The sequence below is a fragment of the Dermacentor silvarum genome, chromosome 2 (genome assembly GCF_013339745.2).
Source record: "Dermacentor silvarum isolate Dsil-2018 chromosome 2, BIME_Dsil_1.4, whole genome shotgun sequence".
NCBI classification, from domain to species: Eukaryota; Metazoa; Arthropoda; class Arachnida; order Ixodida; family Ixodidae; genus Dermacentor; species Dermacentor silvarum.
The window spans coordinates 48,854,391-48,926,479 of NC_051155.1; the positions used below are offsets into that span (position 1 = coordinate 48,854,391).

The 72,089-nt window shown below is 48.4% G+C and overlaps 1 protein-coding gene across 1 annotated transcript; it reads right to left on the reverse strand.

Annotated features, from left to right (window-relative positions):
- Positions 1 to 13,222: 13,222 nt before the first annotated feature.
- Positions 13,223 to 55,162, reverse strand: LOC119441455 (monocarboxylate transporter 13-like). The gene is given in 10 exon segments (XM_037706071.2): positions 13,223 to 13,657; positions 15,295 to 15,420; positions 18,842 to 19,031; positions 19,033 to 19,228; positions 19,926 to 20,194; positions 22,476 to 22,674; positions 24,444 to 24,771; positions 25,955 to 26,098; positions 35,402 to 36,478; positions 54,804 to 55,162. Coding segments are annotated over 9 exon segments (1,905 nt in total). The 5' UTR covers positions 35,559 to 36,478; positions 54,804 to 55,162; the 3' UTR covers positions 13,223 to 13,361.
- Between the last annotated feature and the right edge of the window lie 16,927 nt (positions 55,163 to 72,089).

The following is a 72,089-nucleotide window of genomic DNA, read 5'->3' on the forward strand; positions in this document are numbered from 1 at the left end:
TGCGTGGCGGTAAGTTTTAATAAAAGGAAAAAGTGAGAGCTATCGCATAGTTCTGAGCCGTTCTGTACCAGGACGGCAGTCTTACAGAGAGAGTGCTCCTACAATAAGGCATGTACGAGGTATTCAGTTGGCAAAACTTATCAGGCGCTAATACGAGCCGAGGAGGCAGTGAGGGAACCTTAAGGAACAAGTGAAAAGTGAACGTGCGTGGTTTTGATTGCGTAAGGCAATTACTGTGTAAGACAACTACTGTGTTTATGTAAGGATCGTGTAGGCGCGGAATGCTTGATCGCGTAGAGAATCGGCCTTTGAGGATTATTCGTTCTCGCAAAATTGGTTCCCAGTGGCAGATCTATTATTCCAGTTTAAGAAATTGAGAGAATAGCCTTTAAAATAGCAACAGTTTGCTCAAGTGGCAATAGATTGACAAAATGGCTTTGTATGTAGTTTGAATAATGTATTCCAAAATGTATGGTCATGCTGCACAACGTATTCACAAACATGCTAACAGCCACACAACTTATTTCTATTTTCACAACAGCCGTGATCTGCACCTTTGTGGTAGTTCTTTAACGTGTGACACTTTGTTCAGCGTCCTCATGCCGCTCCCGCGCCCGAAAAGTCATTCCTGTGTCAAATTATGAGCCCGAGCTCCTTCGCAGTGAAGCCAGCACACATTGCCATGACGAAAGTTAAAACGCGCATGCGAGCGCCAGCAACGAAAGTGGGTAGACACTCAGACGTAAGAAAAAGCAAGCTGCATATTCGCTTGGCGCATCGCTCATCGAAACAATGCGTTTTCGCGGCTCTCGGCAAAAGAAACGCGCCGACTGCGGTTTAATGTACCGCGGTGTCACGGCGCCTGTAAACAAAGTAACTGCACCGTCTGCACGCCTGTGAGAGATCTAACGGGGCAATCATGACCCGGTGGCACTTTGAGGGACTAGGAACAGGAGATAGAGCGTGTTATCTTATGCCACCGTCGTGCGGCAGTGCGCTCAAAGAATTAAAATAACATGACGTGTGGATGTAGTTCACAAATGTAGCGCCTGCATCTTCTTTTTACATGAACCGTCTTATCTGCTTGATATTTTTGTTTGATGGCAATAATAATGTAGCTGCAGAGATCACAAGTGTCTGGTTATTCGCGACCGATGATTGTACTGTGATATTTTTGTTTGTGTAATGCTTCCCTTTTATTTCAAAAAGAGAAAAGTTGACGGCGCAGTAATGATGACATCGCAAATTGGAGAGCGCAAACAAAAAAAAATGTCACAGTTTCGCCCTAAGGGCGAAGCAATGAATGCGATAGCAACACAGCAATGTCATACGAAGTAAGGTGAGCGGCTTTGGTAGCAATATGAATTGTAGTAAACACGAGCTGATTAAGTAAGCAGGTGTGCTGCGGCGTAAGTAGACCGACATAAAGAGAGACTCGATGACCACGAGAAGGCGCGTGTGAAACGGTGGTGTTGGTGAGAAGCGCTGCCCGTGAGCAGCGCGTGCGAAGGGACACACCTGTAGCGCTGCACTGCCGATCCGGGCAGCATTGCATGTGTAGCGTGCGTTGGAAAATGTGGCCCGACTATTACTAACTGTGGTGTGAGCGCGCACAAACAAACATGAATAGATCACACTGAATGACTGCAGACAACGACTGTCAAAACGCTGGCAGCAAGCGCATATACGCCGCAGCTGGCGAAGGTACGTGCGGTCTATCGCTTCAACGGAAACTGAGTGGCGAATGCACAGCGCATAAAGGTCAGAGCCGTGTGGAGATAAGAGACGGTGCAGGGCGAGCGACGAGCGCGGTTGTTGGCAGAGTAAAAGTGCCCCCCCCCCCCCCCGCTCCCTCCGGCGCTCGCTTCCCGCTTCCTTGCTTGCGCGTGGGAGATTGAGTGCGTTCACTCTCCGTGACAGCGTGCGTCCCCGCACGCTTCCGCTCGGGCATACGGCGCGCGGCGAAGATTTTATCTATACGGAACCTCACGGCGACGGCGACGACGACGCCGACGGCAGAAGTCCGGTGGAAGTGTCCATATAATTGCTAACGCAATAAAATATTGCAGTATAGGGGGTGCATCATCGCACAGCACGATCAAACCGGACGTGCGCGCCTGTCAATGGTGATAACTGGACGGCGCGCCCTATACCTTCAGGCTTGTTATGCTTCGGCCACGCGCTCCGCTGTTCGCATTTCTTTTCATCGTGATAGTACATATGCCATGTGTATTCGCGTATAGCTTGTAGACAAATGTAGGGTGATCGTCCCATATTCGTTGCCACGTGAGGGTGTCACAAAAGAGCGCGTAATCCAAGCGTGCGCCGAGTGTCACGCAAGCCAGTGAATGAACACGCCGGCCCCGCGGCAACTTCAACAGAGGGGGAGAGCGCATAGGTCTCAAGCAACAACGCTAACAACGGCGCCGAAACGTCTGGAAGAGACTCGACGAAGCGACGTTAACCGGAGAGAGAGAGAGAGAGCACACGCGCGCGCCGAGACACCTTCTCACCCGGCGAGTCGACAAACATTACTACCGCGTGAGCATACACCAACAGGATGAGTCATCCCCCCCTCGAGAATGCTACGACAACGGCGGTCGAAGGTACGAGAAAAGACTCGAAGCTTCCGAAGCTTCGGCCATGCTACGAGATCACTACACCGATAGGAAAGTGCGAGAACGCCTGTGGAAGCTATATAACCGCCGTGCGAGAATCAGAGGGTGGAATTCAGGGAGTTCGCGAGTTCAGTCCGCACCGGTGAAGTGATGTAACGTGAAGACCGAGCGTCTGCGGAAGAAGGGGATTCCCCGGCAAGCTAGTCGACGAGTTCATCGAGCGTCTGCATTTCCGGAAGTTCCTTCTTCGAGATTTGCCCCGAGCCACGCCGAGATCGTCCGACTTCAAGACCAACACTGGTGAATACGATTGGACACTTAGTGTTCCTTTTATTTTGTACTTTACGTGTTGGACTCTTAGTGCTTGTCGTTAATTATTTTCCTGTGTTTTGTGAAACCCATCTGATTTGTATTGTGTTGTATCTAGCCTAAGTGTGCAAGTGTGTGTGTAACTGCCTTGTGTGAAGAATATATTTTGTTGTGTCTTGACACCTCTGCGTTCTGACTCGGTCTTTGGACAGCAACCGGCGTTCGCTGGCGCACCAGAGGGCCCACTCTTAATTGTCCTTGCTTTCGTGGGATTATTTTCGGAAGCTGATAAGTCGGCTTTGGAATTTGGTCCGGCGTCTGCGCCTCGTTCACGGGGTCTGTGACAGAGGGTATAAAATTATTCACATGCTGGTCGGCCGATATTCTGAAGAAATGTATTTCTAATTTCAAGAAGACGCATACCTTTATTGCAGCGCGCACTAAATGATATTATGGGTAGCCGAAAATTTTTACAGCTCATTGCCACAGGCGGCGCCGTCAATCAGACTTGGCAAATCCTATTTTTGTGTGTGTGTGAAAATTGGGGTTTTTTACCGCGGGATAATTCTTCATGCTTCCAGAAATGGTCAAGATTCTTTCGTCTTTTTAAAAATTGAGCAGGGTTCCTACGCGCTTTACCAACTCTGAATATGAATATTATACCAAATTTTGTATGTTTATGCGAGCGTCTATTCAGAATGTTATTCATTTCCCTTGCAGACTGTTCAAAAGCAATGGAAAAATATCTGATCAGGAAAAGGAAAGCCCCCGGTGAAGACTGCGAGGAGAGCCGTCCCTCATCCAGCATTTCCAGTTCAGTCGCTGAAGCTCCACCGCGCGCTGATGACACTAGCACACCAAGCTCTGTGTGCACTGCAGAAGCCGGTCCTTCCAAAATTCGATCCATCGGCTAACAAAAATTGCGTTGACCATACCGGTCTCGTCAAGCACATCCGAGAGGTCCTTTTCTTGTCTTCGGCGACTGAAAACGTACCTGCGGTCGACGACTGGACAAGCCCGTTTGAACCATCTGGCCATTTTGCACACTCGCAAAGAACTCTCCCGCAAAATCAATATAAATAAAATTGCCGACGACCTCATTGCTAGAACAAGTGCCCGAATGAACACATTTTCCCTCAAGGTGAAACCATCCCATCAAACAACGAAATGATGTCTTTAATAGGAAAAAAAAAGTTGCGAACTCAGAAGTTAAAGCTAACCATTTGGCTAAGAAAACAAAGCAAAAAGTTATTTCCAGGAACGAAAACGGGGTGCATGACAGGTCAAGTAGGGTGAGGCCTTTTGGGTACGCAAAGACGCTTCGTTGCGCTATTTCTAAAGCTTCCCAGTCTATGCTGTGCTTTTTACTTATTAATATTTATTTGTCATATGCTGCATTAGCTGCTCAAGAACGCAATCCACGCTCTTACTACTTCCTCTCGTGCCCTTTCCCACTGTTGAGATATCGTTATGTCTTATTTATTTATTTGTTAATATGACTGTGTATTTCTGCGCCTGATAATTTATTACTCTGTAATCATTTATTCCGCCGCCGGGAAATAAATGAAACCAGTGGCACAAGGCTTGCTTTGACAAGTAAATAAAGTATTGCGTCATGGAGTCACGTTGTTTTATGCTAATAGTTTTAATCTTTTCAACTGACCTTTAGTCAGGAAAATATTTCTTGACTGTGTCTTTGTATATTAAAACTTTCACAAATCGTTACATGGCTGTTTTCATTTATGTGTAGTTGTGTGACTTATAGCCACAAAACACGCATATCTCCCTAACGTGAAAGACTTAATCGGCTTTTCGCGTGGCTCATCCGAGAGACGCGAGTCTCTTTGTGGTACGAGGGGACTCAGGTTATGAAATTGAACTATATATATATATATATATATATATATATATATATATATATATATATATATATGACCGCTTAGGCAAGCTGGTCGGGCCTCGCCCCCCCCCCCCCTCTTGGAATGGAAAATGAAAACTTTCCGCCTGTGTCAAGTTGCATTCAGCAGCCCTTCCTGTTAAAGCGTGGTTGGAGGATAGAGGTAGTTTTGTACCATATGTGGTCGAGAGGTAACACATTTCTGACTAGCAATCTGTAGGTCCACAGTTCGAATCCAGGCTGTGCGGCTTTCTTTTAGAGCGCAGCTCTCAGGCGCCCATTCCTGTGTTGAGCGTCGGCGTGCCTCGGCGGCGTAACCGAACGAACGAGCACAGTGGATGATGAAAGAACGATCGCTAAGCGCAGCGGGGGATGAAATACGGCTGGAGCAAAGAGAGCGCGATGAGGAAAGCTGAAGAAGCCATCTTGAAGCACTGCCAGATGGCGCTCACGTCCGCGCATCCGCAGCGGCACCGGCCGTGCGAGGGAAAGGAAGGAAAAAGAACCAGAAAGCTCGCCTTCGCGTATAGCGTTGACCGCAACTGCTTGCCGGTAAAGATTACGGTTTCATAAGCTGCAGTTGCCGGGACGCGTATTTCTATTTGCGCCCCCGTACAGCACTCGACCGCTGGCGCCGCGCTGCGCCGCTCGGGCGTACCACGTTTCTAGCCGCCGCCGTTGGAACGGAGGAGGCGTTGACGGAGAACACGCTGGGTTGGGGTAGAGTGTACTAGACACTAGTTGGGGGTGACTAGCCTGCTGTTAGGGGATCGGTGGTATTCCTAAATAAACGCATCACTGTTTTGATGATCCAAATATAATCTCACTATCAGGGAGGGAGCAGTCTACCTGACTGGAGCAGTATTTTTTTATTTGGGGTGTTGCTACGCTGCGCTCCGCAACACCCAAACGACCGCCGCATCGCGTCGGCGCCCGGCACCACGGTTTCCGCCGTGGCGCCGGGGTTCAAACGACCGCGCTGGCAAACAGAGAGGAAAACAAAAGGAAAAGCGTGATATTAAGATTTAAAAAAAAGAAAAAGGAAAAAAAAGCCAGCGCCTCCCAGGATTCGAACCCGCGTACACATAGTCCGGAAGCGAGCTCCGTAACCACTCGGCCATACAACCACACTTGTAAAGTCGGCAAGCATCCGAAACTAGAGTGACCTAGAATTAGGGAGAGTGTCCAAAGCGCCGGCTCCGACGAGGGCCTTTTTCTGTGAACTGCCGCGCCGCGCCGCTGCTGCTCCGGACCCGTGGGCTTTTCGCGCTCGCGAAGCGCGCGGGAAGCGAGGGTCGTCTGCTACGCGCTGTAGTTTTTTGCGTTCGTTTTCCACGCAAAGCACTTAAACTCTATTTAACTTCAACAGTGTGGTGCTGCATGGAGCTTACCCATCTTTGAGCGTTTCTTTGTGCTTGGGAAGCAAGCTAATGCAAAAACTAACGTATCAAACTCATCAGCGCGGCCTAGCTCCGGTGCTAGAGTTCGGGAACGGTATTACGGTAACTGTGCGTGCGTAGAAACGCGCTAAATGAGCCCGTGCAAGGAAAGAACGCAAAAAAAAAGAAACGTTATTCGCATAGGTACGCGGGCAATAGCACCATGCTTGCATGAATAAGAGTAACGAAAAAGGTAAATTACTCGCGCAGTCAAGTGAAATACTTACGTGCGTGCAGTGACCGCTTCGCTCACCACTACGCGCATTTCGCTCACGGTTAGTAGTGATTTAGAGCCATATGCATATGTGTTTATTGATAATATTTTTAGCCTCGACAATACTTTATTATGAACAGAGCGCCATGAGAAGGTGTACACGAACAATTCTTGCTGTACGCTAACTCTTCAATACAAACTTCGCGCACGATGTACCTTAAGGTTCACCGTGAGCGAAGCTGGTTTCAAATTCAGACATTCGAAAGAAAAACCATTCCAGCCAATAGGTAAATAAACATAAAAAAAGGGTGAACAAATATATATTTTTCTACATTGAAATGAATAGATAGCTACTACTGGCCTAGCTATTCACTCATTTCTTATGTAAAAGTTATTGCAGCAATAGCCTTGTTTTATTAATCCATGAATCCTCTCTGAAATTACCAACATAATTTCTCGTGATATATAATAGTTAACGTGTGATTTTTTACATCAACTAACAAGCATTCATGGCGCGTGATGATGTTTGTGCTTGCATTATATTGAGTGGAAAACCGTCTTGAATATTGCAATCTTTGATGCACTATAAATATCGCTATTGATTCTGCATATCGCTTAAGTTGTTACCTTCAATCAGTAAAACATGAGAAGTTTATGTTCTGGTGATTAGTTGCCTCTTTCATTACTTAACTACAAGTATGTAAATATTTATCAGTAAGTATATTTGCTGTGTACGAATCAGCGAGCATATGCAATAAATATTCCTGAAGTTACTTTCATGTTAAAATTCGCTTAGTGTTTGCGCTCTTGCAACACAGGAAGGAGAAAGAAGAGTTGCACATCCGTAAAGCGTCATGTTCGTTTTCTCACGTTCGCTCGTAATTATGAAATGAGACGTACGTACACAATGTTGCACTGTTAGCATTTCATTCATTTTGGTTTGTCTTGTTTTTTGCCGCCTTATATTTCTCGCGTACCCTTTACGTACACGCCGTGGTAGCTTAGTGGCTTTGGTAGGTTGGCTCGAGGACGCGGGTTCGATTCCCGGCCACGGCGGCTTGCATTTCGATGGAGGCGAAATGCATAAAACACCCGTGTACATAGATATAGGTGCACGTTAAACAACCCCAGGCGGTCGAAATTACCGGAGCGCTCAAAACGGCGTCTCTCATAGCCATATTAATTGTGATGTTTGGATGTAAAACCCCACAAATTATCATTACTATTATTACCCTTTACCTGTGCTCTCAGTCCTTCATGATATATGGGTAAGTTCGACACGTTGAGATCGAGATTAGCATTCAACACGTTCTTATCGTCACACCCACACCATGAGAGGGATTTCTGGACGAAAAATGCGGGTTTGCACCACACGTCATACTGTTGTCGTTAACCGCGACATGAATGCAAGTATGTCAAGTTACTAATGCCATGACCCATCAGTCATCTTAGTCACACATTTGTGCCTTTCCACGCTATACTTTGTGATATATACCAAGTGAACGAGACGGGAGAGTTACGCGGTTAGTATTTATTTTTGGTATACCGCGGCCCCGCCGACGGACACATTCCACTTCCCAAGAGCCAGTTAAGGATTACGCCTTAATAAAGAAACAGCAGAGCGCGGGAGACAGTCTTGTAAAACAAATCGAATGCACGAAATAAAAGAAAAGAAACGATAGGGTGTAAAAGCGTTAGCATGAGCTAGCCATATCTGCCCGTTCTCCTGATTATCATCGCGATCTCCACCTTATTTTCTTCTGCAGCACATTCCCGTTGCTCATTCCACGCTTAACTAAATGAAGTAAGCGCGCGGAATGCGTTACTCAAACAGCCGCGTAAGCGCGGACCAAACGAGCTAGAAGGAAATAGACAAAATACCCGTATTCACGGCCGGAAAACCCGTTCTCTGTGCGGTGAGTCACTGCGGTATTACGTTGCGGTGACGTGGTACTTAATATATCCCAAATTATTGCGATGTTGGCTAATAGCAACCAAAATATCAGGCTCGTAGCAGACGCCCGCCGCCTTGGCGTGGCTTCTGCAGCGGAGAAAGCCCACGGGTCCGGTACAGCAGCACCGCGGCGCGGGAGTTCACACAAAAAGGTCCTCGCTCCTCCCATGTATTCGCGCGGCGCTTTGGACACTCTCCCATATTCTAGGTCACTCTACCGAAACATATGATTGGGTTCGAGCGCTCTCGGCGAAAGCAACCACCTAAAAACGCGGTACGCGCGAGCGGCGCAGCGTGGCGCCAGCGGTCGAGCGCTGTACGGGGTCGCAAATAGTAATACGCTGCCGGGACGCGGGAGCTGTGTGGCCGGTCTATATATAGCGGCGCGCGTCGTGGCTCTGCCAGTCGGTGCGGTGATCGGTGCGATGCCTCAATATATCGCGAAGAGGAAACACGTATACAGCTGCGCTCGATCAACTTTCGCATTAGGGAGTATCGTCACCGTCAGCAATCTTGTTTTTTTTTTTCTTCACTTCGTGCATTTATAGACGTCTCGCAAAATACTTCCGGATTGCATCCGCGTACGTCCGAAAGACTGAGGTTGTGAATTAATAAAAAATATCGCTGCAGATATAAAACTTAGTGTACATTTTACCTCAATGCGTACAAAACACGCGTTGGGGTAAAAGGTTCAATTCGAAAACATCACCCTCTCATGGGTGTATTAGGTCGCTTAAATACCCTTCTCTATACACTCCTATAAAGGTTGGCACCCTTTGCGGCTTATCTTGTCCCAGAACAATTATCATCTGGCTTGCTGGCGTTTCCTTGAATGAAAACTCTGCGCTCGCTACTTTCCTGTCGAGAACGCTATGTACCTGGAAATACCGGGAGCTCTGCATTAAGGGAAGGAAAGGCGCGCAAGATAGATGATGATTATCGTTGTGGAACAAGATAAGCCCCAAAGGGTACAAACTTTTTCAAGAGTGTAGGTGTAAGTGGGTGAGTTATGTACACGAGAAAACACCCTAAGGGGTGCAATTTTCCTCAGTACCCCTGGCCTCGACCAAAGGTTTCTACACTGTCTGCATCGTCATTGGAGGTACTGCGGAGATTCTGATGCCGCGTCGCAACTGGTATATCGTTTTCTGTCATGGGAAGTGCCGCCAAAAGCAGCCTGTTCGGCATTACACAAGTAAAATCCAACAGACATAACCACGATTTAATATAATCTGTGGCGTAACTTACGAGTTTAAATAAACCAGTTTCTTCGTCCGTCCGTTCCGTTACGCCGACGTCGTCCGACCACCTCCTCATCCATCTCTCGATGGCAGAGAAAAACAAGTACTCGCCCACCATTGCCACTGGGGCTCGAAGTCATGCCCCTGCGGCAATGTGTAGTCGGAAGCAGAAGATATCTCGCGCAACATTGGCACTTTGCGTCTTGCGCGAAGTTTTGTGCAGCACGCAGATTCAGGGATCGGTAGAGTGTCTGTGCATGCATTTCGGAGGTGACAACAGGTAATACTGTGTATATATCATGAGGGCTACGTTGTGTATATCACTATTTTGTTTTCTGCGAAATAGAAATCGTGCGCTTCGATGACGCTGAAGCTTGCTGCTGTCGCTGTCAATTAGCAATGAGTTCAGCGACAGAGAAACCACTGAACTCTTGCGGTATATATATACCGCCAGAGTTCATATATACCGCCAAAGAATATATATATATATATATATATATATATATTCTTTTTTTCTTCTTACCAGACACTTTGTGGTAGAGAGGCAGCTTCCTGTGTCGTCTCGTTTGGGGCCTCTTCAATGAAAATAAAATGTGTCCTGTAGTGACATTTGAAGTAGGCTCTTCCATAGCAATATCAGGATGCTAGAACCATTAGGTAACAGACCAAGGCATGGAGCGAATGAATAAATTGTCAACCTAACCACTATCCTTTGCCTGGGGCATCTAGCGCTTCGAGATGTTCAGTAAGTTCGTCACGTCGCAACAATTATAAAAGCGAAAGCAGCTGAGCAGCGTCAGTTAACCCATTACTCCGAGGCGAGAACAAAGTTCTTATGGCGGAAAAGACTCCCAGACTACGTGAAGTAATACCTAACAGGAAATTCTGCACATGGTTTCGAGCGATTTCCACCGTAAGGAAAACACGCGCGCGCGCGCGCGCGCGCACGCACGCACGCACGCACGCACGCACGCACGCACGCACGCACGCACGCACGCACGCACACACACATGCACACACGCACGCACGCACGCACACACACACACACACACACACACGCACACACACACACACACACACACACACACACACACACACGCACGCACGCACGCACGCACGCGCACACACACACAAACACACGCACGCACACACGTATGCAGCTGCTTTCCTTACTTTCCTCACACGGACATGTACAACACTACAACACTGGTAACACTGCAAAACCACATAAGATGCTAGAGAGCCACCTTCCTGCAAAATGCTTCGCGTAACTTTGATTGTCACCGTGCGTGGGACCTGCGCGAGTTTTTTTTTTTTTTTTGTATGCCCCACACCTTCCTTAACAAAGAAAGTAATGACAGTGCAAACGTGCTCCCAGCGAGCGCTTCTCCCGTTTAGGGCTTTAATGAAGACGCGCGAGGAGTCTAACAGAACGAGCGCGTAGCTGCGCAAAGGTAAGGCAGCCAGCATTCCAGTTCACCCCTGCCCTCCCGCACTTACATAACACAGTCGCTTAGATCACGTGTCAACACGAAGGCGAAAAAGAAGAGAACATGAAGACAGCACGAAAGATGGAGTAAAGGCGCACAGTGTCGTGAAATCCCTACAAGAGAAGCGTTACAGTCAGCACGGCTCTCCACTGCTTCGCTTGCTTGGCGAAAGGCTGGCTGTCCGACGCACACTGACAACGCACCACAAAGAACGAGTAAAACAGCTTCAAGCAAGTTCATAGAGAATGGGTTCAGATGATACACGAGTCCATGGATGAATGAGTTGTGGGGGGGAACGCTTTCAGTCGGCAATAAAAGCATGCAGTTTTTTCACCGCGTACCGGAGCGCGGCAGCGGGCGCAGGTGGATGGGTGCTCCGATAAGGTCACTTCAGGGCTCCTTTTTATGCGGAGATGTAATACGCACGCGAGTGTTATCACACTTTGTAGCTGCTTATGCGCGGAGTCTCGTGGTTCGTCGTCCACGCATGCGCCGTGATCGGACTAGAGAGGAAGGAAGATAAGAGTTGGACACTAAGCGTAGAAAAAATAGGGAGAGCTGAACTCGCATAAGTTCGCGCGGTGTACGCTCAGAATCACTAGACCGGCCGAACTACGGCGATCACGTTCCGTGGGGGATGACACAATACTGCCATAAGATAGTGTGCGCCGCCCCCCCTCCCCCCACCTTTCTCCCCTTGACAAATGCACCGCTCAACATACTGCATACCAAAGGCGGCAGTGAACAAACAGTATGTCTTTCCCCAATGGCACATCCCTTGAGGACGCCCCAACGAAACGAAGCTCTTCGCACACACTACTTAGCATCTTGGGTACACCGCCGGCTTCGTACTCATCGGACATACAACACACTGCTATCACGTGTGAAGCGCTCCATTTCTTTCAATCGAGCTCTTTCAACAGAGCCACCTAGTAATCCACGAACCATTAGCTTCGTGTCGCTGATCTGTATAGACGACACATGGTAACGCGGTAATGGTTTGAACGTGAATCATACACATATTTAAAGAATAAGGATTGGATTAGCTGCTGTTTGGCAAAAAGAGACATCCTGGTCGCGAATGCAATGTACAGCCTACAATTTCTTTTCTTTTGGCAAACTTAGCCCTCTCAGGCTGACGAAGTGCGAAGTATGCGATTTTACCACTTGCTGAAATGATAAAAACTTCGGAAAAAAGAAAGAATTAAGAATGAAAAGTCGTGGCGAAGGCACCGCCGTGACTGTGACAGTTCATGTTCAGCTGTCGACACTCCACACGAAGCACGTCGCACAGCTGCAGCCTAGGAGCGCTGCAGAGCGCGGCACTGTGATCCAGGAGGACATACACGTCACTGGGGTCTCGGCCGCAAAGCACTCGGCCGGTTCACTGTGCGGCGTTGGACGTCTACGGGCTCACGCTTCATTGTTCGAGGAACTTGCAGTATGCGCTGCCCTGCGCTTCCCTACTGCCGCGGCGATGCAATGCAGAACGGCCAGTTGGCTACGATGGGGATGGCGCGAGTGGTCGGCAAGGCAGGTCTGTATCTCGTTTGAAAAAGCGTTACCCTTTCATTCGACTGTGCTTTCGAGGCCAACAGAGGTGCACGCCCGAGGCGCCTCGTGCGCGCAACAAGGAACGCGGCGCACGATGCGTCTGGGACCGGAGACGCTCTCTGCTTGGCCCGCGCACGGGCTCTTGGTACGTGCCGTACTTCGTGAGAGGCCACGAAGCGCACCGCAGAGTTTCTACAGCATTGGTCGGAAGAGCAGCGAGGCATTTCTGGAACGATGCCCTGAGAAAGAACAGTCATGGTGCCCGTCAAGCGTGGATCTCTCCGAGGGAACCTTCTCGGCTTGCACAGACGACCATCGGCTGGTCGCCACGCCCGCTACAGTACGGCGTGCTTTTACGTTCGGTGTTACCGAGCTACCGGCTCGACGTCCTGCCATGGGATCGCAGGAACCCCGCTGACACCGCGCCGCTTGGGTGTCGGTCAAACTCGACGCAGTGGGATTCAAGCGCCTCGTCGCAACGGCTTTGATCTCGCCGTCGTCCCGAGCGGCCCTTGCTTCGTAGCCGTAAGCCGGCGGGGACACCGAAACGGGCTCGTAGCGGAGTGGCGTAGGGGCCGGCTGCTGGTCGGCTCGTCGCTCGGCTCGCCCGCCCTGGTTCACGTGGGCGGGTGAAGAGTGGCCGGCTCACACGTTGTGCGGACCGTGGCCGTTGAGCGACGAGGAAAGGGTGATGGTATGGCCGAAGCTGGAATCGGTGGTCTCTTCCGGGAACGAGCTGCTGCCGGACTTGGCGGTACCGCTGGTTGTCGTGGTCGTAGTCGTCGTGGTGGTGGTGGTGGTGCCGGCGCCCGCCTTCTCCTCCTGACCCTCGCAGCGTTGCGTGCAAGGGATGAGGAACAGCATGACGCCTCCGAACGCGATCATGGCGCCGGACAGGAAGAAGCCCGGGTCGTACGAACCAGTGTAGTCGTACAGCCAGCCTGCGCAGGCGAGAAAGGTAAAATAAATGTATGGATAAGATAGCTAGGCTTATTCCAAGATTTGTGCAAATAAACATCGAAGAACTGGGCTCAACAGACACTAACTGATTCTGAAAAAAAAAAGAAAACTAAGGCCGATCCATTAAGCTTTTCTTTCTTAAGCAATGTTTGTGATTGCACAGCCACCTTCGCCAATATGTCCATATGGTCTAACATTACAATTAGCTGGCAGCTTCTCTTACTAACTGTTCCAGCGAAAGAATATTCATACGCAACAGCCGCCGCAATGTGGCTGCATTTAAGAGGAGGAAGACGACGTGTTCCCGATTGCCATAGGGCCGCCATCTTCGCCACCGTTGCTCTACGTGTATATTGTAAATAGCCTTGTGCATCAGCTACACGTAGCATTATTTTGTGAATGTGGACCCTGAGTCCGTTTTCACACACAAGAAAAAAAAAACGTTCACGAAAGAAAGGGACCTGTCTTCGTTAAGGCAACGCTCTAACGAAGACAAGTCCCACAGTCGAAATATAGGCTGTGTGCTGAGCTTTTACTTTTTTTTTACCCGTGCTGGTAATGAAGCAGAGAGATGCCACATTCTCGTAGAAACAGCGTGGGCGAGGTGTGAGTTGTAGGAAATAAGATAATACCCATTCGAATCACGCGCGTTTGCGTGCTATGTTTTCCCCTATTGAGCCACCTGAAGTTATCTGTGACTATGCTTTCAGCTTTTACAGTTCGCATGGTTCTGCGCACCAGTTTTAGGTTTTCTAAACACAATACAAATTGTATAACAAACATTATTTTTAGCTTTGTGTGTTTGATAGTACCAGGGCGTATGCTGCAGTAGCAGAAACGACTCAAGGAACACTAATCAGCAGTATTAAGCTAAGCTGTATTAATAAACTACGATTTTGCAAAAGCGAGAAGCGCACTCTCACAGTAAGAGAATGTATGGTAGTCCAGGAAAAATGCAAAAACTAAACACGCATGGCGACGCCTCCTTGATGTTCTAGGACCAGTTCCCCGTGACGTCATAAATTTTCGCACCGTGTGCTCATGTACAGTTATTTGCTTACCAGTCCACAAGGGTCGCATTGCATTCTAATAGAAGTAAGGGATAAACCTACCAATTTTGGAGGTTTTTGCTGAGCTAAATCACCCGATTACGAGAAAGCTATTTTGACATCCATGAATCCACACTAAAGATAGATGGAAAGTTGGGCGAGTTGGTACGTGTTCATGGCAATGGGCACAGCGCAAAATATACAATGAACATACAAGGAGACACGCCACAAGTTTATTCAGCATTTGTGCAATAAAATTTTAGTTGAGCGTGCGCACTTGTGGTGTCTCATTTTATTTCGTCCTTGGAGTTTCTGCACTCTATCCATTACCATGACGACGTCACATTAACTTACTGGCGCTGTTGTTTCAGTGTGAAATTGAAGCATGGCAAGTTTAGATTTTATTTTCTGTGCTTAGCCTAGCTTTCTTTTTGTTTGCCGTGAAAAGAATGAACAAACATGCTTTTAAAGCACAGTTTGCTAATCTTAACAGATTTAGTGTTGTTTTTGATGTCCCTTAATAAAGTCTGCATGCTCGACGACGTTCGAGTAGGCGCGCGTGCTCTCACCGGTGACCGGCGGTCCGACGAGGCAGGCGACGCCCTCGAAGAGAAGCAGCAGCCCGAAGGCGTTGGTCAGCCGCTCCAGGCCCAGGATGTCCACCAGGATCACGGACGTGAGACTCACGAAGGCGCCTGCGGGACACGCCTCGAGTCACTCAAATCGCTGACGCATTAGCGCCACTATAGTCGGTGACAGCCTATGGATTAACTATACCACCTCTGCCCTCATCACAACCGCACTACAAGTGCTCTCTCTCTTCGCCTTTTCCTCCGCGTTCCGAAACAATTTCCCCGAGACACGCCCTATACTGAAAGAAGTGCACGCCTCCACCGAAACATCAAGGGAATTCAGCGAACGTGATTCCTCAGCGGATCTGTACAAATTCTGTTTGCTTGGACAGCGGTATGTGCTCTGCTACATTTTTGGGTTGCGCACTGGCTATACAAAGCAAACAGCGTTCCCTCATGGAGAGGAGCGAAGTGGTTTGGTTTGAGCATTGCCTGGCTGCCATTCTGCAAAGTGAAAAGAACATTTTAGATAGGAACATTTATATATGCTACACGTACTTCGCTCCAGAGTCCCTAAATTTTGCGCCCCTAGCAACGTGTCTCATGGTAATATGCTTGCAGTTGCACTGCATCACTGGTGCTCCTGTTGCTCTGGTCATGTCAGGAGAGTCTCATACGGGTTCTTTTTTTTTCTTTTTTTAGGTAAAGAAAGAGAGAAAGCGCACAAAACGCCAAGGGCATGGCATGTTTATGTCTTTTTTTTTCTTTTTTTTTCATCACCCATTAAGTCGCCGACCAGCTGTCTGGCGCCAGTAAGGGGCGGATGCCAACGGGTGCGATTAATGTTATGTATGCGCAGACTCATATTAGTACAACAGCACCTTCGCGCACAGTACGACACAATAAGAGCAATGCTACTTTTACTTCGGTCCATCGTCCGTCCTGCCTATAATATTAATGCGATTGCGTTAAGGGCCCCGTGTCGCAGAAAATCCGGCGTCGGCGTTAAGCATCGGCGTCTGGCGGAAATAATCATGCCGAACCACATCATCCCGAACCACCCCGACCGGGCGGGTTCTTCGCTTGGTGCAAGGCGTTAGTGAACAAAAATTGAATTTCTCAAAGTAAAATCCGCCAGAAAAATCGTAAAGTACGACTTAACGACAACCTACAGGCGTGATAGCGTCGGTTTGTAATTTGAATATACGAGAAAAAAGCATGTTAAGCAGCCAGGGATCTTTGAATGCTATCGCGTTCCACTCTTAAATGCGAAGCTTAAGCGTACCCCTCCTCCAATACTGCTGGTGTTTGGCTGTACTTTGGTTCTAGGCGACATTGAGGGGTATATTGAAAACCGAGCCTTTCTAAATTTTGGACACGCGTGCGGCTCGGGGCAACAGCAAACAATTAATAAAATAATAAAGAAAGGTCCTAGGGCCTTCACATTTTCATATAAGACGACTTATATTGCCCGTGGAAGAACGTCTTCTAATCAATGCATTTCTGTTTAAAAGTGAAGCCGACTTTACGGGGATCGGTGTAAGCGTGGTATTTGTAAGCTGGCTTTCCCACGTTCTCTGTTGCAGTGAAACCTACTGGTAATGAAAAGTGTGATGCGAACGGGGCCCGATAACGCTATCGCGTTCCACTCTTAAAGGCGAAGCTTAAGCGTCCTCCAATTTTGCAGTTTCAAGATAGAAAGGGATTCGGAAAAAGTTCTGGCCCTAAACGCGACGCTGCGCCTGCCTTCCGTGCCTCCACGCTTGCAAGTAAAAATTACCTTATAAACGAGAAGAGGGCGTCTCGACAGTGAACAAACGGGACGAGATCAATATACAGTACAGTCTCGTTTTCAGATTTTCCTGGCGAACCTAAACCTAGTGGTATGCACATTCGACTGGTTTCTACTGACGCGAAGGTCTCTCGACATCGGAGCAAAATAAAGCACGCCCGAGTCGAACGTTCGGCTGTTCGCAATCAGATGAGCCACGTGATCTGTCGCATCTCAGCAGTGCTCCCAACTTGAAGGCGAGAGCGCGAGCACTCTGGATCAACCAAGCGAAGGTAAACCGCCCCGCGAGAGTGCTCTAGAGCGCTCGAAAGCAACCAGTCGAATGTGCTATTAGTCTTGTAAAAGTATTTTGTTAATTCCATTCCGAAGTTGAACGCAGCTCGAGTTCGCATCCCCGATATGATCTCCTCATCACGAGTACTTAATCTGCATGTTAGAAGCCATCCAAAACCTAGCTAGTCGATTCATTTCCCGCAATTACAATAGACATTCAAGCATAACTCGAATCAAACTTGACCTTTCGCTTCACGTACTAAGTAATCGTCGTGACGTGGCCTTGCCGTCCTTGCTCCATAAATATGTTCCAACTGAAGTCATCGTTTCTGTTGCTGGAACGTGCAAGTTGCACATAACGACGATTGAATAATGATTTAAGTTTCACTCGCATCTACGGAAACACGGACGCATTTAATTTGTCGGCTTTGTCACGAATCCATCCGCTTGTGGGATTCCCTCCCTGGTGGCACTGTCATGCAGACGGACACAGATAAATTTAGGAAACTCTTGAACTTGCAGTTTCTGTCCTAAAGATGTGTCATTTTGTATGCCATGCTCTCTATATCTATCTAACGTCACGCTGATTTTTCTTTCTATTTCATGCTTTAAACTACACTTTCTTCTTACGCGATGTTTGATTATGCACGCGAACAATGTGCGAGGTAACATTCGTCCTGTACTTTATACGCTACCCCACTGTTTATCTCCGTATTGTTAGTATTGCTTTTTTTTTCATGCTTTAAACTACCCATTTTCTTACACGATGTTTGATATGTGCGCGAGCAATGTGCGGGGTAAAATTTAGCCGATGTTGTGTACGCTACCGCATCTTCTTCATTTGTAACCCTGTTTTGTAACGATCATTTCTACTCTTTGTTGCGGCTATCGTGTCTCGGTATTCACGTGTAAAATTGTCTTGCCGTGATGCCCCCCTTACTCAATTCTCCTCATGGGGCCTGTAAGGTATTTTGAAATAAATAACTAAATAAAGTGCAGATCCCGAGTAAAGCGGACGGTAATGCCCCCTCTCGACTAAAGTGGTCGCTGCGTTTCATTAACATTCCATGACCGCTCCTGGATTACAAAGTTTGTGAACAGTTACTATCGGCGTCTACTCGAATGCACTGAAGTGAAGGTGTGTTTCTCAAGCAACTCCTCGTCGTAGGAATCACCGAGGAACGTTGTTGAGTCGCAGTGTCTTCCTCGGCTAATGGGGTGGCACTGTGCTCCACTCGGCAGTACTCGGTGCTATCGAGAATTAGCTCAGAGTACAGACCTGTTTAGGTATACGGGGCTTGAACGCGGTGACGACATTGGTTACAATTTAGGCGTATGGCGTTGAATGTTTCTGTCTATATGAAGAACAACAGCGATCGGAGTTCTACGGGTCAGCCCTTTGTCGCGTAACCGTCTCATTAAGACTAACGATGACAACTGTCATCCTAGGAACATCAGGGCGGCGGACGTGCTACTTACCCGAGGTGGCACCGAAGATGACGCAATAGACGGTCATGGTGATGGCGCTCTGCGCGGCGTAGCTGAAGGCCGTGGCGAGCCCACACAGCGTCAGGTTGGCGTTGTACAGCCAGAGGCGGTTCACGCACGACTTGTCGCTCAGGTATCCGAGGATGACGCGGCCCAGAGTGTTGGACAGGCCGATGCAGGAGCAGCAGCAGGCTACCGGTCTCCTCGGGCATGTGCAGGTCTTCGACCGCGCGATCCTTCGTGTACACGTAGGGCACGTTGAAGCCCACGCTGGTGAAGAAGTTGGACGTGGCGAACAGCAGGAACACGGGAGACTTGAGCAGCGTGAAGTTGATCATCTCGTGCAGGGCCGCCTCCATCTCGCTCGAGCAGAAGAACCTGCGCAGGATTATGCAGATTTCGTCATGGGCCCCATGCAAAAAAAGGAAAGAAATTGAAAGGGCGACTCCACCAAAACAGCATAACTAATCGCAAGTTTCATAAAACTCAAAAGACAATATGTAAGTCCTCCCCGCGTAGTCAGGAATTGTGTTATTTTTTTCGTGGCTGCTGCTGTTCTAGTGGGAGGGCTTCCCTGGAGCGTGAGTAGCGAGATATGTGCCCCGCGTCGAGACCTCTATCTCTGTCGAAACCAGTTTTTCTGGGACCGGAGCTGCCCATCTTCTATCCTTCTGTTGTCCCTGCCACTCTCGGATTTGTCCTGTGCTGGAGATGGGAATATCAAGCTACGAACGTATACCAAACACTGTCGCTCGACCATAGGTACAGGCAATCGCATGAGGTACTCAAGGTATTCACTTAGCAGCCACGACATATAGACGGCTTGAAAGAGGGTTCCCGCCATTGGATAATTGGAGATGAGAGAACCCTACAACCTATGTACTCTCGGTTGGTTCAATAAATGCTAAAAATGCGTACTGCTAAGCAGGTAAGGACATAGAGACGCCTGTGCGTGTCACCGTTTTCTTTGTTCTCGTCTGTTCAGCGTTTCAATGACTTATTTCGTCATGCCCAAGCAATCGCAAATTGCTCTTGTTCGTCAGAAACGCATCTGTTCCTCACGACGTGCACGCACCTCTGTATGCGGCTGCGCTCGTCCGAGGTGGGCACCGTGACCGACTTGATGGTGCGCAGCGAAGTGACGCTGAGCGACATGTCGCGCGACAAGAAGGAGGAGGAGGCGCGGTATTCGGGCGGCAGATTCTGCATGCTGCCGCTGTAGAAGATGTCCTTGCGCACCAGCAGGCTCCGCGGGTGCAGCGCGGGCGCCGACGGCCCCGTCGGGCTGGGTGGACTCGAGCCGGCGATGTGCACGCACGACATGGACGTCTTCTCGTCCTCCAGCTGCGGGCATAAATCACGGTGGATGAGAAAACATGAATGAGGGCACACAAAGTGAACGAGAGCCTTCCCCGTGTGACATTAAATATAAGAACAAGAGCCAGCTGGCATAGAATATTATTTTTGGAAACAGCGACAATCAGCCTCCATAAGAATATAAAACGTCTCCAAGGCAGTAATTCCTGCTAGTTGGCCTGCTATGTTGGGAAACTGAAGAGCGCTAAAAAAGACAAGGACGACGTACATCGTATCGTATGTGCATTGTGGTTTAACCACAATTCAACCACAATACACATAGGATACGACATACGTCGTACTTGTCTTTTTTTAGCGCTCTTCATTTTCCTAACAGGGCAGGCCAACTATAGCAGGAATTATGTCCGTTGTTGTCACTTTAGGCTCTACTCAGTTTTTCAGAACATCGCGCTTGTGCGATTGATGATTTTTTCAAGTAGTAGTAAGAATACAAAAAAAGTCGAGCATAGAGCCATACGAAGTAAGAATAGTACTTTTATCGGTTGCTTGGACTTGTAAACATTCGCTTGCTAACTAAATTATCAATCATAGTGTCAGCGCGCAGAGCAAACATGAACACATCACACTCGATGACCGTAGACACTCGCTGTCAAAACGCCGGCGTGAGGAAAGCAGCAGCGAGCGAAGTGACCTTCGTGCTGTTGTCTATCGCTTCAACGCAATCTGAGCGCCGAGTACACATAGCACGCACAAAGCTACGAGCCGCCGACGCACCTACACTGTGCCGCCATCGCTCTCAAGATACGGCCGCGTGACCGCGCGCAGCCGCCCCACACGCAGTTGCAGCCGGAGTTAAATGCCCCCTCGCAGCGTTGGGTGCCTCGCGCGCGGTGCTAGACAGCGCATCTCCTGCCCGCTTCGCTCACTTTCGCGCGGGCGAGACTGCGCCGCGTTGGTCGGCTCCCGTCGCACGCTTTCGCTCGCACTTACAGCGCAGGGCACGCGGCGACGGTGTTATCGGCCTTGGACCTTATACAGAACCTCACGGCGACGGCGACGGGGGAAGTTCGCCTAGAGGGTCCATACAATTGCTATCGCAATAATAGACAAGAATCTTAAAATGTAAGCAGGCCCTGTCAACCCAAGGGACCTAATTTTTTGTGAGAACAGAAGAAGATATATACTGTTTTGACATTTAAAACACGAGCAATACAAATTTGTAAAAAAAAGTATACCGAAACTGAGTTGTACCAATAGACCTGCGTTCGAACTGTTTGCTTTCATTTCACATTTGGTCTATGTATTCAATCCGCGCTGCTTAGCACGAGGCCATGGCTTCGATTCCCAGCCTCGGCGGCCGCATTCCGATAGAGATTTAATGCAAAAACGCTTGTGCACTGTGCTTTTCGTGCACAGTTAAGAACCCCAGGTGGAGAAAATAAACCCAGAGGCCTTCATTATGGTGTCCCTCATAGTGCGCGTTTCAGCTTTCAGACGTTAAACCCCGCATTTTATTATAACCGAACACTTTTCACACTGCTGTGCGCTGTCAGCTTCTAGAATCTGCACAAAGGTACGTCTATGTAGGTCGTTTACTCGCAGGGGATCATGATCATGAGAATGAAATTTTCCAGGAGAATAAAAATGGGTTGGAGCGCATGCGGCAGGCATTACCAAATCATGAGTGGACGTTTGCCGCTATCCTTGAAAAGAAGAGTGTACAATCATCGCATTCTACCGGTACTAACATATGGGGCAGAAACGTAGAAGATTAGCAAAGGAGCTTGAGAAGAAGTTAAGGACCGCGCAACGAGCGATGGGGCAAAAAGTGTTCGGCGTATAACGTTAAGAGACAGGAAGTCGGCGGTGTGGATTAGACAGCAAACGGGGGTAGCCGATGTTCTAGTTGACATGAAGATGAAAACGTGGAGCTGGGCAGGCCATGTAATGCGTAGGACAGATAACCAGCGGTCCGTTAGTTACAGAATGGGTGCCAAGGGAACGGAAGAGCAGTCTAAGATGACAGAGAATTCGGCTGGTGTGATGAAGTGAGGAAATTTGCACGTGACAACTTGGAATCGGCTAGCGCTAGACAGGGGTAGTTGGAGATCGCTGGGAGAGGCCCTCGTCCTGCAGTGGTCATCGAAATAGACTGGTGGTGATAATGATGATTTACCACTGTACTCTTAGGTCGTCATCGATTGTAAACGACGTCCATTTTTGTAGAAAACTCCATGCACCTTCCCCTATCTCTTTCTCTATCTCTGGAAAGGGTAACAGGCCATCGACAAATGCCAGGCGCGCTCACCTTGAGCAGGGGCAGGGTGACTCCTCCGCCGGCGGCGCGGGCGAACAGCGCCGAGCGGGGTCGCCGGTTGCGGCGCCCATCCGACTGCTGCTCGACGCCGTCGTGCGCCTGCACGGCGGCGATGGTGCCCGTCGACAGGGACAGCTCGCGGGACGCCGAGCACGAGCTGAGGCCGCCGTTGCGTCGGGGCACGCCCTCCCTGCAACGATGGGTCAGAGCAAGTTCAAAGGTCATACTCTGGCAAGGGTCTAGAAAGCGTTGCGTAATTCCGTATCCATAAGGTCAGCTTCGCTGCAGTACAATTGTGTAATGAGATGAAGCATGTGCAATGTATTGCAGTGAAGCATTTCAGAAGTGGAACAGGGCCACTACGTTGCTGTCCCTTGTTTTGGGGACATGGTCGTGCCCTTTTAGAGGGCGAGAACAGAGATGCATCACGTTCGGAGAGATCGGCACAAACCCTGGCGATACATAACTTGGGCAGTCCCAAAAAAAGGCCAGTGCAAATAAAAAAAACGAATGTTAGTGCTGACGCCAAAAAAAGACGCTATGGGACCAAAGCAGCTGTGCAAGCAACAGGGCGACGTGCGGTGGCCGCCTGAGCACCTCGCTTTGAGGAACACTTCTTACGGCCATTTTACCTTTGTAATGTCTAGCGTAGCGCGAACACACCTGTCATGTTCACAATTTCAAGTGAACCTTAAGGGTACAGAAAATCGCTAAGCAGAAATTTGTGTGCCGTGGACAATTGCTTCAGTGAGAATATACAGCTGTATTATTAAAATAAGCCTCTGAAAGATTATCACATTAAAGAGTTGACTATAATTCTATGCGTGACAAACTAATGACTTGGGATATAGAAAATGCAGTGCTTTTCGCAAGATCATACGAACAACACTGAACCATTTTATTATTATTTCTTAAAATTTAGCTCGAGTTGCGTGAAAATTCTCATATGCTATACGACATAATATGATGTCATGTAACATAAGGTTCTGGGAATCGGGCTTCCTATGCTCAAAATATTTAACCGGGCGAATGTATGCCAAAAAATAAAAAGTCGCACGGAGCAGCAGGATCTCTCTGCATGGAAAGACATGACTTGCATTTTAACGACGCGAGCCCGTAAACAAACAAGGCTGCTTCCCGAACGTGAGACGATGTTATTTCCTCAGAGGCCGCAGGGGTCTCTACTTGCAAATTCAAGTATCGAGAAACCAGGCTGGCTTTCAACGAAAACGTCTTGCTTCAACATCATCGTTATATTCAGCCGAAGTTCGTGAATCGCTATTTCGATCTTGAGATATAGTTGGTTATGTAAACTAACTTTAAGGAATTAAACACAATAGCAAAATTAAGAAGAAAGCTCCTCCCTAAAATCATTACTGATTACGTTTGTTGCAGGATAGCGGCCCTGATCCATGCTTACTTAACAACCCTGTCGTACTCCAACCTTAATTGCATGGAACCTACTGCTTTACGAGCTCCGCTGATGCTCCAGCCAGCGCTTTTATTTATTTCAATGGCTTCAAGGCGTTACAGAAGGGTGCGGTTGAATGAAAACAGTAGATAACAAAATGCATGCGGAAGGCTGTTCATCCACCGTTGCCCACAAACGCTTACACAGAAGAAAACCGGTGCAGGCAAGTCCACTGTTAAAAGTCCACCGTCTAACATGTTTGAAACGACTGAAGGTTATACTGCACATTTCATTTCTTATCGTTAGATGTATTTCTACGTTAATGACAATATGTGGTTTCCTAACTGTGCTTACTCATCGCGGTTGCTGGGGCCTAGTCAGGTTGCTTATACCAGTTTTTTGCCCTCGTATTCATTTGCACAATCATCTATAAATGAAGTGATTTAATTTGATTTCCCATCTCCACGCTACGAATAAATCCTCGACTTTATCCGTGCGGTTTACTTATTCATTAGACATACACTGTTGCAGCAGCCCGCGGCACTCACACGTCGTGGTAGGCGTTCCCGTTGATCTCCCTGATGGGCTTGTCGTAGGTGGCGTGCGCAGCGGGCGGGGTCTGCGCGGCCATGACGGGCTGCGGCAGCGGCCTCAGCAGAGCGCCGAAGACGCAGCAGTTGAGCACCATGCCGGCGGTGCACAGCAGCGCCCCCTGCCAGCCGTACACGTGCACCAGCCACTCGATGAAGGGCGCCAGGGCGAAGGTGCCGAAGCCCGAGCCGCACACCGCGATGCCCGTGGCGAAGGCGCGACGCTTCTCGAAGTACGTGGTCACCGACACGATCGCCGGCAGGTACATGAGACCGAAGCCCGCGCCTGCGCAGAGGGGGCGTATCGATATGAACCGAGATGAGATGGATACAGTAAAGGGCAGGCTTTATTTAAAGGAATGGTGCGAGCTATAGTTCGCATATCGAATTTTCGAGTATACATGGCCAGTGCAGGATTACAAAAAATAATTTCACATCCAACAACCAGGAATTTTCCAATAACCAGGATTTTATTATACCCCTGATATAATAGATTTATCGGATACGAAAGTCACGAGGCATGTGGATGCTCCTTGGTTGAAAAGGGGGCCTCACATTTGGCTCCACGGTGCCGTTTACGCGTAACGAAACTTCATCGTGTTTGATGTGTATGCGGCATGTTTGCTGTACATCTGTGACTCTAGCGACAAGCCTCTTGTCGAAATGTCGGCTTTAAGTCGAGGCTTCTTTTGTTCTCATACTTCTGATCACTTCTGAGTTTATGTAAGCTGACGTTATTCTGGCTGTTATGCAGAGCGCCCTACCACATAAAGAAAACATATCTGGGAAACCAAATCAGTACGCCGTGCGGGTAACGCGCGGCGTCTTTGCATTACACCATGTAGGCTGACTGCGGCGTTGCAACATAAGGTTACGTAAGGTCACATATTACCATGACGTAAGAGAGGAAGTTCATGCACATGTCGATACGTAATCATAGGCCGATAGGATCTCATAGTGCTATCGCATTACAATCGCTCGAAGGAAGCGTTCACCTGGACCTGAGTCATTTTATTAGTAAATAATTAAGTATTGCCTTGGCAGGAATTTCAATATGGGTTGGCGCTATAGCTTTTTATTATTATTTTCACGCCGTTTAATGCGGCATACAAAAATTGACCGACTGCTGTTCTCGAAAGTCTACCATCTGTCATTCCAGAACCGTGACCTACGTCTCTAGCCTATCCCAGCTTTCGCTCTATGTCGTTTTTTTTTTTCTTTTCTCTTTGAAGGTCGCACTGTGAATACCAGAGGGCTCTCATTTATCCACTGGGAGGCAGCAGGCGCAGGTTGAACGCGCTCGTGTGAGTTTTGTTGGACCACCGTGTGAGGCTGTTTTGCTTTCCTTACAGGTCAGCTGCATACACTTGGACCGGGCTCACAACAAGAGCGCGTGTGACGGCTAAAATAACGGCATTCCGTGCCGTTATGTTATGCTGTTGTGTAGTTCTGGCGGACTCCATGCTTACCGGTGCAGAGACCGATGGTGAAGAAGAGGTACGTCACGTTGGGCGCCACCACGCTGACCACGAGTCCCACGGTTGCCAGAAGCGAGCCCGCGATGGTCACCGCCCGGCAGCCGTACTTGGTCGTCAGGCCGCTCGCAACGGGACCTGCGATGGAACCAGCCACGGTCGGGTCGGGTGCACAGAGTGGACAGCGAAGAATGCAAAAGGGCAGCAACCGGTGCTACTTGGTATATTTGCGCATTGAAGCGGAAGCAGCGAAAATGAACAGGGACAAGGACGGAGGGTGCTTACGTAACGTATTTATAACCTGTCCATGGCAGTTATAAGCCAAAGCCCTGTTGTCGGAGGTGGAGCACTCCGAAAGCTGTGTACTACGTGACGCCTTGGGGGGTTTAATTGACTTTACGCATTCTTCTTGCTTGTGGACGTTAGGTACGCTGGCCATATCGAGTATAAATACTTTTAATTAAAAGGTGACGCGGTTGTTCGCACCGGTGGTGCTAATAAATAGGAAACTGGTGTTGACGAAGGTGAGATGACAATGTGCGGTCAGTGTGGCAGCGTGTGACAAGTACCGGGAGTACTGTCACGCATACATTGTATTGCTTTTTTGCCGGTGACCGTCTTACACCGAACCGGCCGTGGTGGCGTACAATGGCTTTGGCATTACGCTGCCAAGCCCGAAGGCGCGGAATCATATCGCGACAGCAGCGGCCGCATTTCGCTGGGGGCGAAACGCAAGAAATGGCCGGCGTACCAAGCAATGGGTGCACGTAAAAGAACCCCAGGTGCTCAAAATTAATCCGGAGTCCCTCCACTAAGACGTCGAAACCACTACGTCACCACGGTGGGTGAGTTTAGATTTGACGACTGCGCTCGGCCACTGTAGATATTTTAAGTGTTTCCTGTCTTTCCGGGCTAAGTTCGCCCGACAAATTTCGTAACTCACAGTTTTGACAGGAGTTTGGTTCGTGCTTTTCACTAAAACGCGACAATATAGACGCGTATTCACACGCACACAGACAAAGAAAAATGTTCTTACGTCTTATAACTTTTCGTAACACAAATGTCAGTCAATCGTGATTAACAAAGGCGACCGGGCTGTGGCAAACAGCGCGTAAGAACGCACAGCTTCGCGAATTCGACCCCTAGAGCGGACAAGGTCACAATAACGGCCTCGCTGTTTAAAAACTAGCCCGAACTCTGTTCATCTGTTTTGAGCAACATGCGCTTCAAAGAACAAAATAACACGTGCTCCCACTCAGCAATGTAAACAACGGAAGGGCAACGTGTTCCCGTTGTTTATGTTGCGGAGTTAGAAACACTCGCTCTCCTGGTCGGTTTCAGAAAGCAGAAATACAGCTTGCGCTGCCGCTCTCCTTGTGTCTGTGAGAGTGCGAAGCGTGTGTTCACTTTTATCAAGGAGTGGAGTCAAAAATATACAAAAAAAATCTTGTACTTGCTACAGAAGGTAGCAAGAACTTGTGACTCAACCTGCTAGGTTCGACAGCCTTAGTAAACTTAGTCAACAAAACAGTTACATTGTAAATATTTTTTGATATTAGCCTTATAGGTTTTTGGGCTGGTCAAGTTGCCTGCGCGCAACTTTTTACCGAGAACCCCGCCGTGTAATTCTTCTCATAAGAAATAAATTATCATTCATTGATATAGCTCATAACTGCCACATCGAAAAAGAATACGCTTCGGTGCATTCTAAACGGTAAAAAAAAAACTCAAAACAATAAACAGCTTAAGCAACACACGCATGTGCTTTCTGTTTTGCATAGCGCAGCATATAAAGATCATTGACAATATTTCATGTATAGTATAAATAAACTTCACGAGCTTCATTGTTTGTCGTTGCGGCATCGCTTTCAATTCTAGTTTCCATGTAGACCGCAGCAGGTACGTCATCTTGCTATGCCCGTTGTATCTCATTGAATGTTTATTGCATTAAAGCTAATAACTTTCATTGGCCCTTTCACGTGTTTTCGAGGTGGTGACACTGACACTGAGACATCACAAGCACGAGCAAACAAAAATAAAGACTGCTGATTTGAGCTGGGGTTGCGGTGTAAAGCGTATTATACGTGAATCGTAGCTGCAATATGCAGTTTGCTGCATTCCTCTGTCCTGCTAGACAGTGGGCGTACTGAGGGCTGCTTTGTGGAATGTAAGCCTACATCAGCGCTCGGGCAGAATCAACCATGCTAAGTGGCCTTTCTTATCGGGCTGTGACACTTTCAAATATTCTTTTTTCTTTCAATCTACTATAGAACTCTGGAATAATCTACCACGTGAGTGCATGGGTCTATTATCAACGGACGCATTCACCGTTAAACTTGAAGAATTGTTTTGTTAAACGCAACCGATAAAAGCTTGACGCTCCCGAGCTGTTCTAACCCTTTAATAAACGTCTTTCTTGAAACTGTTTGGTACCTGATGAACAGGTGTGCCCATGTACGTGAACACACATGTCTATCCGTTAGTTTACGCATATATGCTTTATGTATATATCTTTTTCAAAATAAAAGACGCTCACTCTTTTTTCTAAAGCTGTTAGGTTAACACTGTTAACAATGCTAATGTATGACTATACTTTCATTTTATGTTTTTTAGATGTTTTGTTTGACGATCTTTGCCTGTATTATACGTACCCACTCCTGTATGAGCCTGTGTAAGGCTTACAGTATGAAATAAATAAAAAAAAGAATGAGCTAAAGGGCATTCCTGGGTTACAATTTTCCTGCGCATTGCTCAAAACGTGGCTGCGTTTCGGCACCTGAGCGCACATCGGCTCTTTAAGCTTTTAATGACATGAGAACGAGATACATCGCCGAAGCATTTTTTTTATTAGAAACAACCGTACCGTGACATGTGCGCAAGCTGTCAATCAATGTATTTATTACAGTGCGCATTTTCTTGTCCTAACGGTACTTGATCCATGCTTTGCTACGTTTATCTCTTTTCTTTTTTTCTTGTTTCCTTGTTTGTCTGCTTTCTTCGCCCATCACCTGTATGTGTAATTCGTGCTTCGAATAAACAAGCTTTAGTAAAGCGCCGGTCCTGTCTCGGTCCTAGCATGTCGTTGTTTGCGCTTACATACCATGAATAGCTACGTTTCTGTTCTTTCAGCGATAAGGCAACGAAATGCTACTACTAGGCATGGAAGCAGTTGGGGACAGACTGGATAAACCTTAACTCAAGCTATGCTACGGTACGTTTCTACTATTTCTGAAAATAAACACCGCGTAAGTTTGTCAAGCGTACAATTGACGTAGGGCGTGCGGAAGCAAAGCCGCTTTCAAGCACCGCAGCGCACTACGGAAGCGGCCGCTCCTCAAATCAACACTTCTGTGCCCGCCGCGGTAGTTTTGAAAGTATTGACAGAGGCTCGTGCTTTGGCACACCCAAAGCTCAAGTGGCAGGAACGAGCTGGTTTATACGACTCTCTGTATAGACACAAACGTGCGCGTGCCTTGCGTCCAAGTACTTAAACGCCGGCGCGCTGTGAGTGTTCTGCCAGTTTGTTTTCTTTATGGTGCGCCGACTGTACCATTCATTACTCACCCCGTTTTCGCTGGTCAAAACCAGAGTGCTGAGAATTTTGACTTCCGAAACCCTCGTAAACACCGGCATTTCTCGTTGCGCAGCTCGAGTCGCTGAACTGGGCTGTTTATCGCAATGGCTCCCCAAGAAGACCGATGGCCACTAACTGAATAGCTTACAAGCAACGTCTTGACCGGGAAATCGCTCTCCCGCTGTGTGAACACGAGCCGTCGCGCTGTTTCTCAAGTGGCACGCAAAACAACACGCGCTTTTCTTGCGAGGGCTTCGACACTGTGCCGTCAGCGTCGCTTGGGCTCAATGCCAGGGAGCGACAAATTCGCATCGCGTCCGGCCGACCAACTGCTTGCATTCGCCATAACTACTGCCCGGTGGCGAAAATATACACTGCCCCGTTCCGAGAAACAGAGAAGCGAGCGAACACTGTCGTTTCTGCCGTCTGTGCCGCGCCCGAGAATTGCGACTTTCTTTCGCTGCATGACTGTCATGCACGTGGCCGCCTGAAACTCTCTTGGCCGGCCCGCGCGGCTGTCGCAAATATGCTATACTGCGTATCCACGTGGCTGTCTGCATGCTGTCCCTGAGCATTATATACGCAAGAATTTGAGCGCTCCCCAGCGCTCACTCGCCCACTTACGCTCCATAAAGAGCTGAACACAGTTAAAACGAACCATGATACAGCGAATTATGCGCTACATCAAACGCGCCTTGTTGGCGTAAGAACCTCCCCCCTCCCCCCTTTTTTTCTTTCTTCTTGCTTACAAACTTCAATTACACTCGCCAAAACTATATAGTACTAGCTACTTAACAAATGACGCGGCTATTTGCACTGCTGGTGCTAATGGCGTCGTTAGCAAAGATGTGATGACAGTGTGCTGTGAATGTGGCAATGTTTAACACATTAGAAATGTATGATCCCGTATTCACACGCATGCACGCACGCACGCACGCACACGTGCATGTGTGGCATATAATACATTCAGTGGCAGCGCACATTTTTACGTGAATATAATATGGCTATATTTATTTTTGTAACCCGCCGCAGTAGTTTAGCGGCTATACCGTGGTGTTGTTGAGCTCGAGGGTGCGGGGTCAGATCCCGGTCGCGGCGGCCGCATTTCGACGGGGGCGATATGCAAGAACGCTCGCGTACTCTGCAGCCCGTTAAAGAACCCCATGAGGTCAAACATTAATCCGCAGCATCCCACTATATACGGCTGGCCTCATAATCAGATCGTGGTTAACGGCACGTTAGACTCCAGAGTTTATTTCTCTCGTGTCTCTCGTGTTTATTTCTCTCGTGTCTGTCGCTGGATGTGCTCAGGGGGCCAACGACGCACAGCAATCCATGACGCACCAGACTATTACCGCATGCATCACACGCTGGCTCGATCTCGAAGTCCCGGCCTCGTGATGCAATGGGTGACGAACAGAACATACAAGAGAAAGCAATTGACAACACCTCGGTGAATCTGTATCAGCTAGCCCAGATTGCGAGCCCAGAAAACTTTCGATCAACAAAGCCGCGATGACCATGAGAAGGCCGACAATAAACCCACAACTGACTAACGTCAGTTAAAAAAACACCGCATATCCACGGGGTGAATGATGATGAGTGGGCGAAGCGCCGGAGGGAATCATCGGTAAACCGTGAATCTTCCGTGTAATTCGCCCAGTCTCGCCGCACTAAATCGAACAATTGAATTCCACCAATGACACGCGCCATATGTGACGTCATTCCTATTTTATAACAGCGCCCTTCATTATAATTGCACCATCTCTCGCTTAAGGGGACGCTAGCACAAACGCGTTAGAAACGTGCAGTACTCTCTAGTAAGGGGGAGAGGCCACAGCGTCTTACGCAGCCGTTTACACATGCCGGAACGTGCACCGCGTTTGCCGACGCCATCACATGACTGTTGAGAGAGTATAGACTTCAGACTCTGCCCAGGCGGCGCTGCGGAAAAACCCGCCACCAGCGCCCCCATCGCAGCCTTGGCGCAAACTGAGTAGTGCAAAGAGAGCTGTCCGCAAGCGAAGCTGCATAGGCCACAATGGTGGAGGCCCCTCTTTCGGTTGTTGAGGCACGGTTTCTTAAATATCAAGGACCTGGAAAGCTTCTTTCTTCCATGCACGCTTCGGAAAGGGAGGAGAGCGAAGTACGTGTACAATGTAAAAGAAGTTTCAGGTGTTATTTCGGCGCGCTGCAACTCGCAAGTACAGCGAGCATCGTACAACGTCGAGTTCGAGGCAAGCACTCCGATGTCCGTTCTCTAGCGCCTAAATGTGTTAAATTTGGGTACGTTTATAATGTCAAAGCGATGAAGTACATATATGATTAAGTCAGTTAACTATGTAGCTTACGGTCAGTGGTACAAAGCTCGCTTTATCAGGGGCGAATGGCCCTGGCGACCTTCGCCTTTTCAGTTGCGTTCTCGCTTCAGCTCTCGCTTCCTGGGCGTTCGAGCGTGTTATTGCGCATCTTCGAATGTTTTCTTCACGGTTGTCTTCCGTTTGTATTTACTGCAAATGGAAATATGTGCGTGTCCGCTTTCGCAGGGTACAACCGAAGGCAAACCAAACCTAAAGGTTCTCACGAACGATATTTTGGGATTTATTCGTTTGAACACGTGGTTAGCATTCGCTAGTTGTTGCACGCGCTAAACTGATGGCTATCTGGTTTCAAATCTCTCAAAGGGTGACCGCTTGTTACTCGATTGTTTATCGCTCACTGCGGCGCGATTACATCTGTTGCCGGGCAGGCGCGTATATACACAAACGATGCTACCGTTTTTGGCGTTTCCTTTTTTGGAGACCACGAAAGCTCTATCGCACCTTGTTGGCGATAAGACGAAGGCTTCTCACTTGTTTCGGTTTTCGGACGTGCACACAACCATTTTTCAGTGCACTTATCTTCTTATTCATGAATAAACATTGTGTATTTTACAACACAAACTATTTTCTCGTCACTTTACGATCACTCTAAAAATTACGACCATTTTTTTCGAAATTGGTTCTTTCGAAGAATTTAAATCAGCAATTAAAGAAATCGACCCTGGGGGGTCGCACTTGGCAAAAATAAAAATCGATCCTCAAAGGGTTAAGCATTTTATAGTAATGTTTAATGTCGTAATTATTTACAGAGAATAAATTCTTCCAAAGCCTTTTTCGGGCAGCAAACAGCCTGCGAACATAACGAAAGTAAGCTTCCTACAGTCCCTCCGCGAAGCATATTCCTGTCTCGCGGGAGCTACAGCATCGCTCAGTACCCTTGAATTTTTAGCAGACGCTTAAAACAACACACGCGCACAAATGAATGTAAATAAACGCGACATTTTTTTTCTACACACGTGCGTTACTTCGCAATTACTCATCCAGTGCTCCCACAGCAACTTTATTGCTCAGATTAAAAAAAAAACGCAGTCAAGAGGGCTCAGTGCATTGCGAAACGTGCTTGTTGTATCGGAAAAGCCGAAACTAGAAATGAGCTCGCGATACCACAATGCCCTAGAACACGATTTTGAATTCATAAAGGAACCAAAATGTTTGGTTAAACTGACCTGCCAAATCTCTCCGTTCCACTTGATGAGTCAAGCGGAGGCGGACGTGTGTAAACAGGTAGAAATATCGATGGCACATACGCAGGATGGTTCACAACTTTGTTTATTCTGTTGCCAACGAAGGGGCGGCTGCAGATTCTTCAGTTTTCGCTTGGTTGCATAGTCCCTCGTCAGGGCTACGCAACACAATTACAGCAGACCAACATTATCACACTTTCTCATGTGAGCGGCTGTGTCGTGGAGAATGCGAGTAATTCGCTTACCCAACACTCGAACGGCCCGTATCCAACGCTCTCGCCTTTCTCCTTCATACGACCGGGATGGAAATCGGTAAAACTGAACGTTGTTATTCAGTCCTTCACGTTCATGGCAATTTACAACGCAACAGTAACGTCGATTGCGGCGTTTCTTCGTAGCGCGCGGAGCTGTCGCGGTTGCGGTCGTGCTTGCCATCGTCAACAAGGCCTTTATGGCAGTTCGGCGGCGCGTCCGACTAGCGGAGAAATTCATAGCTCTCATTCTAGGTGTTAAATGCGCAAAACATTCGCAATATGAACCAAAATTAAGTTAAATCGTTGTTTCGCACTCGTAGCTGCTTAGGCAACTTAGCAAGAGAGTCGGACTTTGCACTACTCAATTATTACCTCTTCGCACCGGCAGGTGGCGCTACGCGTCTTGCAAAACTCCAGAGTCTGACGTCTATAACCCCCGTATTCATAAACGCTCCTCGACTTGAACTTGACTTGCCACCGCCTTCAGCGCGTTTCGAACGCGCTGCCCAAGGCGGTGGCAAGTCAAGTTCAAGTCGAGGAGCATTTATGAATACGGGGGTAAGGCGGAGAGGCCACAGCGTCTTACACCAGCTTCTTACACAGGCCGTAACACGCTAGCACAAACGCGTTAGAAACGCGCAGTCTTTCGTTAATGTTGGGTATTTATTGTCATCGTGGTGCGCGTGTCCATGTGCGCTTCGTGGCGTAGTGGTTAGCGCCGCGCGTTCGGAAGCGAGGGGTCCCTGGTTCGATTCCGCGCTACGGACACAACTTTCGGAATTTTTTTTCTCATAAAAGTAGACGTGGCTACCTACTACGACGACTACTACTACATACTACAGAGGAGGGACAGACCCACACCCTAAGGAGCTTCGCCCCTAAAAGGGTTTGTTCCTACGTTTTCCTTAGCTTCTGTGTATGCAGGTTTGTGTGCTGGTTATTTGAATGAATCCGAGCCCTTCTGTGCCTATCAGTTCGACATAAGCTGATTGCTTATGTCGAAATCGGCACCGCATGTATCATATCGTGGGCATTTATTGCTGTAAACAAAATACGCCAACTTTCATTCCTCCGAGCAACGATGGCAGTGTCGTCGAACACGACCGTTAGATCGGGACAGAAATTCTTGGTTGCGGCTGCGAGCTTGTTTTAGGGCATGCACTTTTGAAAGGCCCATCAGAAGAAACTCGTAATGCTGTTCACCAAATGTTGAGCTTGAGCATTTGGACCTCGCTTGAAAAAACAAGAAATTAAGAAGAGAAAGCAAATAAATTTCGAAGATTACATTCCCAACGTAGATTGCGCAAGGAAAAAGTTTAGAGTGTGTTAGCCGTTTTATTTTTACAGTCAAGAGTACAACTTTGAGTTCAATAATGTACAGCGCATCTTGCATATGCTGTACTTCAAATAAATGCTCTAGAGGTCAGTTGGCGTTCATAGCAGACCTCCATAAATCAAATTTGTATTTAACAACATTACAATGCTTGCATTGAACATGTTCTGACATGATCCTTATTTTTTTTTCCTTGTTCAGGTGCATGGCCCAGCGGTCTCACTGTGCGTATACTGTTACCAAGGCTGCAAATGAATCCGCTCCGCGATCAACAACAATAACGCAAGAAAAGTTAGGGAGAGTAGTGGGCATCAACGGTATACAGTGGCGACTGAACGCTACGCATAAAAGCGAAATTTTGAGTAGTCAGCGAGGAACTATTGAGTACGGGTCTTGACACTTAATTTTACATAGAAAACTACTAGCGCTGCTAGTGGTACACTAGCACCACTAGAAACAGCAGTGCTACAGGCGCTACGGAAACAAACCGAGCAGTGCTTATCACTCCTGTCCACATAGCCGAGACCCTTTTAACCGCTTGCTGCTAGAGCTCTCCGAAATTCAAAATGCAAGCGACATCGACCTTCCAGGAAAGGAGAGAGAGGTGGGCGAGGCGAAGCAGTCTAGTGTGAATGTACTGCGCATAGATGGACGCTTCTTAATTACAATTCCTTCCCGCCAACCGAGCTCCAAGAAGGTGAGAAGTTGCACTCACCGATGCAGAACGTGGTGCCGACCATGATGGAGGCGATCCAGGCTGTCTTGCCCTTGGACTCCTGGAATTGCTTGAGGAACTCCAGGTAGAAGATGCCGAACGTGTACGTGACGCCATCTGCGATCACGTGGATCATGAACGACGAGAAGACGACCATCCAGCCCCAGCCGCCGTCAGGCGGCGGGGCCAGTGCGGTCGCCGATGCAGGCCGACAGGTGCTGAGTGCCGTCGGTCGTAGTGGTCGTCTGTGGCGTCGGCGCCACGGTCACCGCGCCGTTGGGCGTCGTCCGGTGGTCCGAGCCCCGGCCGTTGGTGCTCTTTTGCTCGCCCATGTCTTGCAGTGAAGCCGAAGAACAGGAACCTAATCCAGATGTCGCGGTCTTCTTCCCGCCAGACGTCCCGGACGTCTTCGACAATTGGTCTGTTCTATGTCACTACCACGCTTTTCTGTCTCTCTTCGCCTCAATTTTAGGGGGCCTAGGTGAATGCTTGCGCAATTCTTCTGAGCTACAATTATGTGCTCCTTTTTTTTGGAACAAGAACGAAACGACGCTCGTCTCACGCTCCTAATACTGAAGGTTGAGCCGCTTCGCTTTCCCCGGAGTTACCACTATGTACATAAGGCTGAGTCTGCTCTCCTGGAGGGGGTCAGCGGTGTGTACCTCTTTCTTTTGAGCAGACGATCCTGTCTGTTCCCGTCTTCCCTAAGGCGTACGCGGTCCTTTGAGCAGAGACAACGTTTGCTACGGACGTGGCCGACCGAGAAACTTAACAAAGAACCGAAATTGGCAATAGACGAGGGCAGCTCGGGTTCTCGGGCATCGATGACGGCCCGGCATCAACGTTGTTCCGTCTTGCTTTCCGCCTCTTGCGTAGGCTCAGCGATGACTCGCTGGTGCGCGCGTGTTCCGGTTGAGTAATGTGCACGCGTTGCCGCTGTATCTCGACGCGTCGCAGCTTCCTTCCGCCGTTTGACTTCTGGTAATTGCCCGGAAGTGCGAAGGCACCGTCTTCTGTGCGTGGCGAAACTGGGCTGCTTACTTCATCTCGCGGCCTCCGTGCTTACGTGCTTGCTGCCTGCAAAGATTATAGGCGGAAAAGAAATCAGGTTATAGGCGGAAAAAGAAACCTCGGGCTTCGCGACGTAAACGCATACGCATAAACCCGCACGCACCCACGTCTAGTTCGGTAAACGCTTTTCTCCCAACTGTCCTAAACTTCAGATATTTTTGCGCAATATAGTCGTAACGAGAAGCACACACACCCGTCTTCAATCTTCATTCCCGCCATCATTTGGTGGCCGCGAAACTGTAGCGGACCATCATTCCTCTTCACCGTTGCTGTTGAAAAGGTACGTATCATTACTGACATCACTTGTTTTCCGTGCTCCCGTTGGTTTCGACGGGAATTCAGGGCGCAGGCTCCTTTCCCAAGCGCATCACCCCTGAAGAAAGCCGAACGCCAGGCCGGGGCACGCTTGTACCCATTTGAACCAGTGGGTGCCCGGCGGCGGTGGGAATCGAACCCATAGCCTCCCGCAGCCGAGGCGGGCGCTCTACCACTAGGCCACGGCTGCTGTTCTCATTACTCGCTATAAATATTTGCCTCGGGCTATAACAGAAATGAAACCCCGGCAAGTTGGTAAACTTTCAACTTCAGAACAAAGTGCCAACAGAGGGCGCTATTCGGAACTATTGTTCGTTTAATGAAGAAAAGAAAGAAAGGCGAAAGACGTACAAACCGATAAATGTGCTTCAAAGTACTTGATGACTTGTTACCAATAGTTCTCGTTTTACGGGTTTTTCTTTTTCCAGATACAGTGCCGACACATTCGCAGTTCTACCTTTCTGATCACTGTATATCGAATGTATAGAATTTTCTTCGTTAAACACTATATTTTTGGCAGTTGCATCAGGGCTTGTCTGCTTTCCCCTTGCCTGCTAGCGCTTTGGTCTGAAGATGGTTTAGAATATTTGGTTCATTCCGAAACTATACACAGGGCTCCGCGTAAGAACACGAAGGGACAGGTACAACATGGTCGGGCGCGGCTCGTCGTCGGTGGTCACGAAGCAAATAACGGCAGGCATAATGTAAATTCCTTCCTATCATTTCTCATTTCTTCTTCTTGTTACTTTGCTATAACGCGCCACGATGGGGCAGTAGCTATGGCGTCGCGCACGTTGTGCTGGTGAGCTCGAGGTCGCGCATTCGATCCGGTCGTGGCGGTCGCATTTCGATGGGGACGGAATGCAAAAGCGCTCTCGTGTTTAGATTTAGGTCGGTGTTAAAGATCCTTCCTTAGCAAGAAATCTCATGTTACATATGCCACACATGCAATAATCTCGCATGATCATTGGTGACTGGATGTTTAGGCACTAAAAATGTTTCTTTCCGGCACCTGTAAGAGGCACTAAACCTGTCATTTAAGGCAATATATGCGCCAAACACTGTCCTCTAGTCCACGTATAGGTACAATAATAAGAACTTCTGCTGTGCAACTGAGTATAGATTATGATCTACTAATGAACGCAGCCCACTAAACCCCTGTTCAGTGAAATTCACTCAGTTTTCTCAATAAAACAGAATGATGCAAGTTGCGTAGGATACAATATTTATCTGAAAGTCCGTGAGCCTACAGACACCACGAGAGAAATTGTGAAAGCAGTGACAAACAAGCACGATCTCAAGGTTTTCGAGTTTCGTGTGCCTTATTTCACTGAGTATTGGTTAGTAGTATATAGAAAAGGAACGCTAAACATCCACCTAAGCTAGGGGCTCATATTTGTACTTCGGAATTTTCAGTGACCCAACGCCCTCTCGAATTCCATAATTTTTGTTAGTCCGAACCTTTGACAATTCTTTTGGAATTTTTGCGCGTTGCCGGGATTTTTGTCCCAGGTAGATTGAAGTAACTCTATCAGCAACAGGTAAATTGGGGATGTTGGTGAACCTTTCCTGAAAATCCTAAATGAGCCCCACATTCCGGGCGAAATTAAATCCGATCATTTAGGTTCTCGATGATGTCGGCTATAACCGGGAAGTGAGCGCTAAGTCACCTTCAAGTGTATTGTAGTGTATAGCGCAGTTCAGTTCTTCTCACAACGATGCTCTCGTCTGCTACAAAGCTATTAAACAGCTTTTACAGCGGCGAAGTGTTTGCAGTAATAATCGGCTGCCTCTAGCCAAGTTCTCTAGTGAGTGATAACATAATAAACAATGTAATGCATGGTCAAAACAAAAGAAAAGGCATTCTTACTATCTGAAAATGCAATATAAGCACTACAATGTTTCTAGACCCATAGTTCGTGCTTATACAGGGTGTCCCAACTATCATGCACCAAGACTTAGAAATATGCAAATGCCACGTAGCTGGGTATAACCAAGATAATGCTGTTAGCCGTCTCTTGGAGATATACTCGGATTATTTCTTGCGTTCCGTCTAATTACATAATTACTCTTAATAAATAATTAACTTCTGAAATATTATAGACAGATGAAAAGTGCCAATGAGAAAATTGCAGAAACTCCCGATACAGCTTTCTGTTGCTCAATACGTGCTATGTAAAAGTGTTTTTGCGAGAGTAAAAGCGCGCGAATACACGCAAAGTGCCTCGAACGGCCAGTCGCGCGGCAATTTCGTGTGAATTCGGCCCCTGATTGGGTGTCGTGGCCAGCGCTCGCGCGATCAGGTTGGCTTTTTGCCTTTATCGTTTATTCTACTCACCCTCCCTCTCCCCTTCTTCCCGGAAAAATGAATGAATGAATGAATGAATAAATAAATAAATAAATAAATAAATAAATAAATAAATAAATAAATAAATAAATAAATAAATAAATAAATAAATTCATGTGTTATTAAAAATGAATAATTGACTTCCAGTCGTCAGTAGAACGAAGTTGCAATATAAATAAAGCCTCGTAGTTGGAGAACAGTTCTTCCGGGGATCGAACCAGGAACCGCCGTTTTTTCGGTGCGCTGTTTTTATTGTCTGATCTAAGCAAAATGCTATAGTAGGTGGCCGCGCGAGTCCAAATAAATAGACAGTTCTCCAAGCTAGAGCGGGCTATATTCGAAGCGTAGGAACATTGGATCAGCGCATGGGGCACTGTCTTCACAAAAAAGTTCTCGCGATAGAATTGTTCGTAAGAGCAAATTCCAACCAATTCTCACGCTGGACATATTAGCGAATGTGCCCGGCCAATGACAGTGAGAGCTTGCGAACGAAACTATTCGTGAATTCGGCCCGAGTTCTGCGGTAATAAGCAAAGTGGCGGAAGTTTTCATGAGAAAAGTGCCTCTGTCTTGCGAATTTCCGCAGAAGTAATTTGCTTATCAATTGTAGTATATTCAACGCCTGTACAGCGTACCACTCTCTTGTATTTAAGTCTCATTTTGTACTGCAACCAAAAAAAGGCCATAAGTTCGTTTCGCAAATGCAGCAGTGATTCTTTGCGAAGGCCACGCAACGACATAAACTATGTGGTCGCGTGTCTCCCCACGGGACGGCCGACGAGCGTAGAGGTTTCGCAGGAAGCTCTGAAGCACTGCAGCTTTCGGGACGGCGAGACCTCGATCGATCACGGTCCTCTGGCTTTTCTTTTTCATTCTGCTTTTTGTAACCTTAGATACTCAGGAAGCTCCTCTTTCTCTCTCGCTCTCTGTTTCCTGAGGACAGCTTCAGCGAGGGCTTTGTACGTAGAGATGAGTTCGTGGTAAGCGCCACTACTTTTTTTTCCCCCAGTTAGGATTTGCTGCCTATACGCAGCCGGGCGTGTCGTCAGAACCTCATACGAAGAAGAGCGAGATGGTACGACGAATTTGCTTTTGCGAAGTTAGCCACAAGAATGGGCAATTAAAAAAAATCAGCGGCCCCTCCCGTTGTCGAGTAAATGGGGCAAGCGAAGCTTGTCGTGTCTTCCTTCAGTGTTCCTTGGAACGAATTGCACTGACAAGTACCACGTTGTGCTCGAACCACAACCGGTCACACGCACTGCAGCTGGCTCCGAAGTTCCGGTTGAGAAACTCGCGTTGAAACCTGGCCGTCGCACTGGGGAAGTTGGCGCTAGCGGTGCCGAGGCGTGCACCGCCTTTCTCGGATTCTTGGAGCGCAAGACGACGCTGACGTTTCGCCTGGGCTTCGGAAGCCCTCACGCTAGAATCGGCAGGTCGACGACAAGCCCTTTCCCAAGCGAGTCCGTGGCGCCGTTGGTCAAACGAAGCTTGCTCCTCGACGGAACGCACCACGCAAGCCTTCCCATCCGGGCGCCGAAACTGATCTGAGGCGAGGGAAGCCCGGCGGAGCGTGCGCCAACCCCCTTTCGTTCCCTTTCCCTCCCCGCGACACACCAAACGACCCTGATTGGTCGCGCGCGTCACGTGATCCGCCACCGGCCCAGCTTTCCCCGCACCTTCTCTTTCTTTCTTTCTTTCTTTTTTCTTTCTTTCTTTACTTCCTTCTCTCTTTCTTTTCCCTGGCTCATACGCGCATATCCCTGGCTCATGCCACACGTGAGTTTTTGCGTGACTGCAACGCCACTGAAACTTGTGAACCAATACAAGCTTCGCTTGAATAAGCTGAACGCCGATACAAGCGTGGGCAACACTTGCATCTTTATTTCACGACCCTGCTGGTTGCCCCGTTCTAAAAACTTTGTCATTATAGCTGTGCGGTGTAATTGTTTTTCTTTCACTGCGTGCTGTTCATACGATTGCCGACTACGAAATCCTCGAGCGTAGTAAGCTTGCTAACGTGTAATAATTAACGCAATAAATAACACCATAACGACAAGGGAAGTATTGACAAAACTTGCTGCGCCCCATGGTAAACTACTTCGCCTTTGCCCTATGCAGACTCGCTGATCTCCCGCATCTGCTCAACTAACAAAGTTGTTGGCCTCCTCAGCATACGTGTCCTCAAGTTATGTTCACAAAGTCGGAACGCCATCGTGGAGAACGCACGTTTTATTATTCGTTTTTAATAATTTCAAAAACAAACACCAATATGGACGATTGGACTCGAAGTTACCGTTCGTTTTTGACACAGCGGAGAAGGGACAAAAGAAACGGGAAAAAGTACACAGGTCAGTTCTGACTGGCACAACTGGCATTCCCGTGTGGTGGTAGCCTTTATCTTGAACGTGTAGGCAAGACTGGCAGAAGGCACGTAAAATCGTGGAAGCGTTCAGCATCAGAAACATTTTTCGATAACTGCCTATCATTCCCCTGTATTTCCTTGTTTGATTGTGAAATATATTTCCTCGAAAATGCCACTGGTTGAGCGCATGCGAGCGCCGGTTGGCCTTTGTGTATTTGTTCGCTGTTTCTCCTAATAACAATGTCAGTTGTCAGTCGACGCCTGTCCAGCGCGCTTCTTCTTGTGTCTTTAGTGTGTTTTGCGCTGTTTGAAAAACGAACGCATATCGATTTGCAACCAAAGTTAAAGCGCGCGCGCGCGCGCGCGCGCACGCACGCACGCACGCACGCACCACGCACGCACGCACGCACAGCACAGCACACACGCACACACACACACACACACACACACACACACACACACACACACACACACACACACACACACACACACACACACACACACACACACACACACACACACACACACACACACACACACACACACACACACACACACACACACACACACACACACACACACCACACACACACACACACACACCACACACACACACACACCACACACACACACACACACACACACACACACACACACACACACACACACACACACACACACACACACACACACACACACACACACACACACACACACACACACACACACACACACACACACACACACACACACACACACACACACACACACACACCACACACACACACACACACAAACGCAGCTGGTGTTCTATATTGCTCTACTTGGACGGTTCAGCGTGCGTCATATGCCGTGTTACGTATTATTTTCTTCTACTGTTAGTGCCAGTACACCCTCTCTGTAAAGCTTATGCCCTCAGGGCATGCAAACTAACAAAATACAATAAGTAAGCCACTATTCGGGGTACCTTATTTTATTATTTTTAAAAATCACTCTAGCATGTAGCACGATTCTAGAGCAGTTAAATTACTCTCAGAAGCCGGTAATATATGCATGAGAACTCAAAGTGAATACTTGACCAAGTAACACGTTTTTGTTAATTACCTTTTAAACTAATTACATTGCAGCACATTTTGCAATTTAGGAATTGTAGCCAACCATTTCTAGAGCACAAGGAATCAATACTAAAGATGACACCAGTTTCGAGATATGGGTTCCCAAGGTTTGCGTTAAAATGCATTGGTGTTTCAGTAACCTTTGAGGTTCAGTGTATAAAAATGCGCTTTGTTAGATAAGCAAGTTGAACAACAGCGCATTTTTACCACAAGTTTGACTGAACTTATCTCAAGGGTGGTGCCAGTTTAAAGATTCGTTCCAAATCGATGTGCCTTGTGAAGTCTTTAATTTGTGTATTGCAATGCATGCGCTAAAGTAATTATTTAAAAAAACTGATTCGTGAAATTTTGTTAATTAGTCAATTATGCGTATTGGTTTCCAGTGTAAGAGTAACCTTGCTCACTGAGTACATTGCTGCTACACGGAGCAGACAATTAAGAAAATCGATTCATGAGCACGCTGAAATAAAACACCCAGTCTGCGCTTGAATGCGGTTTTATTTTGCACGGAGTTAGCTTACACTGCGACGGATTACTGCAGAAGCCTACATCCCGTTCAAATCTGTATGCTGTAGAAAATGGTAGAAAGGGACATAAGAAAAATGCGCACGTGGCGACAGCGATGGAAAATACAGAGTGAGTCATCAACGCATGCCTTAAAGAGAAGGCATAACGGACACCATTAGGGCACTCCTTATCAGTCTCTTTCCAGCTACTGAGCTGCCTTGTAGCGTACCTGTCTTTGAAGACCGTGTCTTCGAACAAATCGTTCATGCGTGGCGTGTGGAAATGGTCCAGAAACGATTGAGCATGCGCTATTAGAACGGAACAGTATTCGTGTAACGATGTTCGAGAACGTGGGGTATGCCGAGGCCTTTGTTTTACAAGCACAGTAAGAGAAACATAACTGCATCTTCGAATGGAGACTATTAAGAGACAGCTGGAAAATCTATGTCGAAGGGAAAACACGTAGCGAAGCGAAATGTTTATTGTGTATAATGTAGCTCAGTGGTGCGCACCAAAAGGGTCAAAAGAACGGGCCTGGTGACATGTGACAATGCACTCCGCTTCACAGTAGATGCTTAAATATTAGCAATCATGATCATAATCGACCCCTTGCTCTCGCCTAAACATGATGCACAACCGCGTGGTAGACCAGTGGCTATGTCGTTGAGCTGCAGAGCTCGAGTTGGCGACATGGCCCGGGATCGAATCCCGGCCACAGCGGCCGCATTTCGATGGGGACGAAATGCAAAAACACTCGTGTACTAAGATTTAGGCACACCTTAAAGAAGCCCAGGTGGCCCAAATTATTTCGGAGTCCTCCCACTACTGCGTGCCTCACAATCAGATCGTATAGTTTCGGCAGGTGAAACTGCAGAACATAATATTTACCTGCAATGCAGCTAGCTAAACGTCAGCGGAGTACATAAACAGAAACTTACAGCTTCGGTAGCGGCACCGCCACGGTACTCTATCATTCCTTGGAATTACCGTGTAATTGCTACTCTCGCTCGGTTTTGAGACGCAAACGTACCGCGAAACTCAGAGGCGCGCAGACTTCGTTTGTTAGCCGAAATTGACACGCTTTCCAGGCGAGGTACAAACGGCAAATTTTTCTTTTCCCTCACAATCCGTTTGAAGGAACGAGCTCGTATACCGACAAGCGTGTTGCCAGCCGCTGCACTTACGCACTCAGCCACCGTACTGTACCCTGCGGCCACGCATTGACCAATTGCGTCAGAGCGTATCGTGTTGCAGCGGGAGAGCGAAGCTCGCATTCGTGAACCGAGTAACACGAAGAGCGGGGCACTGATTGTCATCGTGGCGTTTCCACTTTCTCTCGCTTCGCGTCACTTCGCTTAAGAGAAAGAAAAAAAAATAAGGCGCGGGAAGCGTGGTCGAGAGGAACAGCGTTTTCACATAGAAACGCATGTCAAGAGAGATGCTCGACTTTTCGAAGCTTAATTTCGTGCGCGTTTCAACTCTTGCAATACCAGCCGCCTTTCATGTCACAGAGTTCATAACTACTGTATGAGAAATTGTACTTACAGCTTGCGTTAATATTGCATTAAAAGAGAAAAAAAAAGAAGAAACAACAATAAGAAATTAAGCGGTTTCATATCTCGCCCCACTATAGTATACCCGCATTGTAATTACGTGTGTTTACTTTCTCTCTTTTATTCCCCGCGTTTGTCCGTTTTGTACGCTCTGCAATAATCTCCAATGCACAGAGTGCGATTATCTCTATGTACAATACTCATAGCGGAGAGGTCAAAAAAACTGAAAAATACAAATTAAAAATAAGACCTCATTCTCCCACAGATTCCCAAATAGAAAAAAGAAACATCAGAATTACGAATGTTCTCTGAAAACCAAACACAAACTCCAGCTGCCTAACTACTACACGTTAAATAGCTCAAAGAGCAAAACAACATTCCAACTATAACAAAATAAAGCATGCGTAAAAAACACACCCGCGACAAGGACCAGTAATTTTCCGCCATACGCCTCAAGAACTAAAAGTTTTGCACACGGAAGCCTCACACTCACACACGGGCTGCAGTTATGGCAAGACCAACGAAAACTTTACGGCTGCGTCAAGTTAGGCAATCGCAGCTCAACTAGCAAGAAAAATGGGTTTGCGGCGGGCGGCCGCCAAGAACTAAAGTTTTGCACACGGAAGCCTCACACTCACACACGGGCTGCAGTTATGGCAAGACCAACGAAAACTTTACGGCTGCGTCAAGTTAGGCAATCGCAGCTCAACTAGCAAGAAAAATGGGTTTTCGGAGGGGCGGCCGCTTTTAATGCGCCTGCCGTGTTGCGGTGACGCAGGGGGGGGGGTCGTCTCACTTCCTGGCGCTGCCCGGGCGCGCCCTCGGAGGCCGCACTCCGCGCGCGGTCGCCAGTTGACGCCCGCGGTTGCGACAGCGCGGGCGCACACAGAGGACGGCAAGGGAAGGGGGGGGGGGGGGGGGGGGAGGCGTGTGCACTGTTGCCGGGCGCCGCTGCAGGGACAAGGCCGAAACAGCGGGCGTCCGAGCGACTGCCGAGCAACGCATCGAGAACACGTGCACGGTCTAGTTGGTGCACAGAACGCGACAGTTAGGCGAAGAGAAAGCGTTCCTTTCGTCTGGCTGACATCCTCGGCGCCTTTGCGCATGCTAATAACGCCTGGCTTTGCTGTAAAAATGGTCTCGGCCAACTGACTGACTGACTGAATGAATGAATGAATGAACGACGAGGTGACTGACTGGCTCACTGACTGACTGCATGAATGTATCGACTGACTGGCTCATTGACAGAACTGAATGAATGAAGAATGCATGAGGTGACTGCCTCACTGACTGACTGCATGAATGAATGGACTGACTGTCTGATTGACAGAACAGAATGAATGAATGAATTGACTGGCTAACTGACCGACTACATGAATGAATCGGCTGAGGCTGACTGACATAACTGAATGAACGAATCAGTGAATGAATGACTGAATATAGTGGCTGACAGAATGTATGAACTGACTGATTGATTGACTGACTAAACTAATGAATGAATCAACAACTGAGTGACGGTATGAATTAAGTAAAGGTAATGTGTGGCTTTAGCAAGAAAATTATGAGATTGTGCTGCAGGGGCATGTGACGCATTAGTTTGGTTGACTTACATTTTGTCAAACGACACTGCAGCTTTTGTTGTGCAAAGCTAACAGAACCATTACTAGATCTGCACCTTCGATAATACTCCAGTTTTCGTGTTCGTAGGCTTTTTGTCAAACGACACTGCAGCTTTTGGTGTGAAAAGCTAACAGAACCATTACTAGATCTGCATCTTTGATAATACTCCAGTTTTCGTGTTCGTAGGCTGAGCTACCGCACTAAGGTGAAGAATTTTACAGCTCGAAAATCAGTTTATTCAGCAGTATACTGCCACGTGTACTTGTTTATCTTTCTCGGGTGACTGCGTTTCACCGTCTAACAAATGTTATCGCTCAGCGCAGGACGCACCTGCATGTATCGGAAGTTTCTCGAATGTTATGGATGGCTCTATCCGCTGTCTGTTGTCACCGAACCTTGCGTAATCTGATTGCATGTATGCGCGACGCGAATTGTCTAGTGCTTTCTGGAAGACACGCCGTCACCAGCGATTACTCTGGAACGTTCGATGACTCATGCATAAAAGCCCATGCGCTTGACCCGCTGATCAGATTTTTCGACGATTGCCAACTGTGTTCGCCGCTATCGTTGTGCTTTGATTGTAACTTCCTTTTGTGGGCCCAGGTTCGCCCAATAAAGAGTTAGTTTCGTCATTCACAGTTTGCTACTGTGTTTTTGACGGTCACTACCACGTGACAATACTATAACGTAGTGCACCGCTTAAGTTCAGATAATAATGTGCTATTAACAGAATTTTATTTATTTGCGGTGTTATGCGCTTCGTTATTAGAAGATAAATAAATATGCCGTGTAAAATTGGGTCGGCTGACAGGGGTGTTAGAGATTGCTCAGAAAAACCTTCGTTGTTGAGTGAACAATCTTGAATGATGATCATATAGAAAGTATTTTCTGCCGTGATTCGCATATCGCCTTCTTATCTGTCTCCCTTCGCCTCTGTATTTCTTTTTCTCGTGTATGCTGTGGTATGTGAATTAAGTAAGTAGTGACTAAATAAATATTCTATGGGTGGGGTCCACATCGCCTCCCCCCCCCCTCCCCCCCCCCTCTTCTCACCCCCTTTTCATCGCGATTGCTCCCTCAGACTAATAGAAAGCAATTTCAAGGCCATGCTTCGCCGTACTGCAGGTGCCGTAAGCGGTCGGGGACGTAATGGCCGCCACATTTTGGACACCGTGCACCTATTGGTCGAAGCTTCTGCTCCGGCGCGACTTCAGTGTATCATGCACACAACAGGTGCTGTCCAAGATGTGGCTTCTATGGCGTGTTTCCGGTTCCGCAATTGCTTTCGGCGCATGCAGTCAGCAAAAGCATGACCTTCGAGATTATGTACATATATACAGGGTGTTTCAGTGAACACTTTCAAAATTTATTTAAGGTTAATTGCCTGTGGCAGATAGCCCAATTCTAGTCAATGAGCTGGTCTACTCGAAAAGGCGGACATTACTTGCACAAAAATTGAAATGCATAATCGACTAATCAACCAAGATTCACTAATTAAGTTCTTAAATAATTACCTGATGCAATTTACGAATTGTAGCTGTGGAGTCCGCAAGGCGGATCCACTTGGAATTAATTCTCAGGATGACACCAGTTTCGAGATATTAATTCCCGATCTTTGCGGAGAACTGCATTGGCGTTTCAGTTAATTTTGTGCTTCAATGCATAAAGCGACGTTTTGTTAAGAAACTGGCCAAGAAAGGCGAAGCCGGGTTGCTGTAGGTGAGGTAAGATGTGTAAGAAGTTGTTTCCGTGTCTATGCCTTCTGTTGCACCGTATTTTGAAAAGTACGGATAAAATATTTCAGCTAATGAAGTCCCACTATAACAATTTCTTTGGGAGACTAGTTACGAGATCGGAGTTTTTTTTTTTTTTTGTCGTTGCACGGTAACAGATCATTCAGTGTTTTTCACACTTTTTGTGGAATATGTAAAATATTTGAAAACCTGTTTGAATAGTAATTATTTCGTGCCTGTTTAATGTCACGATTTAGTGCTTTTCTCATTTCTTTATACGCGGCGAACAGTTGAGGTTGTTTTGTGCTTGTGAAAGTCGCAAGAAGCCCATCTTGTTCTTTTATTCGTTTCAGAATGAAAGTGCTTATCCATGGTTCCTGGCGTTTTTTAACTCTTTTTTGAAAACACCGTGTCAAATAGTTAAAAAATTTCCACAAGAAGGTCGTACGATTTAACAGGGTTCGTTTGCTTCATTATCCAACCAGAACGCATTTCCTAAACTAACTTTCTGAAAGCATCGATTTTGTGTTCTTGAATTACTCTGCATGTAGAGTGGACGTCAGCTTCGCTGTGTCTGTGTGTTCTAGATTGAAGGATAAAGTATACAAAGATCGGCATGTGGTCACTGACATGAGATAGTATTATACCCGCAAGCAAGTCCATTTGTTGGCGCCAGAAAGTCGCAAATGAGTCTTTCAGATTTGGCCGTCACTCTGATCGGTATACTGATTGCGTTCTCGAGACCAAATGAAAGCAACAAATCCGGAATCACTTGCCTATTGCGTTTTAAGAACAACGTATCAATGTTAAGATCTCCGGTAACAATACCACATATATGCCCGTTCGCGCAGAGTAATCAAACATACGTTCCAGATAATCCATGAATATGTTAATGACACCCGAAGGGGGTCTGTAGACAAGCACCAGTAACGTATTGACACAATTAATCATAAGTGCTTCATATTTTGGGCTTACGGCAGGAAATTCGCAAACAACCTGTAATAAAAAAAAAGTCTTGGTTGACGTAAAAAGTCACGCCTCCTCCGTGCTTTTCATTTCGAGATATCGAAGAACACGTATACTCTGTTAAATGCACGATATCGTACTGACCGCTAAACCATGTTTCAGTAAAGGACGTCAAAATCACGATTAAACTCGCGCAAAAGCATGCAAAAGCGCTCAGATTTGCTTTCTGCTAGAATCCACAAAGAGCTGTTGCTGGGGCGAGTATTTGGACACCACCTGTACACACGCTCGTTCGCGTAAGCGCCGCACGTGCCAGAAGCGTCGTCGCCCTTCGAGCCGGTGACAGCCTTCCGCGGTGAGTCAAGCGCGCGCGAACAAAACCCCGAGCGCTGACCTCGCGACGCACAGAAGCCTGCGCGGGCAGCGTCCTCCCGCCTGCGCGCGCTCTGCTGCCGTGCTGCTGACTCATGACCGCGCCTCTCGGAAGCAGCCGGCGACGCGTTCCGCTAGCGCCGAGTGCGATATCGCCGAGCTTCGACGCCCTCGACGAAGCGCTGGCGCCTGCAGCAATTTCCCGAGTGCACCGCTTAGATCAGTGCATCGGCGTTCCAGTTAAGATCGTATCGAACTGTTACAGACGCACGCGTTTAGGAAACTGTTAAAGTGACACTAAAGAGACACAGTGAGCCATTTTAGATTCTTAATGTATTCTTAGATAACTTTTGGTGATTTCACGGTGATAGGTTGATTACCCGCCGGGGGGCGTTGTGGCTTTGGCATTGAGCTGCTAAACCCGAGGGCGCGGGATTGAAGCCGGTCGCATTTCGACGGGGGCGAAATGCAGTAACGTCCGTGTATACCGTGAGAACCCCAGGTGGTAGAAATAAATCCGAAGTCCCCCTCTACGGCGTACCTCATAACAATATTGTTGTGGGTTTGGCACGTAATACTACCTCATAATAATAATAAAAAGGCATCGATTGCGATAGCAAATTAGCAGAAAGGCATACGAATTAAAGATTGTACTTTTAGTGGCCGTAGCAACTTGTAAACGTTCGCTTGCTAGCTAAATTAACAAGCATGGTGTCAGCGCGCACAGCGAACATGAACACATGATACTCGATGACCGCGGACTCTCGCTGTCAAAACGCTGGCGTGAGAAAACGCGGCTGCCGCAGCGAGCGAAGTGACATTTGTGCGGTCTATCGCTTCAACGCAAACTGAGCGCGAGAACACACAGCACGCACAAAGCTACGAGCCGCCGACGCACCTAGACTCTGTCCCCAACGCAGATCGCTCTCACGATACGGCCGCGCGCAGCCGCCACATACGCAGTTGCAGCCGGAGTGAAACGCCGCCCCCCCCCCCCCCCCCCGGTGGCGACTTTGCAATTGCTAGTAGGTACAGCGGGGGCGTGGCACTGCGGGCCCCGTGACTTCCGCTTAACACGTGTTTCCATGGCAATCGTGGAGACACAGCGACAAATCCACCTTGCCGAGCGCAGCTCCTAGGTGCCTAGGGACCGAATCGTTTAGCGACTTTTTACAAGGCGCGTTGAATGTCTGGCGGTGTCTGGGCCACGCCCCCCGCGCTTTATTATTCTAGCGTTTGTTCTAGCGGCGAAAAGCCGTGCAGTAGTGGTGGTGTGGCACTTATGCTTTCGAGGGACCGCCTGTAGTTTTGCGCAGGCGCGAGTACAAGCGGTTGCGAGAGAGAAAATCTGGGGGCTTTTGCTCCTTGCATATCTGGCTTTGCATAGGTACTATACGGCGGAGAACTTCCTTTGCTCGTTTTGTATGCGTTTGTCCCTAGGCTCGCCGGCATGTGCGTTTGCGTTGATGGCGCCGTGCACAAATTTTGCTCTTGTGCTCCTACGATGTTTCTGGCGATTTTGTTGCGTTTTATTGCGATAGCAATTATATGGACACTTCAACCGGATTTCTGCCGTCGGCGTCGCCGTGAGGTTCCGTATTAAGTCCAAGGGCGATAAAATCGTCGCCGCGCGCCGTATGCCCGAGCGAAAGCGTGCGGGGGACACGCGCTATCACGGAGAGCGAACGCACGGCAGAAAGCAAACGCGACGGTCGCGCGAAAGGCCGTGGGGGTATGGGAGGGAGGGAGCGAGGCGGAGCGACGCTGTGCTCCGGCACCAAAGGCGTATCTCGCAACCGGGCGCAAGGGGGACTTGCCACGCAATCTACCACGCGCAAGCAAGAAAGCGGGAAGGCAGCGCGGGAGGGAGCGGGGGTGGCGCACTTCTACTCTGCCAACAACCGCGCTCGCACTTTGCCCAGCTGTGTCGCTCGCACGCACCGTCTCTTATCTCCACACGGATCTGACCTTTGTATGCGCTGTGCATTCGCCGCTCAGTTTCCGTTGAAGCGATAGACCGCACGAACCTTCGCCCGCTGCGGCGGGTGCGTTTGCTGCCAGCGTTTTGACAGTCGTCGTCTGCGGTCATTCAGTGTGATCTATTTATGTTTGCTTGGGCGCGCTGACACCACGCTTGTTAATTCAGTTAGTAATAGTCGAGCCACATTTTCCAACGCACGCTACACATGCAATGCTGCCCGGATCGGCAGTGCAGCGCGACAGGTGTGTCCCTTCGCACGCGCTGCCCACGGGAAGCGCTTCTCTGATCACCACCGTTTGACACGCGCCTTGTCGTGGTCATCGAGTCTCTCTTCATGTCGGTCTACTTACGCCGCAGCACACCTGCTTACTTAATCAGCTCATGTTTACTACAATTCATATTGCTACCAAAGCCGCTCACCTTACTTCGTATGACATTGTTGTGTTGCTATCGCATTCATTGCTTCGCCGTTAGGGCGAAACTGTGATATTTTTTGTTCCAACGGTAACATAGGAAATCGTGCGATAGTCCCGAGGGGATCATTGAACCTGTGAGATTGACGACGAATCGGATAACTTTAATTCCAAAGCACTCCGTGCTCATGTATTGACTATCAGCGCATACTGCACCGGTCAGGAGATTCGCGTGAACGAAAGCACTTCTACGTGTTGAAACACATTTAGCACCCTGTAGGTGGCTCTGTCTGCGCAAGCGGATACTGCTCTCGTTTGTGCCCCGGTACCGCGGCAGAAGCCGCGGTGCCGGGCGCCGACGCGAAGCGGCGGTCGTTGGGGTGTTTCGGAGCGCAGTGTAGCAATACTCCAAATAAAAAAATACTGCTCCAGTCAGGTAGACTGCTCCCTCCATGATAGTGAGATTATATTTGGGTCATCAAAACAGTGATGCGTTTATTTAAGAATAGCATCGATCCCTTAACAGCAGCCACAGTTGTACAAAAGGACCAAAGAAAGTTATCCGCCGTAGAACCTAGGCAAAGTCAGAATTCAAGGAGCAAAAGCCCCCAGATTTTCTCTCTCGCACCCGCTTGTACTCGCGCCTGCGCACAAACCACTGGCAGTCCCTCTAAGCGGAACTCACGGGACCCGCAGTGCCACGCTCCCGCTGTACTACTAGCAATTGTAAAGTCGCTCCCCGGTGCCTCGCAACGTTGGGTGCCTCGCGCGCGAGGGAAAACGTAGCACTTCCTACCCGCTTTCCTCCCTTTCGCGCGGGCGAGATTCAGCCGTGATCGCCGACTCACCCTCGCACATGCGCATACTGCACGCGGCGACGATTTTATAGCCCTTGGGCCTTATACGGAACCTCACGGCGACGGCGACGCCGACGGCAGAAATGCGCTTGGAGTGTCCATATAATTGCCATTGCAATAAAAGAAAGACAAGCCAAACACGCCACGGTTACAGTTTCATAAGACGTAAAAACAACGCGCCTCCAGAGGCCCCGCGTTTGTTTGCGAAACTAAATGTTACGGCGCTTTCTCACTGACGGTGCTGAGGCCCCTTCCAACCCCCCCCCCCCCCTTCCTCTCCACTTCTTTTCCCCACCGATGTGCTTATCCACGGCCTCGCGATGATTGTTGCGAGGAATGAAGCTTTTTCGCGAAGAGTGCATCGAAGCACGGAAGTGGCAGTTTTAATTGTTAAATTCAAACTGATGTAAAAATCCACCCAGGGGGATTGGAGTTGGATTCAATATGGGCGCTCGCGGAACTTTTATATGCCATTCTCTGGAACCCTCAGTTCCGCGAAACCCAGCTTGGCGAATGAGCAGGTGAGGAAAGCGTGAAGTCTATATTCACAGACCGCGACCGTATTGTCTTCTTTCCCTTGAGCGCGAGGTCGTGAGTTGGATTCCTGACCGAGGCGATCGCATTCCAGCGGTGGCGGAGGACGAAGATACCTGTGTGCTTATATTCAAATGCAGATTAAAAACTAAAAAAAGAAACTCCCGGTAGTCCATCTTGACTCCTATTTTTCGGCTACTGATTTCTCTTATTTTATCCTGCAGTTGTATTTTTCAGATTCAGTGGCTCACCAATTTCTTTCTTTCTTTTTTTTTAATGAAGAACTGTATTGCAGTGTACATTTACCTTTTGTTTCACAGTAACGCGTATGCTGCGTATTTGATGCACTCGAACGTTGTCTGCGAAAAAAAATATATCGCCGTGCAACAGTTGTCAGTGTTCGTTCAAGTTTCGCAAGACTGCGGAAAAAAACAGCGACAGCCATATGCACGCGGAAATATCGAGTAAGCTGCTTAAAGCGTCACATTCAGTCTCTTCGTTAAGGGCAGCCGCTGGAGACATGATGAAAAGGGCACAATCATCACGGCGTGAGCAAACGAGAACGGTCGCCAAAAAGGAAACCGCGCCGCGTCGAGGCTCCATGGCGTCTTCTGAACGTCATTTCCCCGAGGGATCTGAACGAACTCCTTGGTTTTGACATAATGGCACCCGAATGAAAATGTAAGACAAGTTAAAGGAAAGACAGAGATTGATATAAGGAAATACATGCTATATAGTGCGAGCTGATTTGTTTCACAACTCCGCAGATAACCCGCTGAAGCTACTCCTCCAGAATGAGCGCTGCATGCTGCGTACTTATATCTCCGAAACCATAATCTTGCCAATAGCTGATGCAATCTTCAACCGTGTACCATGCGCAGACAAACATAACCGGCGCATTTAGTCCTCTCCAGGCGACACCAGTAAACGTTGAAACATCTGGGCATAGTATGCACTGAGCACATACGTACACCAGGACGTTTTAAATTAATTAATTAAATTCAGGAGTTTCACGAGCAAAAACCACGATATGATTATGAGGCACGCCGTAGTGGGGGACTCCGTAATAATTTTGACAACCGGGGGGTTCTTTACCGTGCAACCGAGTGCGCGGCACACAGGCGTTCTTGCGTTTCGCCCCCATCGAAATGTGGTCGCCTTGGCCGGGATGTGATCCCGCGCGTTCGGGTTTCGCAGCGCAAAGCCGAAGCCACTAAGCCACCACGACGAGTACCGGGACGTATTAAATACGGGCGTGTAAACGTCGTAGCTCGAGAGACCACCCGGGGATTCGCCTGCATACCGATCGAGGCCCGTCTCGTCATCGATATGCGGACACTCGCGGTTGCGTGAGGATGGCCGCCGCTGTTGGCCATTCGTACAACGGCTCACGCGATGCAGCGACCGAACACCGGTAACGGAGGAAAGGGGATTCGCGAATTACCTCGCTGACACACCTATCCGTCCCTTCCGCACAACGACAACGATATCGTTAACACGCAGGTTGCCGTCACTTACGTCAGTTGTCCCCCCGTTGCGCAAGAACAACACGCGATGACAGTCGCGCCGGAGAGCGGCGATTCGACCCACGTGGGCGACAGCGGTTACGGCTACCGACCGCCACAGGGGAGAAGAGGAGGTACGGGACTCGCCTACCTTGACGACGAGTCCTCGAACACCTCCGATCGCACCCGCACAGAGCCGGTGACGAGCAACGTCCCGGCGGGATCAGCTGTCACGCCGCCGAACACACACAGGTTTCCCGCCGCCAGCTCCACGGACGATGAGTGAGCGCCCGCTCGAGCGCAGTGCTCCGTCGCTGCACTACCTCTCTCCGCGTCAGCGGCGCTGTACCCTCGCCGCATCACCGCCGAGCGGCCCCCTCCACCCCGCCGGCTTGGTCGCCATTAGAACGGGAAAGTACGAAATAATCGTAGGAAGTGAAGGCGAAGAGGCGCGCGCAACTCTACTGCCGGCCGCGTGACGCAAGCCGCGGGTCGCGCGACTCTCTCAGCTGTTCGAGCGCCAGCGGGGCCCCGGGTAAACAGCTGTTTGGAGCCCGGCCAGCGCAGCAGCCTCCTTTCCTCCGGGTCCGCGCTCGCCCCTCGCGGCGTTCGTTTCTATGCACACTTTGGACCTCCGACAGTCTGGATGAGAAGCGTGCCTGCATTCTGGGAAGAACGCTATAGCGCAACCCTTCGCTCTCGCAACAGCTCACTCCCTCGCCCTCTGCTTTGTTATTGTTATTTTCCGGCGTCTTAGCTTCTGCTTTTTCTCGCCGCCCTTGGCTGCCTATATAGTATCGCCAGTCTTTTGCTCCTTGCTTCACGAAACGGTACGCGTGTTTACCCCACACCGGCCTCGGTTGCAACGTCTTCACCACGGCCGCCGCCTCTGGAGCAACTTCGGAAAACGAGCGCCCTTCGCCCGAGCGGAGGATGATGTCGTTACGTTTGGTGACCCCCACCGTTGCTAAGGGCCAGCGGGGCGCCGCGGTCTGAATCCAACGGGGTTTTCCCGACGTCTTCGGCTCGCTTTCGACGCTAGAGCGTGGAAGTGTCGCCGGTCACTCTGGCTTCGCGGACGTCCTGCGTTGTACAGAGAGTTCGTGCCTGGCGCTACGTCACCGAGCAGTGTCTGAGCAAGCTCGACGTCGGCAGGGCGCAGACCCAGCGCCTACTTGACTGTAGTTCATTCACTCGCGAGTGACCACGAAACTGTGGCTACACCTCCACCTATTGTTTTTAAGCGAAACTTTATAGGCTCACAAGTGTCGGCGGTGGTGGTGGTGTCATGCTGAAAAGTGGGCCGATCCTGGTAATAGTGCAGAAAGGGTCCAAGCTCAATAGCACATAACAGGGACAAAAAAGAGTGGAAGAGAGATAGAAATAAAGAGAGGGAACGAGAGAGAGGGAAAGAAATAAAGAGAGAGAGAGAAATAAAATCACCAGGAAGGTCAGATACACCTACGGCAAGCTTCGCTTACCCCCATTTTCTCGACGGGGGAAGGGCTGGTGTTTTTTTTTTTTTAATATAATTCTGAATCAGCTGAATCGTACAAACATCACAAAGAGAAAATAAAGTGGACTTGCAATTGTCTGCTAAAATGGGATACCATGCCCACCCGATAGCAGAGGAGAGAAGAAAAAAAGAGCAGGAGAAGAACAAGGAAGAAATCAAGAGCGAGGAATAAGGAACAGATCACACAGTCGCACGCGTACCAGCGTTACAGAAGACAGTCAAATCCCATGGTTGACAAATATTCCAGTACAGCTTGGTGAGCGTCACGTCGAGTTGACGCACGACCCTTATGAAACACTGTATCGTGTAAGATTAAATTGTCGAAACTTGCTCATTAGCACACAGGACAACTGCGGAAAGCTGGACATTCCAGCGCTGACCCTCTCCCGTTAAAAGCCAGGCTGTCAAAAAGAAATCAAATCCGCGCGCGCTTTAAATCAAATATAGTGACATGCATAACGAATCGAGACCAAATGGGAAGTTTATGAACGCAACAAAATATTGTAAACGCAACTCGCACCCTTACACCCAAAAAAGGGTGTAAGGGTGAAAGTTACAGATCGATTTAAACCCTTATTCACTTTTAAGTGTGCAAAATATTTTACAGTACAGTAATGACGTAACCATGCAGATACACAAGTTACACTTATGCAAGCATTAGAAAGGTTACATGAGTAACTTAGGTTACAGCTTGTTGGGGTCTTACATTCTAATCTTGGAATCGCACTTGCTCCCTATTCGTAGTCGGCCCGCTAGTTTTGCAGATAGTGTTTGGGCACTAGGGTGGAGAAATGAAACGCCTATACTGGTGGCGACAAGACTGCCCCGCGCCGCTCGAACCCTCCGCCCCCGTATGGCTGGGGCTCCTGCGTTTGCCTCAATCTCCAGCGCATGCGCTCGCTATATGAAACGGACACGTTCTGGCGCGGTCAAATGGGTTAAATGTCCCTCTGTCGTGCCGGCCGAATCTCTCTACGTCATTTCTGGACTGAATGTGTCGAACGCCGGGGGTCCATAGCCGAGCAAGGCTGAAATGTTTGCAATGTCTGCAAGAAATTGCACACTTGTATGCATTTGAAATCCTGATGAGCAGCAGTGTTGAGTTTGATAAATTATACCGATTATCCGATTATGGCCTAGCGAGCTCTCTTAGCCGCGGCCATTCCTGTTCGGATGGAATGACGTATAGTGCCGAGCTCGCCTGCCTGAACGCTGCGCGCAAGGCTAAATTTAGCACCAGATTGCGTCATGCATAACGCGACGACAGCGCCATCTGCGCTATAGGGACATATGCGTGATTCTAGAAATGTCTTCCTTCCTCTGCACAGCGATGCCAAATTAAGGTGCGTGAGTAGTACGGCTGCAAAGATATAAGCGATTAAACCATATATCATCTTTTGGTTGCTTGCGGATTTAGCAAGGGACCCCTTCCGACCGATTTTAAATATGTGTCGCATCAAAAACTGCACAAGCGCAAAACTCTTCACATCCGATGATGCTGACGGAAATGGGAGGGCGGTAACTATAAATAGGCCGGTTGCGCAGCACGCGGACGGAGAGTTGCGCAGCATGCGGATTCCTGGTTTAAACCGATGTTTAGCAGTTACTCCGAGCGTGCGTCATAAATCAATTGCCCGGGGATGCGTGAAGTACACAACACTTAGGCGATCAGTGAGCGCCAGGGGGTGCCTCCAAGGAACACTAAAGAAACAAATCAAGTTGAGCTGCATTAGTAAATCACCATTAGTAAATCACCAATATTTTTAAAAAAGCCCCTCTTACCGTGCGCGAGAAGAGTCTAAGCAAGCCAGAAAAAGACGCGAAAGCTCTGCGACGGGCGGTGACGCCGCCTTTGAAGTTTCCGCAGTTTCCGCACCAACGCACCGTGAGGTCGCGGATTTCGACAGCGCCTGCTCGTGCCTAGTATTTTTTTTTTTTTTTTTATCGGTAGAGATGGACTCTAAAGGTGCCAAAGAGTGAACTTAGTTTCTATAGCTTTCACGGCCACACAACGAGCGAAATGCGAGAAAATAAAAGGAAATTCGGGAAACGTCACTGACGTACCCGTGGTCGGGGTTTCGACGCGATATTAGGAAGGTACGTACGTAGTAAACTTCATTGAGTTCCTGGAGAAGTCAACCCCCCCCCCCCCTCTCCCGTTTTTCTGGACCGCGGGCCGCTCCCACGTCGGGACGGGAAGGCCAAGCCTCACCGCGGCATCGTGGGCCTTCTGGACTGCCTGGAGTTCATAGAACCAGTCGTGACTCTTGATCAGTGAATAAAAGTATCCTGCGAGATCCCTTGATCCGTGTGGTGCTGTAAAGAGAGGCACTCCCAGAGCATGTGGTTAAAATCGCTGTATCCACCGCAGTCGGAACACGAAGGGGAGACCTCCACGAAACGACTATAGATCGAGAGGCTGGGATACGAGTGCGTTTGTAATAATCTAAGCGTAACCGATTGAGGCCGTGATAGGTTTCGGTGGGGCAAGGGAAATGCCCAGCGAGCAAGTTGATAACGCTTTGTGACTTCGCTAAGGTGGAGAGTATGTCCCTAAAGCGGGGGGGTTCCGTCTCAGCCACTGTCGGACCAGACCCGTCGCGGGCCACGCCCGGGGCACCGGCCCCGGAGAGCCCGGCGCAGCAAGCGAGACCTCGCGCCCGAGCATGGGCCAATTCGTTGGCGTTGACAAGCCCCCCTACTTTCGATCCTACGTGGGCTGGGAACCAGGTGATGGTGTGATGAGCAAGTACTTTTCCTTCGAGTATCTTGGCGACTTCCTTATAGACGGCCTCAGATGCGAATGCTCTGGCTGCCGATCTCGAGTCTGTGTAGACTTCCGTTTTGCTTGGATCGAACAGCGCTAGCTGTTCTGCCTTGCCGGGCGACGAGGTAATGATTGATGCGGCCGAAAGTACCCGGCCCTTGGTGTCAACGGAGACGACCGCAAAGCGGGAGGTCTTGCTAGCGGAACAGTCGTATTGAGTGGCATCGACGAAACATGCGTCCGATGCGTGTGCGTGTGTCAGAAGTGCAGAGGCCCTCCTAGCCAACCTTCTGCCTGTATTGTGTTGTGGATGTACGTTCCTCGGCAATGGAGAAACCTTAATGTAAGATCTCTTGTGATTTTGCAGCTGCGTGTTGCGTTCCATCGAAAAATCGGATTGATGTTAACGCCTTCAAGAATTTTTCGCCCCGCGATGGTGGACGAAAGTCTAGCAAGCTGCGCCGTCTGCTGCGCTTCGATGACTTCCTCTAGCGTGCTGTGAATACCTAGGCTCACGAGGCTGTTGGTGCTAGTACGCATCGGCCAAGGACCCTCTTTATACTCTTGCGAATGAGCGTGTTTAGTTTGGTTCTCTCGTGAACTTGCCATGTGTGCATAGGTGCAACGTAGTTTACATGACTCATTAGGAACGCGTGGTAAATCCTGAGAAGGTTGTCTTCTTTGAGCCCTCCTCTATATTGTTGGATACCTTGCAGATTAGTCTAATTGCTCCCTCCGCGTGCGAGATGAGTCTGTTGATTGTGCGACCGTTGTGCCCGTTGGCCTCAATTATCATGCGTAAAACCCGGATAGAGTCAACCCTTGGGATCGTTTGCGCAGTTGCCGTGTGTAGTCTGATATCCATCTCTTCTAAGGGCTTCCAATTTTTTTGTTTGAGACCCCTTTTAGTTGGGCGATACAGAAGGAGTTCAGATTGCGACCTCGAGAGTTTGAGTCCCATTTCCTGTATGTGAGTAACAATGCAGTCGACTGACTCCTGTAGAGATCGTTCGACTTGTCCGTCCGAACCACCAGTGCACCAGACGGTGATGTCGTGAGCGTAAATGGCGCTTCCGATACCGCCTAGATGTTTTAGCTCAGTCGCGAGCTCGCACATGGCAATATTGAAAAGAAGCGGTGAAACAACCGACCCCTGTGGCGTGCCAACGGCACCAAGATCTTTAAGGAAGGAGCTAACAAATCCGTGAGACTTCTCTCCGAGGTTGAGTAGTGAGATGGAGTCCAGAATATGATGGTGTGCCACGCATATTAAAAAAAAAAGAAAAGCGCTCTGGCCTTCATTTCTTCTCGTAGTGACGAAGCTCTTATCACAAAAACTAACGAAAATAGAGTTTCGAAAGTGTACTCTATTAGTCTACATTGATTTGCTGTTTCTGTTTGGTGTGTCCTGAAAGAGCTTGAAGAACCACCAAATTTGAGATCGTCACCCGCCGCGGTGTCACAGGCGGCTATGGCGTTCTGCTGTGGGTTCGAGCTACGAGGTCGTGGGCGCAATTGCCGCGGCCACGGCAGCCGAATTTCGACGGGGACGAAATTCGCTTTTCTACAGCGTGCACTCACTGCCCCAGTGCTGCTTTGGGACGTCAAACCAGACCAAATCAATCAATCATCCAAGCAAGCAAGAAATTAATCGACTAATCAACTAATAAACAAATTCAAGACCGCCGTGAGTCTGAAGCGGTTAATGCGAGAGCACGGCTTGTTTGCCTCCTGGGTTCCCGTTTAAACAGCGAGTGCCGCGACGGATTCATCATTGCGGCCTTCGTTCTACCCTGGAACAGAACACCGTGGTCCAGACCCATAGCCCTGGACGCACGTGCTGGATCGACCAGTGCTCTCACAACAGCCGCCTCAACATGCAGCGCCACTTTTGTCTAATTATTCAAAACCGGTTTCGTGTAAATGTGGGAGGGGCTCTAGTCACGTTCAGCTTGACCGTCACGACGACGGCTAACGAAACTCGCGCCTGTCAGGCTCTAGTATGAAGTTCGTGGCGTGGAAAGAGCACTAAACGTGCGCTGCGTACGTGTATGTGGAACGCACATATGTGTCGACGCAAGTGTCACGAATACTATACGTATTGCCGGCTCGCTGCAATGCATACTTCAGTGCATCAGACCCAGCAGCCCGGATACGCCACTATAAGGTCGCGCTTTGTACTGTTAGGAAAGCGTCTCGGGAAAAAGAAAAGCGAACGCCGTGAGAAGTAACACCTACAACCCTTATCGTTTGTGTTTAGCGACCATGTTCATTAGCGCAGTTATGCTTCTTTTCCATCACGAACCAACCAGTTTGGCTTAATTGGCTGGTTCTTAGCTTTGTCCTTGCTTAATTTGGTTTGGCTTGGCTAGTTATTAGCCACACTTAGCCGACCCCGAGTATCGGGACGATACTCGGGGTCAGCGCGCAATCTTTTAAAGACTACTTTATAGTCCGACGTAGAGTTGACGTGCGAGCACGCTCGGCACAGGGACGCCACGGTAGCGAAAGCGCAGCACTCCCGGCGCGAAGCGTGGCCCACGTATCCGGCGTTCGTCGGCGTGCCCCGGCTGCGGCCGCCATTGAGATGCGACATGCTGCATTTCGCGCCGCCCTCATCACCCAGAATGTACCGCATCCGCGTCTCATCAAGCAACATAGGCTGATGGATAGTGGTGGCGGCACGTGCAGCGAGTTCGCAGTTTCGTATCATCTTGAAACTCCTAGTTTCGTATAAAATGCGCATGCGTCTAGGCGACTTCCATACGCTACATAACTGGTAGCCTAGCCCGCGGTAACAGCTGAAAATACGATTCTAGAAGTGAGAGAAATGTATTAACCGATCCAGCACTGACAACTTCATCTGGCATGCAGTTCCATGTTTCGATTACAGAAGAGAGAAAAAAAATACGTTAATACAACAAACAAATACGAAATAAACCCTACGTGGCCTATATGAACCGTTAACTGTTCAGATGGCGCTACGAAGCTTTCATTTTTCGCCCTAACATCCTGGACACCAGCCGCTGGAACGCGGTGAAAATGATACGCCATTCCAAACGGTAGCGGCTCACTTTAGGTCACTCACCATGAGTGTTATGCACTGGGCTTTGACGAGATCAAGCTCACAAGTGCTCGCGCTTCTGATGTTGATCACGAACATGTGCAGTCACGCGCAGAGCATGCCTCGTGATATGTGATCGAAAGTGCCACGGCGAATGTATACAGCGTCCAAGGTAAATACACCTGGTAGCGAAGCTTCCATAGAAGCCCATACGTTCAAAACATGGCGGCTTATCGGCGGTTCATGTAGGGTGCCTCGATGCCAGCGCCGCCGTTCAGGGTGGTGCCATCCTTTGACCGCACCCGCGCCGCCGCTTTCTCGCTGCGACGCCAGCTTGAGTCACAGCGAGCGGTTGCGAGTGCTTGGTGCCGGTGCTTAGTTCGAGACACAGTGCGCGCGGATGCTTCGCTGACGCTTCTACTTGCTGGACAGTGTTCAGTCCGCATGAATGACAAGCTTGTCAAGTGCATCGAGTCGACATGACGGGCTGTTGTGTTCCCAAGTGCACCGGATCGACGCGTAAAGGGCTTCGTTGTTTACGCTTCCCCCGGGACCCAGAGCAAAGGAAGAGATGGGAAGCCCAAGTAAAGAGGTATCACTGGAAAGCATCGGATAGCTCCTACATTTGCGAGGTAAGTGTCAAGAAAGTTTAGACTATCGCACCGTGTTTTTCATTTAAATAAGAAAGTATTCTCTGATCCTCGCTCACGTACCTACGTTCGCTCACGAACTAAGCACTGCACTGATGCTGTCTGAGTAGCCTATGGTTTGCGAGCGCGCGTTGCATAGGCTTTTGCCGTTTTGATCGGCGCCGTCTATGCGAGTAGTACCCTTATTTTAAGGACTGACGAAAATGCTTCGCCGTGAAATAGTCTTACATTAGCTACAAATCGTCATGTAAACCAACTATTTTACTTTTGCACGGGAAGCACACATCGTGTGTCTCTTGTTTCTTTTTTTTCCCCTCAGTTTCTTTTTTCGCTACTGGTTATTTGGGACTAAAGAACGCAGTGCTTCTTCTGGGGAGAGCGGCTGTTGTGTACGTGGCAAGGGAAGCATTGTGATTTTCTCTATTCTCAGCAGATATCTTGCGGATCTCAGGTAATTGTTACGTTATATAGCTGATTTTTTAGACGAATATATTTGTAGGGTGGTTGGTGCTCGTAAGCCCATGGTCATTCGTGCTCATTCCCGATCGTAGTGGGTACTGTGACGGTCTTTAAATGCCTGTACACGGTATGCCCAGGTGTAGTAGAGTTAAGGGGCATCATGGGACTAAAATGTTTCGGCGCTTTCTGGCATGGTGTCTGGTGTAGCCTGTGCATTTCTTCGAAACGTGTGAAGCGAGGTAATACAGCATTACTTCTGCGAAAATTTATTTTTAAGCACTGTAATGGGTTCTCTAGCTGTATTTACAAGGCAACTTTTCATATCAATAATCACTTTTGTTGTTTTACTTGTACTTAGAAACACTTTGAAGAGGACCAGTACGAGGGAAATCGACAGGATGGGCGCCGTCTGTTAAAGTCAACAGCCTTACATCATCATGGACTATATTTTCGAAGTTAAAAACATTGCTAATCGGTATTTGACTGTCTTAGTTTCATTTATGGTTTTTGTACGCGATATGTATGCAGTGTTGTTTATTTTTTCAATGTAGTTATCAGTGTTCGAATGGTTATTTATAAAATGTTCTGTACTCGCCATCGATGTCTTTGGCTGATGCGACGTATTCGATGGTAGCTGATGTATTCAGGCTGGATATCTTGATTAATATTACCCGCGGTTGCGTTTTCTTGTTTGCATTCTTGTTTTCGATTTATATTGTGTGTAATAAGGTTGATGTACTCACTTGAACCCCCCCCCCCCATGTTATGAATAAATAAAGAAAACTCTGACTATCCCGAATTGTGTGTCGAGCCTACCTTGTGAATTTTTTTTATATCGTCTTTCAACATAACGTTCAGGCGCCACACAGTACATATAATTTTTCATGTACATATCTCTTTCATGATTGATTGTACTAGACATTATAAGTAAACATATTTTGTGCATCCTTTGGTTCCTTGTGTCTACTACGCAAGATTGACACAGACAAGTTACGTTACATGTTTCTCTACAGCACTAACTAAACCTTATTTTCACATCGCAGTTATTTTTACACCAGCTTAATCCTGTCAGCACACAGTTTTGTGGGCAAAAAAAGCTAAATTGCGCGTAGATATCGTCAAATAATTGCAACGAACGCGAAGAGCACGCGCAACGCAAGGGAAACTAACCGCCGTGCGCGAGTGGCTGGCTACGGTAAAGGAGGCGTGACGTGTAAACCAAAATACAACAGCGAAAAAGAAAAACTTCCACACACAGGGGGTCGCAAACCTTATATACCAAGCATCGAAGCGCAAAAAAAAATAGTGCGTATTTCAAACATACACACGGCATGTTAAATGTAAATTGAATTAGGCAACTTGGGGCATGTTCCCGGCGCCATACATTTACGTCTTGGACCTTCGACGAGTTAACGGCTATTGGTTATAAAGATGTGCAGATGCGATACCGATAAAAAAATCCTCATCAAGGCAAAGCACTTGGAAGTGCGCCGCGAGTAACACTATTTATGAACGCAAGCGTAGCTGAGTCTCAGCTCGTGTGACTCAATATGGCGGTGCCAGCGGGGTTGTCTCCACCCTGGACGGCGGCTCTGGGCATCGAGGCACCCTAGGTTCATGGGGCTTAGTGCCATCGGTGTGAGGAGGGAACACTTCCGGCGGAAGAAACATAATTTGACGTCATATTTGTTAAAAAGAGAAGTGACGTTATTTTGTTCTCATAGGCGCGAAATTTGTTTTTGGAGGCCTGCCTTAGAGCTGTATATTCAAATGCCCCGCCATTCGACTTGATGCGCGTTCCGAGCTTTCAGCGCGGAAAGCGATGCAGGAAAAGATCAGCCGTACGGATGTCGAAATCGCATCGCTGTACAGAACATACTTTCTTTGGAAGCCGACGAACGCTTTGGGCGTAGAGTGCTCGTCCTTTCATCGGACACCAAGCCCGTCGGCCAGCGCTGTCACACGAAAACAACTAAAGTAAACAAGTATCTGGGGGTCGGAACTCACTACTTTTGACTGCACAGGTTAAGAAACAATGAAACTACCCGCGTCACCTAATTCAGACAAACGTCGACATGCAAAACAACACAACATGTGAGGGGGGCGTATTGTAACAGGTGAACTTTACGAGCGTGCCTTTCCAAGCACTCCAAGAGCTGCATTGCATTGCAACTGATAGCGGCGTCAACGCCCGCCGCTATCGATGGGCGCTCTCACGGCGGGCGCTGAAAAAAGGTATTTATTTATAATTACCGAGTAAAACAGAGTTGTATCTTCTTTTCTCGCCATGCGTATATAAAATGGATTAGGAATTTTATTTTCGTTGAATGAATCTAACTGCATCTCGCTTTAATTAAAAAAAACGCTTTTTTTTCTTTCCCAGTGTTTATTTCCCCCAAACATAGTAGCGCCTCAATCGCTGCTTCCATAACCACCCTTGCTGATGTCGGTGACAATTGATTCTGAAACGCTTTTCGCCCGAAGCTTCGCGACCTATGTGGATCGACCTTGCAGCGTCTCTGCCGTTTTGCTTCCGCCACTCGTTGGCCTGTGTGTTATGGCGCTGCAGTCAACTCCGAAAAGCGCTGACCGCCCCAGAGTTTCACTCGTAGATGGCGCAGAGGTCGCGCGCAAACTGCACTGCACGGTGCCTATACGCTGCTGTCGAGTACATTATACGGCTCGTCCCACGATACAGCCATCCCCTACCAAGGAGGGCGCAGCACCCAACGACATGGCGCACAGGAGCTCTTCGCGTTGTCGACGCGTGCAGAGCTTGTCTTCTTCACGCGGCTGGCTCTGCAGCGAGGCCGAGCGAGACGTCGCATATGACGCCGGGAAACGCGGAGACAAGTTACGTAGTATTCACAACACGTTCGAAATTGTGGCGCGTTTCAGAATATAGACCATCTTACGGAAGCGTTTAGGTCCCGCCATATTGGCCTGATAACGCTTCTGTTTTCTGTCTTTAACAACGAAGTTTATGGTACTACAGTCGATTCGCAAGCATGAAAACAGTTGCATAAATGCGTTCAGCGTTTCATGACCATGTTACGTGACTTAATTAACTTCTCATAAAAGTAAGAAATTGTTTCTGTAACAGCACAAGATGGCGGTGCCCATGAATCGAATATAAAATCGTCTATACGATGACGATTCAAGTGTCGCGAACGTACGTGCCCTGTAATTCGCACGAGGAACTGAAACTGTCCACTGTCTTACATCGCCCAGAAAGAGAAGGCCAGCTATACTGCCATTCACGGATGCCAAGTGGCCCCACACTTCGGGTGTGTCATAGCCTGCATAGTGACGACCCCGTGCGCCGGCCGGCGACCCGCGCAAAGCTCGTGCTCAGGCGCGCACGCGAGGCTACGCCACGTGTCTCGCGCATACACGTCGCCGCGCTGCAGGCGCGACACAGCAGCTTCAGCGCGCACGCGACGGGAAGGCGCCGGGGCGACGTCGAATGCCCAACGAGTATCAAAAGGAGGCCGCGCATCACTTGCCGAGCAGAACACTCTCGGCGCGCTCAGCCCAGAAGAAGAGCACACGTCACGAGGCGCGTCACCGTCGTGCGCACGACCGGGTCTCTGGCATCGCAGCTGACAACGGGTGGCGCAACGCGCCGTAGATTTTAACGCGGAGCAAAAAGAAGAAATGGAAAACAAGAAGAAAAAGCTAGAGAAACAAGACTTTTCGTCACCGCCCGCGTTGGTGGAGCGCCAAGACGACGTTCGGGTCTGCTGCGCTTCCAAGTCAGACTGGATGGCTGGCCCCAGGGGCGCGTTAATGAGAGAATAAAGTAGCTCGGGACGAGAAACGGCGCAGACACGAGAGGAGGGACGCCTAAAGACAGCGCAAACGACGACAGAGAATGCGATTATCAACCCTTTGCTTGCCGCTGTCGGCTTTTCGGCGCAAATTATCATCCGACGAGGCAGCTATATACGCCGAGTACACGGGCATGCGATGAGCTGGAAGCACAGCTTGGAGCTACGCTGCTTGACTTGGCGAACGATCAAGAGTATAAAGGAGGTAGCTTTAATGACGGGTGGTTCTGGCAGGTCTACCGGGGAGACAAACGACTCGCACAGCAACGACAGGCTTGAACACGAGCGGAGTGCACGCAAGAAAACGGCGAAGGAGCGTTTTCTGTGGGCGTGTACTACGTGCACGGTTTTGTCTGCGATTTCGTCCGCAGCAGACGCACTTTGCCCTTTGCCGCCTGAAGAGCAGTGTATCACGCTCAGGCGGAATAGCAGATGTTCGCGCCTGCGCAGTGCGTTGTAGCGGCCTTCGCCTTTTGTTGCAAGCACGCAATTTTCAAACATCAATTATAGCTCACTGGTTCACTGAAGCACTAATCTATGATCGGTCGCGCCCTTAGAAGCAGAATACACGCTTCTGTTACTAAATACGTCGTTGGTAGGGCGCAGCACAAGTAGAACTGAATTAAATTAAATTAAACTATGGGGTGTTACGTGCCAAAACAGCGATCTGATTATGAGGCACGCCGTAGTGGGGGACTCCCGAAAATGTCGACCACCTGGAGTTCTTTAACGTGCAGCTAAACCTAAGTACACGGGTGTTTTCGCATTTCGCCCCCATCGAAATGCGGCCGCCGTGGCCGGGATTCCATCCCGCGACCGCGTGCGTAGCAACCCAACGCAAGTAGAACTGAAAAGTGGGGGAAATAATGTTTCAATTTTATAAAAAAGCGAAAGAACGTAAGATAGTGTTCGGTTGTGTCACGTTCCTGTAGTAAGCCCCGTTTCGACTGTAGCTTCCTACATTTTTATTGCTATAGCAATTATATGAACACTCCAGGCGCAGTCTTGCCGTCGTCGTCGCCGTGATGTTTCCTATAAAGTCCAAGGGTGATAATATCGTCGCTGCGCGCCGTGTGCTGTATGTGGGAGTGAAAGTGTGCGAAGGTTACCCGACGATGGTGGCTCAATCTCTCGCGTGCAAGGTAGGAAAGCAAGGAGGAGGCGCGCAGTCTTGCGTCGCGCGCAAGGCACCGGAGGGCGGGGATGGAGGGGGAGGTTTACTGCGGCGGCTGCGGCGCATGGCGAGGCGTCGCGGGCCATACCTTGAAAGCTATATGCGATGAGGACAGAGTGCGCCGAGTGCTGATAGCTCCGTGTGCTCTGTGTTCTCGTCGCTTAGTTCGCGTTGAAGCGAGAGGCAGCACGAAGGTCGATTCGCTCGCTGCTTCTGCGGCGCTTTCTCACTCCAGCGTTTTGACACTAAAGAAATAATTGAAATGGGTGCGGACGTGGGTACTACGTGAAGGAAACACTAAACGATGGTGGTGGAATTCATAGTCACATGACCCAGCTAAAATGGCAATGACTCAGCGAAAAAAGATTAACACTCAAAAGCCACTGAAACGTGTTCTGACGTGGGTACTAAGTGAAGGAAACACAAAAGGATCATGGTAGAAGTCATAGTCATGACCGTGACTGAGCAAAATGACAATGACTCAGCGAAAAAAGATTAATACTCAAAAACCAATGGAATGCATTCGGATGTGGTACTTAGTGAAGGAAAAGGCTAAAGGTTGATGGTCGAAGTCATAGTCATGAGCATGACAGGATTTCGCCTTAAGGGCTCTTAGCTGTAGCTAAAGGGACTCCTGAGGGCTCACGACATGAATGTCATGGAATGCATGTCATGTATGTCATGAAAGAGCCGGCTACGTCTCGGTACTCTCATGGTCGTTTCGTTAACTTGGATAGGCTCTCCGCACACTGCTTCGCGTAACATCGATTCCCACAGTGCGTGAGATCTGTCGGCTTTTTTTAGCTGATTCCGTTCGGTGGAACTTCGTACGGCAAATACTGCTTACCTGGTGCCACACCGTTGGATCAATGCACAAAATGCCCGGAACGAGCATTTATATAGAGCAAAATAAACATTTCCTCATTTCACAAGGTGTCTGGCGTCTACTTTGTGAAATTGCACGTGGCACAGATTCGATGGTGCTTGAAACATTTTTACCAAATAATAAACCGATTCCGCAAGATAACCGCTCGCGGTAGAGCAAAGTACGAAAGCTCTCGTACTTTAGTATGACGACACCGATTTGTTAATTCGAGAAGTACTTTATGCTTTCTTGACATAAGAAGACAGGAAATTATTTAACATGGCTCTCGATTTCAAAGTGTTTTCTCGTATTTGGGCCACTGTCACGCAGTAGAAATTCTGCAAACTTGCTACGTTCCTTATGAGAATACAATAAAGTCGGTCTTTACCGGTAAACAATTAGTTATAGACCCGAGAAGACGCTGTCGAAATCCGAATCGTCATGGCGAGCTGATGTGGAGCCAACAAGATGGCGCCGTCATCTCTCCCGTCTTTTGAGTCTGTTCTAGCTCGCCCAGTCCCCTCTCACGGCAAGGTTGGCTTTATTGGTATTGCAAATACGTAATTTACTATCACGTACAGCTCAACTGTACAGCCTCTAGAGTCTGTAAAGGATATGTTTATCTAGGTCAATTACTCACAGGGGACCCTGATCATGAGAAAGAAATTTACAGAAGATTAAAATTGGGTTGGAGTGCATACGGCAGGCATTGCGAAATCCTGACTGGGAGCTTACCACTGTCATTGAAAAGAAAAGTGTACAATCATTGCATTCTACCGGTGCTAACATATGGGGCAGAAACTTGGAGGTTAACAAAGAAGCTCGAGAACAAGTTAAGGACCGCACAAAGAGCGATGGAACGAAAAATCTTAGGAGTAACGTTAAGAGACAGGAAGAGAGCGGTGTGGATCAGAGAACAAACAGGGGGTAGACGATATTCTAGTTGACATTAAGCGGAAGAAATGGAGCTGGGCAGGCCATGTAATGCGTAGGATGGATAACCGGTGGACTATTAGGGTTACAGAATGGATACCAAGAGAAGGGAAGCGCAGTCGAGGACGGCAGAAAGTCAGGTGGGATGATGAGGTTAGGAAATTCGCAGGCGCAAGTTGGAATGCGCTAGCGCAAGACAGAGGTAATTGGAGATCGCAGGGAGAGGCATTCGTCTTGCAGTGGACATAAATATGGGCTGATGATGATGATGATGATGACAGCTCAACTCATTGCTCTCTAGTGTGTCCGTTCAAGCAGTTGTTGAGCTGCCAGGACAGCACGTATTGTATTAGTGGTAAGTCTTCAGCGCAACAACATTCTATTGGCACTTTTATACCAACTATCCCAACTCCCGAGCTAATCCAAGGTTTAATAACGCGGCGGTAAATGTGAACGGGTAATGCGGAGTGACTGTATGCGGAAAGTTCGTCATTTACTAAGGCCTGTCCTTTCGGAGAGCGGGCTCGCGCGAGCACCTGTGCTCGAAACACGCGTCGGCTCACACGGAAAACTGCCAGGGACAGGAAGTGTCGCAATCGCCTGTGCGCTGCAGAGCAAAACTGAGTGCACGTTACTTACTCCGGGGCATCCGACTGCTTTCAGCTGTTGTTTCGGGGTTCCACGTGCTACAGCAGTGCAGATATCGTGTGCCCTATAGCATCACCAACATCGTAAACAAGGACTATGATGTTAATAATTATAATAATCAATCAATTAATTATTTATTTATCGTGCCCAGGAACAACCATGAGATCCAAGTGCTGGCGGACGCATACACAGAACAACAGGCAAAAAAGAATACAGCAGGAAAATATCGGTAAAAAATGAATAAAAAACAATGAATAAAAAATACCAATCTTCAAAAAAAAGTGTAAATGCAACAAGGCGCAAAATGCGTACATAAGAAAAAGGGGGAGAAAGGAAGTTGAACAATACGTGAAACTAAGACGCAACAACGGAAAGCTCAGAACAGAACAAGACAGCGAGTTGTGCAAAACATCAAGGTCATGAAAGTGGGCGCTATAAAGACTGTATTCTGTGGACGGTTGAGTGTCGGTGGTGACAGGCAGCAACATGGAAAGGTCTGTGTTCTCTGGTGTTCTTGCGCGGAATACGAAACATGATACAACTGAGGAGTTCGGGATCACATGAGGATACCGTGAAGGAGTTGTAAAAGAAACAGGTCAGCACGATTACGTCGGCAGTGAATAATAATAATAATAATAATAATAATAATAATAATAATAATAATAATAATAATAATAATAATAATAATAATAATAATAATCAATCAATCAATCATTTATTTATCGTGCCCAGGAACAACCGTGAGGTCTGGGTGCTGGCGCACGTATACATAGAAAAAGAAATACAGCAGGGGAGTATCAGTGAAAAAAAAACAATGAATAAAAAATAACAATCTTGAAAAGTGTACATACATGTAACCGAAGGCGCAAAATGCATCCATAAATAAAATGGAGAAGGGAAGTTGAACAACATGTGAAACTAAGACACAACAACGGAAAGCTCAGAGCAGAACAAAGACATAGAGTTGTGAAAATTATCAGCAGGGGACAATATCAGCAAATACAACAGGAGAATATCAGTAAAAAAAAACAATGAATAAAAAATTAACAATCTTGAAAAGAAAAGTGTACATACATGCAACCAAAGGCGCAAAATGCATACATAATAAAAAGGAGAAGAAGGGAAGTTGAACAATATGTGAAACTAAGACACAACAACGGAAAGCTGAGAGCAGAACAAAGACAAAGAGTTGTGAAAAATATCAAGGTCATGAAAGTGGGCGTTATAGAGACTCTGTATTCTATGGACGGTTGAGTGTTGGTGGTGACAGGCAGCAACATGGAAAGGTCTGTGTTCTCTGGTGATTTTGCGCGGAATACGAAATGTGATACAACTGAGGAGTTCGGGGCACATGAGGAGGAGTTTGAAAAGGAAAAGCAGGTCAGCACGATTACGTCGGCAGCGAAGTAAGGACAATGGCAATAATCCAACAGTGCTAGAGCAGGGCCCAGAGTCCGTGTTAGCAAAGAGGTGATGATATATGCTTAGAAACTTTTTCTGGACCCGATCTATAATGTCACTGTTGGATCTA